This window comes from Morchella sextelata (genome assembly GCF_020137385.1).
Source record: "Morchella sextelata strain SCLS chromosome Unknown scls_23, whole genome shotgun sequence".
In the NCBI taxonomy this organism is placed as follows: Eukaryota; Fungi; Ascomycota; class Pezizomycetes; order Pezizales; family Morchellaceae; genus Morchella; species Morchella sextelata.
The window spans coordinates 1-59669 of record NW_025408638.1 but is presented as its reverse complement, the minus strand read 5'-3'; the positions used below and the strand labels follow the sequence as shown (position 1 = coordinate 59669).

The window sequence follows — 59669 nt, the reverse complement described above, 5'->3', positions numbered from 1 at the left end:
TTGTGAATCCCCAATCATTCGTATTGGTAGGAATGCCAAAGTCCATTAGGGTTTTGCCAGAGTCAGCAAGTATTTGTGAGATTAAATACAGGCCGTAATCGAGGTGTGGGTTTTCCATGTTTTCTGGAAACAGAAGTGACTCATTGTTCCGTAATGCGTTAGGGAGATCGTCACATATGTTGATTCCGAATTGAGTCCAGAGTGTGAGAGGGTCAGTTACATCTCCAAATAACAATGCCGTTGCAAATAGGGTTCGTAGAGACGATCCACTCGAAAAAACAATAGCCTCAGTAAAACATTGAATCCACTCCTGATCATCTTCCAAAAGACCAAGCGCAATGCATGCTGCTTTGAATGTGGGATGAAGAATATTACCAACTGTTCTCAAATGTTCAAAAGATTGAGCCTCACGAACAGCTGTAAGAAGAAGCCGTAAATAATATTTCTCCCCCATCATTGGATTGCAGTGGTACATTCTACCAATAGCAATCCCACGTTTCCTTGGAGTCCAGATTCGAGTTTGAGGATTATAGGTGAAATGGACAGGAAACTCCTGGTACAGGTATTGTCTTCCATCAGAGTTGTCGGAATTATACTTAAAAAATGCCATAAGGGAGGATTTGGCGGTTTCCATTCTTTGCTGTAATTCCTCCTCGATGACATCCGTGTTGAAGTAGATTGGCTGCTCTCCAGGCATGTGTATTGCCAGATGTGTGACTGCAGGCAACTCTTCATGCATTCCATATTCAAATAACCGCCAAACAGCCTCGATAGGCCCAATGTATCGACATTGAAGGTATCTTCGAACTTCATCCAATTCAGTGCCAACTTCAACCGTTGTCCTATCTGAACCCTTGTATATATATTTGTGAATATATTTGATAGCGTGAATTGAGCCACAGACTTCAACATTGATATGTGCCTTATAACGCCATGAAAGATAAGGATTATGAGGTACAATCCAGCGGTTGTCAAACGTGAATTGGTTTGAGAATCCCAAGCCTCTCAATGGAGTCGTGAATGTTCTGCCATTGTTTCTCCGCCTGTAAAGTGGGTAACCATCTTCCTGGAGAAGGGTCTCTGATTGATATGCTTTGGGATACCGTTTTGAGCAAGCTGAACCGCCGTTGTTTGTCTTTGCCATACAGGGAGCATTGGGTGCTATCTCTCCGCAAGGACCGTGAACCATACAACTTGATATAACCGAGTGAAGCTCCCCATTAGGGTCTGTTTCTGGATCAGGGATTTCCGCCGAAATGATATTGTCAATGTTCTCAGTGGTGGTAAATCGATCATCAGGATGTAGGAAAAGCAACAGGTGCATATGTGGTAAACCGCGCTTCTGATACTCAATTGTCCAAACACATCCCAAATAGCGACCAAAAATGTGTTTATGTTTGAGCTCTTGAAGAAGCTGTTGTTGTTTTAAATGAAAGACGCGTGCAATCAGATCCGGCCTATCCACTGAACTTTGGCCAGGAAGAAGCTCATCGGTAATCTCTTTCCATTTGGGGTTTGCTGTGAATGTGATAAAGAGACTGGCTCGGCCAAAGTGACGAACAATAGCCATGGAGTCTTGAAAGAGTTGTTGCATATACCGATCCCCACCACTGTAACTGCTTGGTAGAATAATCCGCTTGCCAGACTAGTTGACACTAAAATCATCTTGTAACATTACATCAGCCAGACCGTTGTAAAGATCAGATCGAAGTTGTCTTTGGTTGAGGCGAATCCAGTTCAGTCTGTTCTGATCACATGCAGCCCATGCATCAACCAAGTATTGTTGAAATAAACGTTGGGCTTGAAAGATTGTACTGGGCTCATCGTGACGTGCATGTAAACGGTATCTGATTTGACTGTTAGTATATAAATAATTTCAGATATTATACTTAAACTTACCGGTAAAATGCTCTCTGACTTAACCGAAGATTCTTTCTAACCTGCATATCGTTTCTCGATTGTAAACTCCAATGCCATCCCAAGTCTCCATTCGGAAATAGTAAAACATAATGCAATGGCATATAAGCTGCGTGATTTGGAGTGATAATGCTGAAAGCTGTGTTTGGGTCTGGATTTCTGTTTGCCAACACAATGTCACGAAAGCCAGCTTGATCGTATTCATCAGGAATGATGATGGTAATTTCGTTGCTGGTTAATAGATTGTTACGTCTTTTGTCCGCACCACTCTCCATTATCAACTGCAGTTGTGGGTTAAGAAGAACTCTTGCATTGCCTTCTACAGCTGGTAGAGAATCCAATCGTTCTTTCGCGGTTTTGTAGATAGTGATAAATGGGTTAACGATATTTAATTCCGCAGTGAGGCGTTGGAGGACCTCAAGGTTGAGTCTTGGGTGTGCCGAATGACGGAGCTCGGATGCATAAATGGGATCGTAGAAATAGAGTTGAGCGAAACAGGGTGTTGCGTTCAATGCAGGTTGCAAAAGACCCTGCATGTGAAATAGTTCCCCATGAATCTGGAAACAGGTAATTCCACCACTTTGTGCTGCTGGACGGTTATCGGCGGTATATTTGACGGAGGTAAATGTAAGTGCACCATTGTATTCCCTTATATTGGCCCGAAATTGTCTTGCTATGGTGTCCAAAGATTCCAGAAGGTATTGAAGGTAAGGTGGTACTCTTTTGATAGGTGGTAAAACAACATTGTCTTTCTTGCAGCAGGTCTGAAACTTTGGGACAGCTGCAGTGCCACCGACACGTTCCCCCATCCAGTACAGGGCATGGCACGATGAACAAACAATATTCATGTTCCCAAGTCCAATTGATTCCAGTGCAAACGGGAGGATAGAAAAGCGAGAGGAGCAATAGAACCGACACGTGGGATAACAGCGTGCTAATAATCATTTCAGTATTTGAAGGAGTGTTTAGCAATTTAAAGTAAATACCTCAATGTCATGATTGACCTGAATTCGCCTGGACTCTGCTCTGACCCTTTGTTGTTCGCGCTGACGTTGCTGAAATATTGTTTAGTACCAAAAATCAACTTAAATTATGTCAACAAAACTTACCAAGCATGATTGACAGGTCTTGCGTGGTGCACCATGTCTGTCTAGATCATAATCGAGAACAGATTTGTCCCTTTTGCATTGGACACATTTAAGAGTGGACATTTTTTCGAATTTTGATTGGAGGTATTTTGGAGAGATTATGTTGTTGGAAAAGTGAGCTAGGGAAGTATTTGGTTGCTATGTGGAAGGAGAGCGATGGAAGTGGTAAGTACCCGGCAAGTCAAGTGTGGGAACTACCCGGCCAAAAAGTGGTTGGCAACCGGTCACAATTTGATGTGTGGTGCTGACTAATTGCACCCCTGCACCCAACAGCCAATCAGACCGTTCCAATAATAGAAAAAATAGAGACAGTACATTATAGATTTCTCCTCTTCTTGGCCGTCAGATGCCTCTTCTTTGTCGTCAGAAATGGCGTCAGGTTCGGCGTCAGGTGCATCTCCACCCCCGCTTGATCCACCTTTAGCTTTACCCCCTCCTCCTCCTCCTCCTCCTCCTTCTTCTTTCTCTGACAACAGCATACCTTTATCGAAGAGTAGCTTCAACAGGCGGGTCTTGTCCTTCTGGAAAAGCATTTCGCAGATTTTCCGATCGTTGCAAGAATGGAAAAGTCCCTTCTTTGCACCCATCAAAATGCACTCGGGCCAATGAGCCCCCACACCTGCCAGAATGGTGGCGATGACTTCAAATAAGACTAGGACAATGGTGTTAAAATAGTCCCAGGAAGTTTCAATTGTGGATTTGGGGATGTACATGGCGATGGTTAGACACACGCATAGTTTAAGAAGCCCCAATAATGTCCCAGAGGTTCCAAGGGCATAATAAGAATATTTCTGGAAATAATCGGGATCGTTTGCCAGGTGGTGCAGCCACGAGTGCTCCGCTAGTCTCACGACGACAAGTGCTCCGCTCACAAAACCGACTGCGACTGGCTTTGTAACCCCGGAAGGGTATGTTTCAGTAAAGGAGTAGATAAATTATAATATGTGTAATAATGCGATTACTCCCAAGGTAATCTTAAACCTGAGTGAGATGAAATATAGCATAAGGCCCTGAAGTCTCCACTGATCCATTTCCATCACCCATATTTTCAAATCGTTCGCACACCGGAGATAATCCTGAGAATGAGTTAGGAGTTCTGTCCTAATTATAGATTAGTAAAGTTCGTATATCTGTCACCCTCAAGGACTTACCTCATCCCAGGCCTATGTCCTTTCCGATAGCGGATAAAACTCCTGCGGAGGTGCTTTAAGTGCCAACTGATCAAGTGATGCTTGGATGGCATGTCGCTATCATTGTAAGAACTCGAACTGACCGAGTGAGGATTTATGACCGAGTGATAATATGTGAGTGCATGTTCGTATACTAATCTTATCATAGATGGTGCCTACAATTGCAAGCATTTTTCTTTTCTTTCTTGATCAGAAGGGGCTAGATACATGTAGATGCTCCCGGGCTACATGCACAGCCACTCAGCAAACGTTTTCGTGATTTACATGTAGTTTTAATGTTAGTGCGCAGTGTGGCGCATCATGAAGTTATTATATTAGATTCAAAACAACAAAAATTATATAATATAATTCGTAACTATATACAAAAGAGGTTAAATAGGTCATGGACCTTATTCTTCATTGATTCCGGGCGCCATTGGTTACTGGGAGTGGCTTAGTTCTCTTGGGGGGTTCTTGACGGTCCGCCACGGTTATATATATGGAGCAATGTCTCACTCCGAAATCGTAAATTCGTAATCATAAACAATTTTGCAGAGTGTCTGTATGATCCCTAGATCTACTAGGCGTAAAGCCAGATGAATTTGGCCGACGCCCAACTCAACTACACATGATCGAACACGAAAAGTTGTGCGGGTAGTAGGCAAAACAGTAGTGTCTCCTAGTTGATCGATTGATCATATTGAAGCCTTTTCGTCACCCTACATGGGACAAGTCGATCTCCACCTTGTCAGAGCTCGCTAGTAGATAGTATTTATGTTATATATTTGATCGTGAGTTGATTTAGCAGCTGGGCAATATCTTTTTTTTTCGGTTATTGTCATGTAGGGTTAGGGTTCCCTGGTCTCGCAGAAATGCAGCTAGAAAGATCCCTCGAGTTGAGATTGCATGTGCAAATAGTGAACGAAGGTCTCTTATGTATTGTACTCATGCGTGCTAGTGATACAGTATTAATGCTTACATAGGTCTAGGGAGCGTTAGTTCGGGCGCTATAATTAGCTAGACGTAAATACGTACATGTAAATACTAAAATAGGCCTTCCGTCACAACTTGTAATACGATTAACGATCCCGCGGCACAAAAGAGAAAAACTGATAAAAGTTGTCGCGACTTTTCGCTTCCCAAGACATCAATTACATCTAACTCTTATATTAAATTATAAAGTCACCAATTCCACCCTACAAATCGCAATCAACATCCTCCTAGCCCGCCCAATTAATCACCACCATCACTCAACATCAATAGAAGCCGATTAATATGGCGCATATAACCAGGCGAATTCCAGAGAATACAGCCACTGAGGTCGAAGTGACTGCAACGCCTAGCTTGTTTTCCCTGGATTTTGTGTAGGAGCCCCCCACTCTTACTCACAATTGTTGAAACATCTTATACTGCCATTCTCTCCCGAGCTCCCCTCATGTACCGGAGCGTATTAATACACCTGGTTTCCAAATGTCGAGCTCTAATATTGAATTCTTTGAATTGGCAATGGTGGGGTCCACCATGCTGTGGGTCCTCCGCGCTACAAGACCGTCCAGAATTCCAGCCCGAAATAAGGAATCCGGGTGGGAAAAATACGCTCCATCGTGCATGTTGTCGTGACTGTGCTGATAGTTTCCTTTGCTTTCGCATTTAAAGCAAGCACCTCTTTAGGGCCTACAACAATCCCCCATACACGCACCGTGATCTATACAACACATACTGCGAAATCTCGTCCCTCAAAGGTGCCACAGTGTCAACAATGGTTGTTCTGGGAGATACCTCTGCTGCCCTCATTAATGCCTTTAAACTTGGCCATTCCTTCGACATGGCGGACCTCGTTTGTGTCCAACCTTATCTAAAGTCCGAGTTTGAAGTGGACGAACATTATAGCCCGGCCGGCAACCCCATTCCGGTCGTGCCCGCTGAGCATCGCATGCCGCTGTTGAACCGTATGCTCAGGTCGCTCCAAGAGTTAGAAAAGGTCTACAGAAGGTTGGATGATGAGACCCTCACTTACTGGAGGCTGCGTGGTTATGGTTCCTGGCAGATTGCGTATGATACGGTGAGGGGGGAAGAGGTTGAAAAATGGATAAGGTCTTGGCAACGGAATAATGGTCGGGGAAACAAGTTGCGGAGAAAGATAGTGAAGATATGGGATTATCTTAAGCATGAGGGGATACCGGATCTTCGCAAACAGGAACCTTACGAGTGGGAACAGGCGGGTATACCAATCGGTACGGAAGGGGTGCAACTATACTGGCTAGATAAGGAGGAGAACGCGGAGGAAGGTTTCGCGGGAGGTGGGTATACAGTGCTTCCTGAAAATGAAAGGGATGTGGGCGAGGTGAACACCGTTAGGAAAAGATGTGTCCCCCGTGGGGAGCGTTCGGTGGTGGAGTAGGGGGTGGGAGCGGCGTTCAATGGTATTGAGATGTTAATTACGATACAATTTACCCATGGATATATTTTAGAAAATATTCTTATAAGCTGTAAAGTTGCTCATGGCGAAAAAAATAGGAACGAACAGTTTATTGATAGTATATCTCCCGGCGGGGTCAAGTCATCAAGCTGCTGCTTCACGATTAGGAATCACAATACTCCCTCTGCTCTACTGGGAAGAGGATCGTGGAGGACAAGTTCTTTTCCAGCCTTCAGAGGTTTTATAGATCGAGTGCGGTGTTAACAGAAAAGGGGACAAGGCCAAAATCTATGATCATCATGAAGAACCGCCGAAAGGCTAACCAGACCATCCATCATCCTCAAACCTATCATATCCAACTACAGTGGAGTCCCGATAGTAGCATTCTCGATAATAGCATATCCTCGATTGTAGCATATAGTTGGGCAATCCCAAACGAGTCGGTACGGGCAAATTTGTTCTCGATACAAGCATATTCTCGATAGTAGCACACGAAAATTCATTCCCAACCATATGCTACTATCGAGACTCCACTGTATTAGTATCCAGTTTCCTGATCGAAAAATCCGCCATATGTTATTGTGGTAAGTCTGTGTATAAGAGGCACCGCTCTGTCACCGGTGCCTGTGAATCATGAAGTGTGGCTTGCTCTCTTTCTGAACGTCATTCGTCGATTGGCGCAACAGGAATGCCAAAATAACGCTCACAAGCTGGTACTTTGTTGAAGCTCTTTCAAGAAGGTGAATTAGTTGGCTGAAGTATTAGTGTGACAAAGAATAGGAAATACTGAAATGATCAAAGTCTTCTAGGATCGCCGGTTCAATGTTATTTGTAGACATGAAGAGTATGAGGGTGGGAGTATATATATAATAGAGGATTTGGTAACTGGATCGACAACAACACATCCGCTTACATATTCTGAACACTTTGAGATACCCGAAGGCTTATTTGATGTAATAATGATTCCAGATGGACTCGTGGATTTTGAGGGTAGGATCGCACACAGATAGAGCTTGAAAGGTACATGTAGCTATGTGGATATCGGTCAGACTTGAGTATCCATGCTGTGGATTGTAGAGAGATGTTCCGAGCGACCGACAAATACCTCGAATTCGCGAATAGACTGCTTACTCCATACCTCTGTGACAGGACCGGTCGATTGACGAATGCACTGCTTAAGTTGTAGTGAAATATGGTTTTCAGAACTATTCTCCAACGGTTTGGACGCAGCAACTTGAGGTTTCAGGGCTCTAATGGAGAATGATTATAGGAAGAATGCTGATCGAATCCTTAAGGACATCGCTGGCTGTTTCTATGCATTACAGAGGTACCAATTGCTGATTAGAGCTTGCTTTTTGCCCTCCTTGAGGTCTTTGAGGTCGCTGGGGGTTGCGGAGATCCCCTGAGGCTGCGGGGTTTATTGGACATTGATCTAAATCAATTATTAGTTGTTTGCGATCAATATTTATTCTACTAAGACTACGTTTCCCCCAGTCTATTCGCGAATAGACTGGTCCAGCCACAGATGTATGAGGATAGTAGTCCATTCGCGAATACCTCAAGTCCATTCGCGAATTCGAGGTATTCGCCGGTGGCCCGGAACACATACACCTTAGTTAATGTGCTTATTAGATAATATGGGAAGAAAGGAAAATGGACGAGTATCTCGGTAGAGCGAAAGAATATATAGTTGATTTTTGCTCTTCTATCCCTGCATCATGCAGTGGACTGTTTTCATAATATTGTGAACTCTTCAGTTTTTCGCCTTGGCAACCTCCCTCCTGTAGGCACAGCCTGTGGAATCCTGAGGGCTGAATATTTGGCCTTAGGTATTTATTAGAGTAGAAAGTGATATGCCAAGAGCTACAGAAGAAGGCGGGATTAAAACTGCACGAGTTGAGTCGACAAAAAGTCCCTACTACCTATCGGAGAAAGATGATATAGCTAGCTTCACTGGCCCACGATCATGGTGGAGAAGTAAGATTATTTATCCCCAGCTGGTGCATGATGGAGGCGATTAAAAATGAATTCGTGGCACCTGGATGGTGTTTCATTATACCAAGATCTGGCCCGCTAGAGTCTACTGTAGAGTCTACGAATGGAGACAACCAAACTGATCGAACGTAACGATGAACCAAACCAACGATGATAGTATTATGAGAGAGGTGATGACCAAGAGACAAAGAGAGATCTAAACTAGAGTAGTCGTGCCCTATTGACATTACGTGTCCATGCTCGCCTCATCCGCCTGGTTGCCACCCACGCGCTTAGTCGCTTATCTAGTGTTGTCTTTTCTGCTTAGTGATGCGCCATGCGCCACAACGCTTAGGAATGTTTCCACACTACATTTGCTACCAGTCCGGCAGCAGGTATATACCGTCAGGGTAGGTTGCCGCTGCGACAAAGAATTTATGTAGAGATGCCATTTAGAAGTCTGAAAATTTCTGAGTTTCGTGTAGGGGTAATTTTAAATGTCACCTCAAGGGGTGAGATCTTTTGCCCAACATTGAGTGGGTTTGTTTCGGTTTCTAAATATGCCTACAGCTCTGATTGTAAAAGGTGTAATGTTTCTTCGATCAAAAATGTGCGCAGATGTGTTATGTGGTTCGAATTCATAGATTTGTGGGTTTGCAGTGGGCTCTGCGCTTGTGAGTAGATAAAGTCTGTGTTTTAGCGAGAGGCTCCTTTGCAGGGATATTTGGGATGAGTTTACTTGTCCTTATTTCTCGGAGCAACTTGTTGGAAAATCGGTACCCTCCCCCACCCAACCGGAGGCTTTGCCATGATTTCGCTTCATTCGTCAAACGCGGATCATATTCGTGATGGAAGGCACAAGGAGCTTCAAAACCTGATGGCTCACTGCTGTTGCCTTCCGGCTGAAAGAAAAATCTCACGGCATGTTGCTTGACCCAACTAGATTTTAACTCTCCGACGAAAGATCTTTAATTGGTGAAACAGTAGTCACCTACATCTTCACAAACGTACGAAGATGCTCCGGAGCAGCTATATATGTGCGTGGTCATTGACTATAAAACCACTACATGTATCCCGCTGAGAAACCGACTTTCAAACTGTTTGAAAAAAATATTCTTCATACCCTTGAGCTCTCGATTCCAGGGCAACGTCGCGCCAGCTGGCTGATACTTCATCTCACCATCATCCTTTCCTCTAGGTCTACCTTACAACCTCTTCCCGGATCATAAAACGTCAAGTTCTGTGTATCGAGTCGGGATCATCTAGAAAGAAGCTTTCATACAAGCTTAAGATTAACGATCTCCCCAGACATGTCCAACCCCCACACCGGCACCTCCGACGTCTGGGCACAGCTCGTAGCCAACATCGCTCCCCTCCTGGTTCTCGTCGGCGAAAAGCACGTCAAGGCCTACTTCAAGACCATGCACAAGACATCTCATCATCTCCTGTTTGCCGCCTCCCCCATCGGTCTGGTCACAGCGGTAACTACGCTCATCCGGCTGGGCGAGTCCCCGTTGTTGAAACGACTGATCGGCAGACAATTTGAGCCGTGGGCACAGGTACTAATGGATGTCACATCCGTCTCCTGTGGAGAGGTAGGATTAGAGTGGGTCAGGGAAGGCGGGCGGTTGGTATCCCTTGTTAGGGATGCCGGTAAACTGCCACCTAGGCCATTCGAGGTTTCATGCTATGGCGGTCCGCGTAAAAGGGCCCGGCGCGGTATGGGTTTCCAGGGAGAAGGCTTTGGGCCTTCAGGGGGGGCGGGGGGCGGGTCTCGCTCGGTGTGCTCGGTGTGCTGCGCCAGCCGATGGAGGTGTTGGTTGAACAAGCTGAAGACACACTGAGGCCTGGCGCTATCTTCGAGCGCATATTAATAGCCATCTACAGTGTATCCTGCCGGGCGCATCGCCTCCCATGTTGCAGACTAGGGCTCGTCGATAATAGACTAGGCTTCAACCCCAACCTGTCTGAGCCAAACAATTGTGTAGTTCTCGACGGGAAAATCTTAAAGGAAATAGTTTGGTACCCGGATTTGGATCGCGCTCCCCTACTGTGGGTCGCTGCTAAGATAATTTATGTAATCATGTTGAAAATGGAGGAAGGCGTGATGCTAGAAACGGGGACGCTGTGGTTTATGAACCCGCCCAGGACAAAACAGTCGGATGAAATTAGGCGCTTTTTACGTTCCATGCAGGGCTTGGGGCTAGTGGTGAAATGCAACGATTCCGCGGGTTCCGGTGGACAACATCACTCACCTGGACCGCCCGAACCCGAATCCCCCTCCACCAGAACCCCCCCCCCCCCCCCCTAAACTAGAACTCCCGGGGCCACTTGAACATTTGGTGACTGGTCAAGATGAGTTATAGGAGTTAGTTATCAGGTTGTTATTGAAACTGTCTATGGGAGGGGGGTGTCCGAGTGAGTGGTGGAATCTTCTATATAGTTGATATATTGTGTTTCTTGTTCGGGTTAGTTGATGGGTTTCAAGCATATCTCTATGTCTTGAAGAGGGAATGGATGGCAATATTTTATGCAGGAGACTCTTGCGAGTCATGAGGTTGTGGTGTGCCCACTTGTGTATTTTTCTGAGACCTCATCACACTAAGAATCGTACGGGTGAGAAAACTCTTTTCAGCAAACCTTAAAGTTTCGGTTTGGGGGTCCGTTCGGAACACAATTCCTGGAAATACAATAATAAAAGCTTGGTGAGTTGTCCATAATCCGTAGGATCTCCGTTATTTATCTGGCGTTATTCCAACCTGTGCGCGGAACTATACTTAAAACAACTGCGGCAGCTCGACATGCCGTTTGCCATCAACCGAGTGATACTTCATGACGCGGATTGTCTTTACAATGGGCGGTTTTGCGCCGATAGGATAATGGAACATGTGATATTGGGTGTGAGGTGTATGGGCCAACGTCTAATGCTGGCCTGAAATTATGCATTGTAAGCCAGAAAACCAAGTGGGAAGCAAGCAGGGAATCGACGCGCTATTTTTAGACCGAGTGATATTCCATGACGCTATATGTCAACCATTGATTGATTAATTGTGCCATATGTCAACCATGCAAATACGGTGGAACTCCATATCTCGTAATGAGAATAGTACCTCGCCTCCTAGGAAACCTTGGAATAAAAACTGCGGTGGCTCAATCACGAAATTTCTCGCTCGCCCACTCGAGCTGTAGCCGGTTGGGGTATTCCACATCCTGCTGAACGAAGCGACTAGTAGGCATAAGGGTGAAACCCTGTACTTGTACTGTAGATTGTGATGCGCCGCCATAGACTACGGTCTGCATGCGAGTATGAATGAAACAAAAAAAAAAGAAAAAAGAAAAAAAAAAACACTCGAGCTGTAGCTATAGGTCACAGCACTTGCCTATGGACTCATTGACCTGGTCTCGCCCATGGTTATTTGTCTACCTCTATCCGTCTGCAAATATGCGCGTAGGAAGAGAAAGGAGCTGTAAGTGACCATAGGTGTGTATATGTCTGTAGCTATAAGAACGGGCACATGCATACCGATTCTCTAACCCGCCTCCGGATCCACTGACCCAAAACTTCTGCTGTTCTTAAGTGTTTGAGGCTTCTCTATTTATGACCTTTATCTAGCTTTACTGCGAAGCGTTTCATTTGGAATGAATGTTTCATCCTTGTGCGAGGCTTTTTTCTTTTTTCGGCCTTATGGCCTGGGAGGAAATATTGCCGGTTGGTTTTGTTTTCTGAGATACTTCTAAAGAGTGAAGACGAAGAGCGAAGAATGTATATATCTTTATAACTGATGAAGAAAAGCAAAGGAGAGAGAGCGAAAACTCTCTCTTTATAGTTACAAACCTAGAGGCCAAACTACCTCTAGTGTAATAGTACACATAGCATAGAACCACGTCTAGCTTTTACAATGAAACGTTTAACAATATAATTGTTAACAACAAACAACATAACAACATGGCAACGATTGACCATAATCAACAGGTTTGGCTGCTCCTTTCTTGTCAGTGAAAATCTTTTGTCTGGCCTGCCTGAACTATCATTTTAAATCTTTTGTAGGATCTAGCCTTAATGGTGTTGTAAACGTTGTTAATTCATATAGGGAAAATATCGCTTCCTTATCTGAGGAGCGCGATAGAGAAGGGCGTTTAAATGTGTCAACAACAACATAAGAAGGTTGGCCTGAGTAAGATTGAAGCAAGAACAAGTGTTCAAGTCTCATATAGAAATTAGGTGGCCTTTTGTATACCTTTGGGCCTTTTTCGAACTCTACTAGCCAGACGTTTCGTGTTGTTTTGGGACTGCTGCTCGGTAAACATGGTATCTTTCAGCGTAGCTCTTAGTCGCGAATTCTAATCATGAGAGATCACTCGGCATTGGTTGATATATCTTTTTCTAGGATTTTGGTGTAGTCCCTCTTTCGCTAGGCGAGGGTTTGGACGTTGGTTTCACTGTCTGGCAATACTATGCTCAGGTGTTGTACGGATCGCATTTCGGTGTTTATGATATATTCTGTATCTCCTCGTATGTGTGAGGAGTCTGGTCTGCACGTAATTAAATCCCGAGTAGTCGCGATGTATTTTGTGCAGAGTAACTACATGTACAAAGCTAGCAACTTAACAGGTTCGGTAGCTCCGTATATACATGTACCTCCTATACACTAGTGCCACCATATCCGCCACATTGCGGTACGTTATATACCTTCGAGTGCTACATGTACTCTACATAATACGCAGCGTCTACTAGGCCGTGAAGCATCTGCTCATAACTCTTATGGTGCTTGGAAAATCTGCAGACCTCATATTCCCTACCAGATCAATCACACTCTACAAATAAGCAGACGGATAAACGGCATCCCTGCGCGGATCACGAGATGACGAGGTGAACAAGCACCTATATAGGGGCTGAATCGATATGGCGGACGTAACGGCCAATCAGAGGCGCTCGTGTTGCTTTTAGCTCTTTGCTCGTTACACGGCAGATCGCGCTCCCCGGTCGGTCGGTGCGGGAATCGCGGGCGCCGTCGCTTGCGCAATTGCAGCACACGTGCATGTGCCCGTGCCCGTGCAAAAGCCAATTTCAACGTTAGTGGAAGATGCGTGTCTTGGTGGAAATAGGAAACTTGACAGAGAAGAGAAGGAGGCGGTAAGAGGACGTAGATGCAAAATATAATATAATACGAAAGCCCATCCCTAAGTTAATACGGGGTCGTTTCACTCCCAGAAAATGGTGTACGATATGAATACGGAACTATCTGGCCGGTCGGCAGTGACCTGCGCAGGTTGGGTATGCTGCGCGTCCTGACAGGTTGCTGCGCCGGTGGGGGCGGGGTAATCAACTGCAATATGCGTTGCCTTTCACCGGGTACTGTTGAGGGTAAGTTATCAGAATCTGATAAGTGAATGCTGCGGTGAATACGTGTATTTGTCTTATCAGATTCTGATCACTTTTCGCTACACCCTAGTACGTGTCAATGATAGGGCTAGGGCTTCAGATGTCAGCTGAATATCAGGGGATTGGATGCCTTTTCATATACCAGAGATCACATTCGCGGTGGCCTCAACGTCTATTGATCAGTATCTCTCTTTATATACATGCATCGCTCATGATATCGACATCTCTGCAAATTGGCGAACAGCACTGACTGCCTCCACGCGCGCTACGTGTAGCTATATGCTAATCTCATCGCTGATGACGCTACCTATACCACATTGGGTGGCTGGTTGGCGGGACCGGCAGTGTTATCAAGTATACGATCCCGACACCTCCGCCGACCTCGCTTACATTCTATCGTGGCCCAAATGGCGAGTGGAGCCTCTTCTGTGCTGTAATTGTGCTTGTGAGCGTGCTGGCGAGCGTGCTGGCGAGTGTCTTGATGCCCATTGATTGAGTGCGAGCTGGCTACGTTGACCTGCCTCTGCATCTCTCTAATCAATGTATCCGGGATCGAATGCATTCCACAGCCAGAATTCAATCGTGGGGGAATGCATCAAATGATGCATCAACTGATCTCAGCTCGAGTATGTGGAAATGCATCGATAATGCGCCCAATTTTTCCGTTTCTGAGGTCTTTTTGAATTTATCATATTACTATACTATTTGTTTATTTCGTTTCATGCTGCAGGCGATAGGAGGATTCAAGACGAGGACTGATTCTTGTTGATCTATTGTATATAATGAGGGAAGAACCCTCTTTTTATAGTGTAAACAAAAGACTGTTTAACACGTATTTACTGCTTGAAAAGGCAGTCATAAAAGAACACACATAGCTGGCGTGGCAAGAATACGTTCAGTATGAATAACAAACTGTAGCATAATAATATATTGCCGAGAACAACACTGTTCACTACACACTTTATCGTGTGCCAGTGCTTGTAATACTCGATTCTGCACCCGATTTCTTGTCCTTGTGTGTAGTCTCTACCTTATCTGTTAGCCTCTGAATCCTAATATCGATCTAATTTTACTTTAGTTTTGATTTTATTGGTGTGTACATATCTGGTGTTGAAGTTATTTGCTTTTGATGCTTTTTTCCGTTTCCTTTTATGTAATAGTCGACGCGTTTCCCGATGCATTGATTCATGCTTTCAAAACTTAAGTACTGATTTCCTGAACATGAATGTGCATTGATTCATGCATCAAAAACATATTACATGGGATTTCCTGATGCGTTGCTTATGCAGAATTCAGCTCTACGTGGGTTTAGAGCAATTTCAATGCAGATCACGGCTTATCAGGAAAAATATATGTAGTGATCATTTATAACCCATATAAGAAATCATGTATTTCTCGATGCATTTAAAAGGTCCACGAGCCAGAGCCTCAAAGTGGATCACAACCCCTACCAAGTTGACTACCATCACTGCTAGAGCCACAGCATGGATGCTTTGGCGTTGACAAGCACAAGTGATTAGAAGCAAAGGGTTGCTCGTGCACGCCGGCTTTTGTTGCATGGCTATAATATAACCTTTCAGCTGTGCCGGTCTCCGAGCTTCGAATGTAATTGTGTGAATGTGCTTATCTGCATGCTGTCTGCCTTGTTCGCTCTTATCGATCGTAATTCTGTCATTGGTTCTGTATGACGACATTGGTTCGCAATACTATCTCCCCTTGACCTACATGTATATCAGCTGTGTTCGTCGCGGATACTATATGGGTAGGCAATGGAGCGTATATAGAATGCGGAAAACAATGAATATAACGGGGTGAACAGGACCTCAGGGTACACAGCGGGGCAAGCTGTAACAGAACATATTCCTTAGATTGTCAGTCCAAATCAAAATCTTGGTGACCGAACCAGATATGGTGGTAGCTGGACCCAAATAAACGCAGTTCCTGTTTATTCTGTCATCGGGTTTCATCTCAGACGCTAGAAAGCTCTATGTACCTGTTCTACTAGAGATAGGGAGAGAATGAACAGTAATTGCGTTCAACAGAGCTCGAGCACACCCAGCCATATCTGGTTCGGTCAAGATTTCGATTTGAACTGACCGCCTAAGGGATACGGCGATAGAAAATTAAATGTAAGGCAAACCGCAAGCTGGCAATGCAGTGTATATATAGCACCGCGCATACAGTGCGGTGGTAGGTGTATGAGGCACAACTAGACAGACCAGAGTATATTGAATGCGCATCATAGCAGATTCGTCAGGGTCCGGCGTGACATAGTAGATCCGGTAATGCGGCCCTTCCGGTTATAACGGCAACGTAGCATATATCGCAACGCAGCAAAAAGGGTGATATGACATATATATGCTGTAACATCGGATATGATATCTTAGGTATGGAAACCTAAGATATGATTTATTCCACAGCTGGTGCACAAGTGAGGTTATTGAATGAGCATGATGGTGCATATCGTGAATGAGCTGGCACGTGCACGTAGATGTCAAAGCGCCTTTCGGCCTAGTAGTATATTTTCCTTGTTCGTGTCGATGGTCTAATACCCGAACTTGGTGTCCAAAGTACGGAGCGGATGGCTTGATTCCTTGCTTATATTAATTTGTATCCAACGAGAAATACACGCCCATATATATCCTGCTACGGTCACACACAAAAACCGGTTTCCTAGGTCCACGATGTCATTACTCGTCATATTGCGTTTGTGAATGTCATCTCGACGCCTCTCCGATATGTGGCCGTAGTAGGGCTGACTTCCATTATCCAACTAATCTTAGTGGGATCAGCAGGATCGACAATCCACCATGATATATATTATATCAGTTGAGCGCTGTCCACCACATAGTGCACCATTGATATTTTACAAACTACATGTGCCAAAAACCCTAACGTGTCCTAGGCACTAGCGGGTAAAATACCGAGTGATATCTAATGGTTCGCTCGACCACCATCAATACATGTCAACAGCAGGCTGGGGGCAAGGAGAGCGATACGGTATTGCGAGTTTCCAAAATTAACCGGACGTTATGCCACAACCATCCAAACCAAATAGGCCACAACAACTAAATTTTACCTACGATTAAGCCCATATTAAAACCTGAGATAATGCAAGCTAGTATATATAGAGTGTCGTAGATATAAAACCTCTTGATTTTTCCAGTTATGGTTATGTTGCAAGGCGATGTTCCTTTCCCATACAAAATGTAGTGTCCGGTTAACATCGAAAACTCGCAATAGCTATGGTCACCGAGCGGGGGAGCCGCTTATGAGGGGTTTAATATATCGAGGCATACATGTAATGACAGCTACCGGCCGGCCATGCGACAGGAACTGACTGCCAGGTTGGATCGTGACACCAAGAGGGTCAAAATGTAACCCGGAGCCGCAGGTCACACAATAGAGAACAAATTGGCTTCTGCTGTGATATTACAGAGAACATGCATGATGGCATCTAAGTATTGTCGTAAGAACCATCCAATTCCCTCTGCAAAGCTCAGCTGAAGCTGCAGAGACAGGACAATAGAGGGTGCGCTAACATGCAAGCGCACTTCCAGCCCTGTGGTAATAACTACAGGAATCAGTCAGCCGTTTAAATTTAGCTGTCGGGGTTGTAAGAATTATTGGAAAGGATACGTCAAGTTGAAAGCAGAGATGCAAAAGTATGGGAAAACAGGATGGGTTTCAGCCCAGCAGTAAGTAGGTTTGGTACCCAATAAGATCATATGAATTTAACATAATATAAAGCTATTTCGAGTTCTGGAACTATAACTCATCGTACCCATAGAACAAATAAACCAATAGATAATAAAGCTCATGAAACGCTCTGAAGGTATGGGCAACAACAATAGAGGAGAGGCTAGGGATGACAGATGAGATCCCCTATGAAACACCCGAGCCTTGGGATAGATATACCGACATTGCCAACTAGTAATATCCCTCACTCGCAAACTACCCACGTGCTAGCAAAATGAACTGCAATTGGCGAGTGTTATGATCGGGGATGGGCACTTGGGCATCAACAACATCACTCCCACACCTGGCCCCGTGCTGCAAACAGATATCTCCGGGTTGCAGCTCAAGGCACTCCTCACGGTAAATACGTTGGGCCTAAAGGAGAGAAAATGTAATTAGTAATTACTCATGTTTCAACTGAAAACAAAGACTAACTGTTGCAAGATGGCCCATCTGTGACAATCGGGTTCAAGGTTATGGAAAGTGATGGCCGGCCTAGTACCGGCGCAAATGTTTCCACAGGCTCCAAGGTCTAACTGGTTTGAGGCAATCCCTTGGAGAATAGTGTAGTTGCCACTCTGGCTATTGCACCCGTATCCGGGGTTGAATCTGAGTGCCCAAGAAGGGTTAGGACTAACTAGGCCCAAGGCACCATGAGCAATGTTTACGCTCTTGGCCTCAATAGTAGGGGTGACGAAGTGCGTAGGGTGCGCCTCGCTTTTAACAGTGTATACGGCTTCAGGAAGAGATCCATGATTACACTACTTGTGTAATTAGTATGGTTACTGTGTGTTGGGGAAAGAAGTGGGCGGTCTTGGGAAGATTAGAATTCCTTACGTTAGTCATGTCGAGCTGGTTTTTAATTTTCAAAGAATTGATATGTTCAGGTGGTGGAGGTTGAAGGCTTGACGAGGGAAGGATACAATGTCCCTATTTATACATTTTATTCTCCACAAAACTTCATTCGGGATAGCCGTACATATCGTCTAAAGAATTCGGTTAAAAGAGGCCTGCGAGGAGAGACCAAGGAGTTTGTTCGAGGTGCCCCACCCTTGTACATACTGTGCTTTTGCCTACCATCGACGTATTGATGATATGCTCCCAATGTGCCTCTAGATGTCCCCGTGGGGCCAAGCTATTATTTCATTAGCTTGCCATATTCAAGTAATAATTAGGTCATGACTTAAAGATTATGATGCACTGCTATATATGTCTCATATGATCTGAGATCTCTCATTACTGCAAGTTGCTCTGGATTATAGCAGGCCTAATCACCATCCGGCCTTGCCCGGATGTTCGGATATGGTGTGACGAACCATGGTAGCGCAGGAGTACTTCGATTCTCAGCGGAATGTTGCGACGTCAAGATTGACTTTATACCTTCAGGAATATGAGGGGAGATTAGGGCGCGTCTTCAATAGAATTAATCAGACACCGAAGGTCGATTGTCTTATGTTCCTGTATACCGTGAGCTAAGGCGAATGAACCCCGTACTCTTTAGGTTACGAGGTATTTGTGAATATTGATAAAACGTTCTGGAGCGTACGAGGAGTTCAGAATGGATTTTGGTCCTACGTGAATCACAGACGGGAAGCTGGGGCTGAGTTTGTTAAAGGTCGCATGATCATATTGATGGTAATGAAATGAGGGAAGAAAGAAAGCAAGACATAATGGAGAGTCGTAGACAATTCCAGCTAGCGAGGACACCGTGACCATTGTGACCTGTCCTCCGTCACAAGCACCACATGTCCCCATATTTCCCACAACTATCCTAGTCACGTCAATCCACCTGCGCCACAACGTATCGTGGAATCAACTTCGCTATATTCAGAGTAGTTATAAGACAGCTAGCTACAAGCTGTTCAGCTAGGTGGACTTCCGGCGAGGGTGCCGGATCAGTTTTTATGTAGGCTATATATATGCACACCCTCTCGTCACAATATTGACATCACCTTCGTCTACAGCACTCGCTCATGGCGAAAGACACGTGTAAGCTCTTAAAGATTTAGTGGTCCCCGCGCGCATACAGAATGATACATGCCCAACCATAGACCATCTAGCATTAACAAAACCACCCTAATCCTGCCGAATTTAGTGATGGCGTGGGGTCACGTCGATAGAAACGATCCGGAGCCACAAAGCGCTGTTGGTTTACGAATAAGCTTCTCCGGGGCTTTGTAGAACGATATAAATGTCTGCAATCTCACCATATAACTGGGGATCTTGCACCAAACCGGTCGGCGGGGTTTGATATTAGCAGTCAACGATACATTATATATGAAGATAATTATGGGCAATGCTCTTTCTGCAAAGTTGGGCATAGACTTATGGCTTATTGCTCGCACATAAATATATATGTCATCAATATTGATGGAATTAAGATCCGTACTATTTGTGAATAACATCGGAATTGCCGTCGTGAACTGTCTCCAACGTATCATGCACTAGTGGTGTCGGGGAACACCACGAGAGGAGTAGAAAAGTTGATTATCCAGTTTCAATTACTGGTAAGAGCTTGTACGGATAGTGTAAAAGAACCCGATTCTGTCGCCGCCGGCCTTGCGGCATGGAGATACGATATATGTCAGTGAAACCTCTACGGGATCAATATTTGGGAGATTCGCGGTACACAAACAATATGTAGTAGATACATGTATCCAGCCTTCGGGGAGTACAATTCCCTAGTGAACTCACTAGTCTACGAATATTATAGCAATGTAAAAACTTCACCATCCATCACTCGCACCCGTGTCCTAACGGGTGTCTGCCACGCCAGTTTTCGCGCGAGCTACTTGGAGATTTTGGACGTTTTCCTAGCTACAATACCTGAATAGGCCGCATACAAACCTTAATTCGTTGCCATAATCTTTGAATTGGATGCGAGAAGGACGGATCTTGGTAACTGCCCTAATCATAAACCCTCACTCGATGTCTTTAGCGGTTCACAGTATATCACTCATTACTCGATCACACATTATCACTCACTTTTCATTGTTGCTTGTAAATGCGGAATTTGAAGTAAAGTAGTTTCATTATAAATAATACACAAGAAAGGAGCCCCATATGATTGTATAACCCTGGGATAAGTAATAGAGCCTCCTATTATGGTAAGTTGCCATGATAGGATTAATGATGGGCACGAGGCAAGACGAGACTAGATTTAGCATGGTCTTGTCTCGTTTAGTGATTAGTGATACCGGGTCTCGTCTTGCCCCGGCAGACAAGGATAGGTTTACTATAAATCGCACCCAAAACGGTGATGTGAAGTCCTGGGGCATGGAGGAATCCCGAGAATCCGTATCTCGAGTAATCTCCCATTGAACGTTGTCAATGAAGGACCCTATAGCTGCATCTCCCACGTCTGTATGTGCATCTATGAATATCTTCATCTATTTATCTTTTGGTAACGAAGCGCAGGGGCTCATGGTCTCGCTTACCCCCATGGGAACTCTCTCCCCCGTTGCCAGCTCCGCCGTCTCCAAAAGCAGATCTCAGAGGCCTCTCAACAGCGGTCTATCTCTTTGTGCATGGATATTCTCTGTATCCCGATTCATCACGACCTTAAATGATACCGCAAGGAGGCAATTGGCCTCCTTGGGAGAACATTCGTAGAGGCGGCACTAATCCTCTTCCTTGACCGGGAGCTAGAGGGAATACAATCTTTACGTGCCTCCATCCTTGAGCTCACTATCTGAATACTTTGTAGTGGATCGATGCAGCGACTTTGGACGTTTCAAGTGGCGGTGTGTACATGTGCTATTGAGGATCCTTCAGACTTAAACCGTCGGAAGCTATTTTTCCAAATGGCAGACGGAGCGCTGAGCCATGAAACCCTTACCTCCTTCACCAGCCACCGTGCGATTGGAAATAACCGTTTCCAGCTCCAGGGAAAGGAAGTGATCGACGCTCACCTGTACGAAAATGCTCTCCGAGTTACATCGCCGTGTAAGTTCTCTGAAAACACTTCGAACTTCTTCGTCTCACTTCACTATCATCTGTAGCGCAGTAGCCAGTCGCACCACCTCTAGGATGGAAGACGAACCCTTGATCCTCGCAATCATCATGGAACTGGACATCTCAACCATCATGCGTCAGCCCACAATCCCCCAGAAATGACAAGTGCTCTACATAATGATGGGAAAACTTTCCCCCGACGTCTTATTTGATCGACAGATCAAGAAGCTTCTGTACCCGCCCTTCCGCTGGGCTCCCGCCTCGCTCCTTGTTAACGCAATCGCACTTTCAACCGATCCAAGTCAGTGGGGTATCTGTACCCCCAACGGGCTAAACCTCATCTATCCTGGTCTTCTATTTCAAGGAGACGGCGTTGTGACGGGGTCGGGTGTACTCCGGGACGAGAAGACGGGTAGGAGCTACTAGATTTTCGACATTGTTGATTCTAGGTCGGGGGAGAGAATATTGCGGCCAGTACCGGGTAAGACAGCGATTATTTATGGAAATTGAGTCGGCGCGGTTATTGTGAATGTTGAGAGGGAGGATGTGGTTGAGGAGTGGGATGCGCCGGAGTTGACGGTTTCGTCCACGCACTCGCACTGGGAGACGGAGACCGAGGGGATCGATTGGCCATGGCGTGTTCTCTATGCGATGGTGGTGGGATACTCGGATGTGGCTCCGATAGTCTTCGAGCGCGATCCGCTTCCATCAGACATCTTGGTGACGGAGCGGTCGAATTGGCAAAGATGTGTTATTACATGATCAGTACTTAGGACTTTGGGCTCGATCCTAGAAACCAGATGCGGTGTATAAAATTGCATTTCCTCTACTCATGATATACAAGATTCATGACCACACACTGTAAAATGGACATTTACGGACCCTCTCCCCATCTATTTCGCGATTTAATCTCCTGAATATCACTTGCATGCGATAGATGACTGACCTTCAGTACTAGCGGCTGCTCAGGCGAGTCAATGCGCAAAATTGTGCTTGAGATTTGGGCAGATTCTGCCAGGATCCCATACAGATCTTATTTCTGAAATTCAATACTTCCAAGTGATTTCTCCGGTCGCTAGATCTAGATTGTCTTTTACTGATTGTCGTAGCTCATATCGTCAACTTACATGCTGTGTAGCCATTTAAAAATATTTACCTGCAGAAACGTGTCTTTTGCCAATAATACAATGAAACGATGCTAAAATCCTGCGCCATGCAACAGCAATGCACAAAGCAAGGCGGGGAAAAATATTTCGGATAAAGCAGTTTTAATACCCACCACGCATGGTGCGAGTGTAATTGACCCAAATTTTCTCAGTTTTCTACATACTGTTGATTGTGGATGCGGGAAGTGTGGAGTGTACCGGACTTGTTTACTCTTCATGAACATTATAAATACACTTTCAGATGGGTAACGAACTTGGCCCTTGAAATCTTGTGAGTTCGGGACCGATTTAGTGATATAATGCCGTTACGACTCACGAAGAATAGATGCTCTGACACCACCAAGCCAATCGATCATTGGCATTGGCGCCAAGACATGACAACATATCATTGACCTTGGCGGATCATACCAATGATACCATCCCTAACCCGCGCCAAGCCCACCAATACAACTCCGTCAGATGGCATAAACCAAAGTAAGGGCTCAAGTTACAGGAATATCCATATAGAACGATAATATACTCCCATTATAATATGTACTTTGATCCTGAGTCATCCTCCACCACAAATGGATGTATGGTACGCACGTACAGGAATATACCCGAAAACGATGAGACATCAAAGGCTTTAGCTTCGCAACCAAAAGAGTTAAAAGAATCGGTGTAGTAATAGTGGTGAGCTTGAGAGATTTTGATGTCTATCCTAGTTGTCAAGTGAAGTTACATATAAGAGTTTGAAGCTGGATGTTTTGTGTGTAGAAGGCGCCAAGCTAGCGCCGTATGGAATACAGGCTTGGCAGGTGGGTAAGGCCAGCTCAACGATGGGGAAGGCCGGAGAAATAGAGCAGAACCACCAAATCACAAGCAGGTGATAGCCAAGTTCTATCGTGGAAGGAAAGGGATAGGACGTATCATTGCCGAGAAAATACCAGCTCAATTGATCAATCGACTAATTAATATTGGCACGAGGAAGCGGAACAGCGAGTGAGTGGTTACAGCGCGATACGTAGCTGGAGATACGATTTTCCTCTTCGATCTTCCTCAAGCAGAATCCATCCATCCCTTACCATGTCACTGGACTTATCTCATCGCTCCCCAATAACCGGCCCAAACTCCCTTTATCTCAGCCGCAAACTGGAGTCATCTCTAGCTATCCTTTCGCGCGTAAGCAGTACTATGTACTTACACGGCGCAGCAGAAGGTGTGACAGAACGATAAATCGCACAGGCAGCATTACAGCCGTTTTCATAATATTAGGCCCAACCGAGCGTCGTAACACATAGAGCAATTCTTGCAAAGTTAAGCACGATTACTTCATTAGGAAACTCGAGATACCCAACACATTTAAGTATCTGAATTTAAACCTTCGGCCAGATTGCCTGATGAAGCTATAGTGTAGGAATTACCTAGAGAGGCAATCGACTGTGGATTCTCACTACATGTATGTGTTACGACGCTCGGTTGGGCCTAGTATTATGAAAACGGCTGTAATCCATGTTGTACGCTTACTCATACCCTGGGGGTGGGGTGGGTCGGCGCCGGTCCGGTGGGGGACCTAGGAGGGTGCTCTACGTTCACCAGCAATACCTAGCTAAATGTAGGTAGTCCACAAGGCTGGGAATGAATGAGCTCCTATGATTCCGGTTTCCGTAACGTTGCCCTAGAGCATTCCAAAATCCTCATTGCATGATCGTTCCCCAAGACCAGGCGTTCGGGCGAGGTTTACTACTCTGGCTGAGACCGACCCCTGCACTAATATAATCCTGGTTAAGCTTAAGACAACGGCCAGGTCGCGGCGTGCCAAGGGTGTGCCCCTCATGCACCTCAACCCCAGAGTCTCACGCATGTGGTGTAGCTCAGTAAGCATTCCGGGCCAAGATTACCTCACTCTCTGGATTGGCCAATGATCTACCGGTTGGGTTCTCCGTTCATGTAAGTTGTAACGCTCTGACTTTACCTACAGAGGCTCGTGGAGTCGGCGCTCTATAGATCTAGTTACTCTACTCTACTAGCTTTGTTGGTGCCATGTCACAAATGATACTGAGAGAATTACTGCAAGTCTGTGGCGTATATCCCTTCGTTCGTCAGAGCAAAAAACGGAGACATAGGTATTAGGCCCACGACGGCGTGGGAATGTTCGGAAAATCTAGCTACCTACGGACTGTGGAGACACCAGAAAAAGGTATAGGAGGGGCCACAGAAGGTGACTTTACAGCAAAAGGTTCACGGAATAAGGGCCGGGTTAGGTTTATTTCCGAGTAAAGGTTGCAATTGCCTACTACATATGTATCTAGCTCACAGTCGTGAAAACACACGAAGGGAAGGGATATTGCTGTCGATTCTCAAGTGCAGGCCGATCTGCTCGCCATGTGGCATGTGGTGCACTTTTAATTGTGCTTGGCCGCCGAGCTGAGACAGTCGAACCTTAAGTACGAGGTGGAGTATGATAGTGATACATAACACATGAGGGCTGATCGGGATACTGTAGAGTACATGTAACCATGAGTACGAGTGTCTACATGTGGTATATATACCTACTCTCGCAATGCCCCCCGCCCCCCCGACCAGTCTTGTTCTCCTCTCCACCGACAATATCATCAACCATGAGGTTCCTTACCAGTACCCTCACCGCAGTTTCTGTGGCCTTTGCGGCCGTTGCTGGAGCTTCTTCCGGAGACGACCCCTTCTCTCATGATTGCAAGCATACAAGTAGCAGCATACAAACAGAGCTGGGACCCCGCCTCTCCCCTAATGCAACCATTGACTTCAGGTGCGACAACAGCACGCTGTTCAAGGAGCTCACCCATCGCTACAGCACCGTAGATCCCGGGCTCGCCGCCTTTGTTAGTGTCGGTGCGGGGGAGGATGTCGGCGAGATTGTACAGACCACTACTCAAGCCCTGCACTTTCCAAGTACATATATCGATCTATATATACTAATTACTCATGAAACGCTCAAATAGATCAAGTATGCACTCGAAACCGACCGCCAGGTCCTCGCTGGGAACCGCCGTCATGGGTGGTCCAAGTCGCTTAACCGCGTCAAGGACGCAATCATGATCGACATCTCCACTCTTCTCGATATCGATATAGACACCGCCGGAAACACAGTGACTGTCGGCGGGGGTGTCAATATTGGCGAGATCATGGCCGCGCTCCAGGCTGTTGGAAAGGAGACTCGTGAGTAGTACCCATTGCTTATCTACAGGCATACATATGGCCATGTTACAAGATTCCTCCTGACAAGCTGCACAGCAACCGGTGGCTGCGACTGCGTCGGGCTCCTCGGTGCGACACTCGGCGGAGGTCACGGTCGTCTCCAGGGCCTTCACGGCCTCATGATCGACAACCTCCTCTCAGCACAGCTCACCATCGCTACCGGCGAGATCATCACCGTCTCAAACACCTCCAACCCAGAGCTCTTTTGGGGTCTGAGAGGGGCCGGCCAGAACTTTGGTATAATCACAGAGGCCACCTACCGGATATATGATGCGACCAACGGAGGCGTACAGTTTATGGCCAATATCATCTACGACACCACGCTACTTCCGGAGGTGTTTGAGGCGTTAAACAACTATGAAGTCCCAGCTGAGACTACTATCCTAGTTGCATTCTTTGTCGATCCGGTGACCATAGAGGTAGGTGTTTTCTTCCCATCTATCTAACCCGGCTTGGTGTACATGCAGCATCTCCATGATCTGAATACTGACGGTGTTAAGCCACAATTGTTTGTGAATTTCGTCTCTTCCATTCCTGAAGCCGCTGCCCGCGCTCAGTTTAAGTCGGTGTTTGGCCACATCCCGTACCTCTCCATGACCGACAAGGTACTGCCATGGGCCAGCGCCAACGGCGCGAGTATCAGCCAGCCCGCCTGTGAAAGCCGCGCCCGAAAGGAGCTAAGCGGTGTGTCGACAAAGGGGTGGCATCTCCCATCGATCCAGTTAGTGTACGAAAAGTTCGTAGAGTTCGTTTCGGATCCTGCATGGGCGGGCGCGGTGGTCGTCTTCGAGTCGTACCCTGTGAAGGGTGTTCAGGCTGTGCCGGCAGAGACCACGGCCTATCCGTGGCGTGACGAGACCGGTCTCGTGTATGTCTTGGCTCTCCCCCATCCCCTTTGGTATTAGCATTGCTGATCAGATGAATACACAGTCTCTTGAGTATCTCGTACAAGAACGCCACGCTGGATGGAGCGGCGGATGACTGGGTCAATGAGGTCATGGCGATTCTGCATGCCGACAGCGGCTTCGATAGGCCGGCAGTGTACATGAACTACGCAAAGGGCACGGAGGGCTTCGGCGCTGTTTACGGGTATGAGAAGTGGCGGCAGGCGAAGTTGAAGGATTTGAAGAGAAAGTGGGATCCAAGCTGCATGTTCAGCGGGTACAATCCGATACCGATCCACTGTGAGGCGTAATCAGGGTATCGCGTTCTTGGGGCGTGTTGATTATTTGAAGTGATTAGTTTTCTTGTGTGGTTTATAATTTAGCGTGATGATTTAGTATATTTGAAAATAATGGAACGTGAGCACTGAGGAAGTAGTGTCAATATGAGACGATCTATTAGACCCTAAGCTTTAGTAATATATCTTTACATCCCGTTTCACTGCCAGTGCCACCAGTTCCGTCATTAACCATGCACAGCTCTCGCTGTCACTCAGGAATCAGATGTTGTTTAGGTCGCGGTTGTATGAGACCGAAGAGAATCGAATCGTATAATTGAGTTGATTATCAAGTGCAGGAATAGAAGTAATATGCTCCTTTTATGCCGAATTACAAAGACGTGATAACCAACCACGTATCAAAACGACAAGCAAACCCGCTGTCATAACACAGTACTGGCATGTGTGGTGAGAGGTGGCGAGGGCTGCGAGGCAACACAAATAAAAGCTTCCACGGTAACATCTCCGCGCGCAGAAGAGACAGCTACATTATCTCAGCCAATAGCGACCACCTACCTATCCTCCCAGAACCGGATCGAGGCCAAACACCAAAAAGGTATTTCATTACGAAACGAGTGACAGCACATGACTCACCGCTGGGAATTTATATTATATCACCTTCCACAACGATTCTTATATATTCTTCTTCCATAACAGGGGAATACTCGTGACGGATGCGGATACTGGGAATACTGCCGGCCGGCGCGGCGGTTACAGCTGGAAATAGAACCTTCGCAAGTACAAACTAAATGCCATAACTACGAGGTGCACCAAACGCAGTTATAAAGCCAGCAGCTGCACCATATGACCGATGGATTATTTAGACTCTTAAGGATCGCTCTGGCGGTCCTTCCTTTGCAAAGGCTTACCGTAGCTAGCCAGACACAGCATATGTGGTATTTGCAGGGCGCGAGTGATCCCTGGTGAAGAAGGGACCCAGCACCGACCAGCGGGCTTTGTGCGATACGCCTTATACTTATATACCACATCGTCTATATCGAGTGTTTGAAAGGAATACTGCAAAAGGAAGGCCCCCTGTAAATGAGGTGAGGTCACTACATTCCTCACCCTGTCTTGAGGTATACGCAGTTAGCGCTCAAGTCGCGCGCTCCGCAACCGCTTTGGCCCATTTCAGGCGGTGATCAGGGGTGCATGCTTTATCTCGAATTAGAACGCTATCGACTTGGCTGTCTACAACTATATACCCCATGTCAGTTATTCGGGTAATTCGATTGTTGCAAATAACCGATAGGTTCATGCTGGAATGTTTCTTTCTGGCGAGAAACTAACTCGAAGGATGTGCCAGTAGCTTATGCTGGCTTGTTCGGTCTCTCTATGAGTTTTCTGTCCATTCCATAGTGCGAGTTGAAGTTGACGCCGCATCAGTGAATTCGTCAGATGTTTCGGAAATCTAAAACCCTAACACTGGCTGCCGCGGGTTGTAACCTAGAAGTAGAAGTTTTTTATACAGCAGAACGACTTCTGTCGGGGTATGGTACACCTTTGCTTTATTAGAAATCGCTTGTGAACACCGGTGCATCAGAACGGAGTACGTATGCGCGACAATGTTCTGTGAGGTTGATTGCCCAAATCACCTAGTAAAGTCAGTATTCAACTCTGTGCAGGCAGGTATTCGGGTAATGGTAAGATATCGTTTGTCTGCCGGCTGGAAAACCTGCAATTTAATTGCGAACATTATCGGTGTCTCGAGAGAAGTACTCGGATTAAACCTCCTCCAACTAGTCTCGAGACTAAACCGTCCCGCCTATCTCCCAGGCTCGTCTCATCTAGTGGTGCGCAGAAAAACAAAGTCTCGAGAATTTTGTTTCGTGCCCATCACTATCACAGTATTCAAACAGTGGGCATTTTGTATCCCGTGAATGTTCTGTCCTGTGCGTACGTTGAGCGGGGGTCAACATGCAGCATAAGAGGACGGGTGAGGACGGGACGGGACAGGGACACCGCCAGCGGCAGTGCCACTTGCCTGGCGCGCCTAGCGTTTCCGCAGAGCCTCAATATTTAGGCACCTCACCACTGATTCCACCGCACTATGTAGCTGCGTGTTATCCCGTGCTTTCAACCCGATCGCGTGTGAACCTTTTACTACATGTAATTCTTCTTTTCGGAAGTCGCAGTAACTACCACATGAGAGAGGACATTTTATACCTTGGATTCAATGTTTTGTAACTGATTATTCTTCAATGTTCCTCAATATCCCCTGTGGTACAAGCGAGCACACGGGTGTGGTGTGAGTCAAACAACCGGGTGGTGTAGTTACACTCTCATGTTGTGTAGTTAAACAATTTTTTCGCCGGGATATTTTTCATAGTGTAATTACACCACTGAGTTGTGTAAGTTGTGTAATTACACCACACAAAAACTCTTGCTCGTGGTGTAATTACACAACGTTGTGTAATCATACCACGTTTAGCGAATTGTGTAATTACACCATGATCTACCCCACTAACACTCTTTCTAGCTCTGCAGGCGCACTCGAGCTCGCGCTTATATAATTACAACATTTAAATTTATTATATAGATTTATCATGAATATTAATATTAATTATGACGCGGTAATATTTTGAAGCACTATTCAGCCATTCTTCCATTCATTCTTCCCTTTAGTTATACATGTATTTAATCAGTATTAGTACGGGTATCATTCACACACGTTTTTCTTGTCACATGCTGTACAGTCGTAGTTTTATTTAATTGATCTGCCCTCCACCAGTGCCCGAAGTACTACCGCCAGTAGTAGTATTGGCAGGCGCCTTCTCAGCGATCACCCACCAATCCATATTGCCCCAGTAGCACTGAACATTTTGCCACCAGAATGGTTCCAGGTCAGTAACGGTGCCGCGGACGTGGCTGTTGTTTTCCAGGTGCTTCAAGATGATGGAATTGTCCTTTTTCTTCACCCAGCCACTCAAGAACACACCTTTGCCGTGACGTATGCGCAACTGAGCTCCAATCTCTGGGACAGTTCGAGCAGACCAGTCCCTTACAATTCCATACGTTTCGTTGATACCGGGAGCGAGTCCGGGATGGAGGATTTGATCGATATCTGATGATAATTGTTTGTTACATAATTATAATGTTGATTCTAGATCTAATCATGATGGATATATATACAGTTAGCTGCCTTGCACGTACAGACAATTCGAACAGACCCACGATCGGCTAGTTCATTGGCAGCTTTGGAGGGATTCTTAACAGACTCATTGATGGATGGCATTTTTGATGATTGTGCTGCTGTAGTTGATGATAATTAATTCTTGTATATGGTGGTGGGGGTATGTGCGTGGGTGGTTGAGAGTTGTAGCTGAGAGGCTTTGTTGAGCACTTAGTCACATCTAAGTTTTGTGGGTTAGGGTTGATCACAGCCTCATGCAGGGTCAAGCTGTATGCGCCCTGCACCAGTTACAGTACCAAAAATCACCCGGATATTCGACCCTGAGCTAGTAGACTAGACGTCGTCGACAATGTCGAGAACGCGAAATATTCTAGAATAATATCTCGAACATCAACCTCCAACCCACCAATTGCAAAACCATATCATTTCCGTCAAAATCCGACATCATGAGACGAGAGTGTACATGCTCTGTGTATGGGGGGGCGATCCACACGGTCAGAACCCAGCGCGAATGAGAGCGGCATTCAGCCTTACTTCGACGAGATAATCAACCGGCAGCATTGAGATCTCGAGCTCGATGTCCTCATCAGCACCGAGGACAAGAAGACCCCCCTTCCCCACCTGGCCAAACTGCCTTCTCCTCCGCCTCTGGTTCCGACGTAGACGATGAGGACCATCCTTCTCCGCCTCGTCAAACTAGTCTTGACTCCTCCTCTGGCTCCGATGTAGACGACAAGGACCATCCTTCTCCGCCTGATCAAACCGCCTCCTCCGCCTCTGGTTCCGGTGTAGACGAAGAGGACCATCCTTCTCCGCCTGGTCAAACTAGTTTTGACTCCGCTTCTGGCTCCGACGCAGGACATACACGTGATAATTCAAGCCCCAAAGCGGATGATGAGGATGTTTCTTTATATATGTCACATTCGGAGCCACAGGAACCCCCAAACCCCTCTACAATATTTACCGACTTAAGAGACCTACCTCACTCCACTGTTTCCCCAGGAGCTCGAAACTCACCCTTCCAGAACCATTGGGACCCCGAAGAAGTCTATTAAGAGTTGGGTTCTGAAGCTGACGATGACATTGATTCATTAGAGTCATTCGGTGCGAGCGATACATCAGGGCCTATAGGTCAGATGAATCGTGGGATTGCCGATTATTCCGACGAACCTGCTGGTGATTTGGATGAGTTTAGCTCAGATTCCGATTCGGGGGAGGAACTAGGAACTCAAGAGGACATTGATTTGTCTGTCATCAGTGAGCACGATGAAGAGTTCTTTGATTTCCAGGATCTGATTAGTCGACTACTCACGAAGCAGGAGATGCTGTCCTTTTCGATACACGACATTGCTCTGAAACACAAGATAGCAAGAGAGGCAGCACTAGATACATTTGAGCTTTTCTCAGCAGTTCTACCACCGGAAGAGAAGCCTTTTGAGTACTGTACAGTGTGGGCCAGGATACAGAAAATGACAGGGATCAAAGAAGTGTTGTATGACTGTTGTCCATTAAGCCACATATCTTATGCCATGTATCCTGACCTAGATCGGTGTCTTACCTGCGAGCACCCTCGATGGAAGCCAAGCAAGAACCCCGACGATGATCCTTCAGCTGCACAAGCGCGCAAGCCCTACGCAACCCATGGGTATATCCCAATCAAATATAGACTGAAGCTTTTATACTCGAACCCAAGTATGGCTGCCTTGATGGTAACATATCGTTACGGCGCAGAGCAGCAACGCGCAAGAGGAGTTCGAACAGACTTTTGATGAACTGATTTATTCGAAGAGAAAAAGGAATTCTTTCCGAATGACAGCGATATTGCGTTCTTATTAAGCACAGATGGAGTGCGTGTCTTTAAGAGTAGAAGAAACTTCAGCATATGGCCAATCCTATTGGTGAGTAACAATGTTAACGTGTTCTGCCTCAAAGTTGAGTTTCTTCGTTGCTAAATACTCAAATGAGTTAGTTAAACTTAAACCTACCACCACTCGAGAGGTTCAAAAAATGACACATGTTAATGGTGGGTTTTATCCCAGGCCTGAACAATCCCAAGGACCTCGACTTTTTTCTGTTTCCTCTTATTGAAGAGTTGAAGGAGCTCGAAGCTGGGGTCACCAATATATGGAATAGCGCTCGGCAGACATGCTTTACTCTTAGAGCTCACGTCTGCATTGTCGGTGCTAACATGCCTGGTCGAGAAAAATTAATGAACTTCAAAGGTGTGCTTTAATTTTCTAGAATCCCGGCAAAACTACAACTCGAATTTTTCTATTTTAGCTAACACCCCCGGCCCATTACCCTATAATACATATAGGCAATAGAGGAACTAGCTACTGCCCTTATTGCTACATCCACGGAGTTCACAATAGAGATGTCTACTGTCCACTAAACCCTACAACCAACCCCCCATCGGGTATAAAGCCTGAAGTCACGTCTACTTGGCGCTCATGGGATCCTTCTGATTTACTGATGCGTAACGATGAACAGTGTCGCAGGATTGCAGACCACGTAATAGAAACTGGTGACGATCATGCAGCAAAAAAGTACTGAATAAAAGGCTCATGCTCTTTATCAGAGCTTTCGACGATCGATATTCCTCGGAGATTCCCACATATGCCATGCATCTATGGTGGGAGAATGTAATACCAGACCTGGTTCGACATTGGCGGGGAAAATTTACAACTTCTGTACAGGTGGAGACCATAGAGTCACTAATCGCGGACGATATCGATACCAACAACGGACCAGACAATCAACCCAGCCAGCGCTTACCTTCGAATTCGCGCAGATCCAAGACAACTCCCGCAAAAACAAACACGGATGGTAAAAAGTTCGTCAAAACAAATGACGAATATAATATTCCCTCAGATCAATGGCTACAGATAGGTAAGGACATGGCTAAAAGCAGCATCACATTCCCGTCTTCTTTTGGGGAGCCTATACGTGACTTCGCAGAACACTATCAACATCTCAAAACGACGGAATGGAGAAACTTTTACCTATTAATGGCCCCTATCTATATGAAAAACAGATTACCAGAAGAGGATTATACAGAGTTTGGGAACCTAATCGACGCTTTACATCTGGCCTGCAACTACACCATCACAGAAGCCGAGATACTTGTGCTTGAGGAGCGCTTGAAGAGGTTTGTCGTTTATTACAAACGTCGTTATTATTGGCGGTTGTGGGATAAGCTTTCCTCCTGTCTTCCTGTCATCCAGCAGGTTTTGCACATCGCACAAGCTGTCCGATGGGCTGGCCCAATGTATATGTATTCACAATGGCCAATGGAGCGGGCATGCGGCATCATTGTAGCGTCGGCAAAGTCCAGGGTTTCCGCGAACCGCAACATGGGTATCACAATTGTTCTTCAAGAGCAGCGAAACTACCTACCTTACTTGATTCCTGCTCATCCCGACGGCGATCTCAACGATGAAATAGAAGACGATGATGGGGCTGTACTTCTTCACCGACTGTTCGGTCGAAGATTAGCACACAAAAATATTCCTTCGAAATCATTGCTTACAATGAATAAATCTTCTGGAACTCTAGGTTCACCAAAAAAGCAAGGAGTTTTGGGTGTATGGGATCGACGTGCCCTCCAGAAACTTTTGTCAAATAGATTCAATAACGTTGTTCCGTTGGATTCAACGCCCAAGAATTGCGTTCATTGGGCTTCCTTCTCTTCTGGAGTTCGTGGTCTAGCCAAAAAAACGTTCACTATTGTCTCGACACATATGAGGAGAACTAATTCAACAAGGAGTTCTTCCAAGATTCGTTATGAGTTCGAGACAGACATAGGCATGAGATACAGCGGATATGGGGAGGTTATATTTTGCTCTTCTGTCGCCAATGAAGACATGAACCTGCTGCGTTAATACGAACCACGTGTACACATGGGCAACGATGAAAGGGAGCACGCTTCCCGCAACTTTGCCTATATCCAAACATTTAATGTAGAGCTTGAAGATAGGCTCTTGTTAAAAACAGGGCTTGGGAGAAAAGAAGTGATTCAGGTTGACCAAATCGTTGATCTTATTGGATTGATAATAAACGAGGGCCGAGAATATATCGTTTCGCGTTTCACTTGTTTATTTTAAGGTAATTCTTATATCTCTATGCCCCATTACTAACTCTATATAGCTTAGTACCTACCATATCCGGTTTAGCTTGTTTATGGCAACGCGCTACCTCACCGAATTTTCAACGTCACCCCCACTTTTTTCTACCTCATCGACCTTATCCCCATCAACACTTAACGCCCCACAATTAAACTTCCATCTCCGCCATTGCATCCTCGTTCACGCACCATCATCGCAAATGGACAACTTCATGGAGAACCCTGCATTTCAGCAGTTTATGCAGGAACAAGTCAAGTTGCTCACTGCTATATCGATGTCGAAGAATCAAGAGGCTCCGCCTGCCACCGATAGTACCGCTATCAGCGCAGGAACCACCAATAGAGGTAAGTGATATGAATAGATGGCTTTTCTTTTTCCTTCCCTAATAAATTAACATCCAGTTTCAAAAAAAAAAAATCCCAGTCAGTAACACCCCGGACGTTTCCCATAGCCAATCTCAGACTCTCTCCTCGCCACCATCCATGACCGGCAACAGATCCACGAAGCACAACCATGTGTCGCAGGACCCATCAAGTTCAAGAGATCGCAATGGACACATTGACATGTATTCAGGGGATGATCTCGACCAAGAAACCCCTCAATGTCCAAGACCAAAAAAGAAAAACGCGCAGGTCGAGCAGCAGCAGCCGCGGGATGAAAGCGATGAAACTGTCCAACTTCAGTCGTCCTCTACTGCGGGAGAAAAGAAGAAAGCGCCGTATAGTGACAGGAAGAATCTAGCTTCACGTATGAAGTTAACTGCCTCGGACAAGAATACTCTTAACTGGTTGGTGCGGGAGCGTCGGGAGTATTTGCAGATGATTTGCTTGCGACGCGGAATAGTTCTAGATAAGCCATTCTCTACGTATTCGGACACTGACATGTTTAGACTCGTTCGGAATGTTACGTCAGAGATGCAACGAAGGTATGGCCAGTGGTGGACTCAAGAACTAACCCGGGATTTATTACATGCCATTTGTCTTGATAAAGTGTGCAACGATAAGAAAGCGGAGCGACTTCGGTTAGAAAAAGAGGCTTTGCTTGCCGCTGCGAATGGAACGGGTGATACAGGTAATGTATCAACACCAGTTGCGAGTACATCAAAGTTTAAGTTAGTTGCCACCCATCGGGCCGCGAGGGCAGGAAAAGCCAAGGAGCCACCGGTGGAGGAACAAGAGGGTGAGGAGGAGGATGAGGAGGAGGAGAAAGAAGAAGAGGAGGAGAAAGAAGAAGAGGATGGAGATGAGGAGGAGGAGGAGGAGGAGGAGGAGGAGGAGGAGGAGGATGGTGATGATAATGATACCGCACCAATGCTCCCTTCCCATCTCAATGGAAACAGGGGTTATCCCTCCACCTCCATGCACCCCCGAGGTATTACTGAGTAGAGCAATCTCCACCTGCCCCAATTGCTCAGTATACTAACAAGTTTCCCATTCCTATACCACTGACAGACTCCAATAGTCCAGCTTCATCGGTGGTTTCACCCCTCGCATATAAAGGGCCTAATATGGCGGCCATACGATACAACTCCCAACTCGGGGACTGTCAGTTATATGCGAATTTGGAGCCTGTGGTTCACAGAAGCATGTTCCACAGCCAAATCCCTTATTCCCCCATCCAGTTAGTGCCAGAAATACAGATATCCCCACCGACTTACATCCCTATCCATATCGCTGGGCATCCTCCGGTGTATGTTGCAACAAATATGTCTTATAATGAGTTCGAACGACTTGTTGCCCCGCGCATTGTAATACCTGATGATAGGTTTCTACAATATCGTCCGAAAACTGGTGGGAAATGGTTGAGCGTAGGATACGAAGAGGCTTGGATAAAGCTTGTAGCGACATGTGGAGAGGCTGTAGCAGAGGCGAAAATGGTTGGGGAATCATATTTTAATGAGGACGCGCCAGACTCGGTACGTATTTCGATTTATTCATGGGGGAGATGCTGACATTAATTCATAGGATGGCGAGGGGGTCTGCGGTACGGGTTACATTGATCCAGTTCTCTTGGAGGAAAACAGGCCCAGTGTAAAGATTCCAGTCATCTATAGCAATGATTATTACTAAACTAACCTGGTGTGGCCCGTCTGGGTATAGGAAATTCCGCGTATACCGGTCGCCGTTGCACCCAAATCTAAAAAGGTGGCGAAGAAATCGGCGGTTGGTAAATCGTAGGCCAGAGTTTCCCAGTTACCGGAATCTCAGTTACCGGAATCTCAAACCCGGCATGATGAACAGCTGTCTTTGGCCCCAGCTCGTTCCAGGAGTAAGAAACCCCCTATCCAGGACAAAGGAATGGCCTCTAAAATCAATACACAATTCAGTGCGAACGTCGGTAGAAGTTTAAGTGGGAGGGAGATTAAAAGGAGTATGAAGGCCACACAAGCCCTGGATGAAAAGGCCGAGAAGCAAGCAACTAACCACTACACGGCTGCCAGAATAGACATAAAGCGAAGAAAAGGGAACTTCGCACCTTGAGTGAATGGGACTATTAATATCCACAGCACATATTAAGATTACAGCTATCCGGATGAAGCCCTCAGAGCTAGTGGGGCGACATTGGAAAATTTACAAATCGTAACACCCTATTCAAATGCGCGTGACTGCGAATATCAGAATCCGAGAGCTAACAAGCAATGTCTTCCATTAGGTTTATGCATTTTTCTTTTTCAAATTAGATCCATATCGATTTTACCGGCCGTATCATTAGGCGTTACAGGTTCGGAGGTTTGTATTTCTACATGGTTGGTTGGGTTGGGAGTATGGTTTTTGAGGTTTAGGCCGTGGTGGGGGAAAAGGAACATGAATAGTGGCAAATAGCAATAGATAAGCGCTACACTTATAATATTAATAAATATAATAATCAATCACGTATTATGTAAGCCCCGATCGCGGATGTAGACTTTTAAGCATCCGCGTGTAAAAAAAAGGGGGGTCAAGCTGGGTGCATTTACACAATGTGATGGGGTAAAGTGCACAACTGGGTGGTGTAACGACACAACTGGGTGGTATAAGGTACACAACTGGGTGGTGTAATGACACAACCGGATGGTGTAACTACACAACGTGTTAGTGTAACTACACCACCAGCAAAAAATACCACACCCGACGCCAGTTGTTTACCTACACCACACGATGGTGTAATTACACAACTAGACATGGTGTAACTACACAACGCATTTATGTACCACAGGGATCACGCTTGACGGCGATCTGACACTGAAATATAAAGTTGGGGTTCAGCAGTCTCGGCTGTAGCCTTCTGCCGGATCTATTGCCAATATGCAAAAAAGGATTGTGATATCCCGGTCACCTTCGAGGTCATTTGACCTGTAGCTTGATCAAAAAAAATAGTAGCTTAGAGACCGGGGCAGTGTGTATGTTAGGCACTGGATACAGCCCCAATCAACAATTTCTGCATATTTTAAACCCCATACAAGCTACCACCAAATTGAGAAAGATAAATCAAAATCTGGATATAAGCCCAAAAAGAAGAAAGAAGAGCAGGTATAATATGAACCCCGGAGTACCCAACCACATTGTGCTGATTCATATCGCTCAACGGAAGAAAGGTCTGGTCGATCTGGCACTGTGCCTTGTAGCTTCAAGTCATATATCTAACCGACACACCAACGCTGTCCCGCTGCAAGATGCTGTACGATTACTTCGCCCCTAGCAGCTGGTATTTCAGACATGGCCCTAAAGTCGACTAGGGCCAGATATCTACAATATATTACATCATTTTCCTGTCGAAGAATGGCCACAAGAACACTGAAATTAAGCCTTGGGGGTTTCTGAATAACCGCTAGTCGCTCAGTTTCGTGGACCAATTTGTCAAATGCGATGATCTTGTCTTGGTATGCCTTAAATTCCTGTGGTGGAGTATTGAGAGTGATAGTCGGAACTGGGCACAGTAGCTCACCCTCTGGCAGTGATTCGTGAGATCGCTTGATGTAGAAGTGAGTCCCAAGAATAGCAGGGAGTGTGACCTCTGTTATCCGGAAGCCGGGAAACATCATAAAAATTCCGTTAGCATCTCGAGTTCCGACATCCTGGTGGTACAATCCTAGGGAATTTAAGGTTCTGGCTTGCTTTAAGGACGACTTGGGAGCCCATCTATAGCCGTCGATCTCTAGATTTTCCTTATCAAGGAAGAGAAGATCCGTAGGGAGCTCGGAGATGTACGAGTAGAACAACGCCATTCTACGATTAGGGCATTTTGTCTGCGACAACTCCTTGAGATCGTAGCCAAACACTGATGCAAGACATATCGACTCGTCTTCCACCCTACTCCTTGATCGGTACCGGAGTGCACGAACAACTATTTTGAACATGGCTGCATTATCGCCCATCAGCGGCAGAGAATTATACAGCTTGCTGATCGCTTTCTGCGTATGACAGAGACTTAAGAAGCCCTGTTTCGCTCCCAACAAGTGAAAGGGAAGGGCTCCATTGGAGTATTGAATTTGCAGTTTCCCGTAGTAGTTGCCCTCCCCCGAAATTACTGCTTCCTGATATGTCCACAGTCTTCGCATCCACCCCGAGAATAGAAGACGGGTTCCTCTCTCCAGTCCACCGGCATTTTTGGGACATGTCTGCATGTCGGCATCAAGAACAAGCACCTGGCTAGCTTCTCTGAATGTCTTTGCCAGGCCCACAATCGTTGCCTTTCTATCTTCTCTGAGGTCTGGGTGCACGGGAATGCACGAGGTATCCATCCAGATCGGAGGTTGCTCCAGCCGGTAATCTTCCTTCGCACCGATGAGCACCAGCTCTTTGGTCACGGCCCTCAAGTGAAACAGCTGGCATCGCGGGAGAGAATTGGCCCTGGCATTCCCAAGGCCCTGTGCCCACGTGAGATATGGGAACATATGGCGAAGATTCGACCACCTCCAGCTTGATATCTTTGTTATGGGGACCATAGGGTACAATGTTGACGACTGGTGTACCCCCTCGGCGCAGGAGCATACCTCCGGGACATCGACGGGTATATGGGAGCAGCCGGAAGAACCTTGAGCCCGACAGGCTTCAGTGTGGCTTGTCTCGTACGTGGCCTCGCTTACAAAATTAGATTCACAGCTCTCCGGAGTGCATTGCTGGTGCGATTGCCGGTTGGGTATGCCGGAGAGCCAAAGCAGGCTCACAATGTATAAACCAGTGTGGTCCAGCATGTCATGGAGCATCATGACGGTATTAATGCACCATCCCGCACTCAGCATACGCTTCTCAAGTGGATTACTTTTGTGAAAGGATCCCGTTCGCCTCAGCACAGAATCTGTAGAGCTTTTTAAGGTGATTACTGCCGCGTTCAGGAGGGATTCGCCGAGTATCAGGATTGACATCGCGATGTCTCAAGATAAGACATCCGTTATCCGCCACCTAGTGGGGGAAACTGTGTCCATGTGCCTCCCACAGAAATTTTCGACCGCTTGAAACACCTTCTGCATTTCGAGCTCTTTGTGTGCTGCTATGGCTCGGTCTGCTCCCCGGTCGATCATATCACCAAATTGTTGGCGGAGGGGTGCTGTGTTGATAACGGGATCCATCCCTTGGTATCGGATAAAGAGGCTCAGGTCCACATCCCTCCCCGAAATTAGAAGTATCTCGTGGAGCATTCCGAAAAAGAGCCAGGTCTGTAAGAACTGGGCGACTCGTTCTGGGGAGCTTTCGCTGCCGTCCAGCCGCACGGGGCCCTTCTGAGCATCGAGAGCCTTTACGCGCGGGGAACCCGAGGAAGCCCTTTTTGTCGTAGTCTCTGGGTTTGCAAAGACATGGGATTTCGGGGTGGGGGTTTGACGGCCCTTCAAGTTCAGGGATGTGCCAGGAGCTGGGAAGTGCGAGGGCAGTGGAAGACATGGTTCCAATTGGATTGATGGTGGTTTGGATCTGGCTGTCAGAAAGGGGTTGAGAGACGGCCTGCTGTCTATAAGGTGGTCGGTTTTTGGAGTCAAAAAACGGGGTCCTAGCTATAGATTACCTGTGTTGATGTTAGCTTGCCGGCCCTTCACTTCTCTCTCTCTCTCCATGGTGTCACCTACAGTCCCCGAATTATGTTGGTAAATAGTGAAATAAGAGTTGCTAGGGCGGCTGGTATGAAGTTATGAACAATCTCGGAGCTCGATGAGTTGTTGATGTCGATGTGATTGTGCGCAGCATATATATACCCCGCCATACCCACCGCCGCGTGGAGAGGCTACCCCACCACTCACTCGCCAGAATAGTCTAACCCTAACCCTGACCAATTGTTTAATGAGATATTGTTTTATAATGGGAACGCATCGAACGGAAGCTTCTGTAAATGATGAGACTTTTGGGAAGGGGTGTTGATACATAATGTCAACGGTCTGGCCCATTTAGTTAATCATGACTCAACGAGGAACTAAAACAGTTGCAATACTGTGTAGTAAAGCCTAAAGATTTATAAGGGTGGTTGATCATGCATGTGCGATATCTTATTTCCCACGATAAGTACATACTTGTAGTAACTCCTTGGAATATGGATTAGGGGTATATCAGACAAGAAATTATGATTGTGTGATGGATCCCTCGGTAACGGGAGCAGACAAGCCACCTCTATGGCTGTGCATATGTTTCACACGTACGTACTTCCATAGACAAGGAATTGCTAGATCTCGGATCCGAAGGAAATTGACATCAAGAAGTATTATATGGTAGATTACCCATGAGTAAAGCATTTAAGTTCATAGTCACAACTCCTTCTCGATTTACCGAATAAATATATATTTCTGCCAGTGAAGCCGCAGTTCACTTGTACTGGTAGAACGGAGACTCAGCTTCTCTCAGTGTAATATTAGTATAAAAGAGATCCCAATTACCCTTTAGATTAGAATTGAAACATTTAAAACCATTAGTTCGACGTTTTGATCGATACCATTAAAACCACTGGTAGTAAGAATCGAGTGACCGACCATGACGACCACTGATATCTATCCTTTTTCCCGCGTTCTTTATGTTGGCAAAACAAACTATAAGGAGCTAAATATTTCCGGGAGCCGAATTATCTTCTGTGCCAGGAAGGGTGGGCGATAGACGCACCCTCAGTCAGTACACCTCCCAAATCGGTCTTACTTAAGCAGATTTAGAGTCAGGTCATCAGGAAATGCGCATAGTACCACCCTTAAGAGCAGTAAACGACAAGAACGGAATTGGAAGCCAAATACAGTAACCCGGACTTGAATTATTTCCTGCCTTTACTTCCCCTCGAGAAGCAGATAAACATTGAATTAGCCAAAGGACAAGACAGAATCCTTAGAGGACTGATGAATAAGCGAATTATCCGGTATATATTTCATGTTTCCGAAAAGTACTACACTTTCCCATATGGACCCCAACCTTAAACAGAGTGTTCTTATCTATACTTACCACCAGTTTTTTGGCCCTATTGACACACTCTCATGGCATGTATTCTCATCCCCTCCACTTCCTCCAGGTGTTTCCGTCGGCCTAAGTCCACGCAGGTAGTCGTATGCAGCCTTTCCAGGCCCGATTTCATACATGCCGGATAGACTACTAAACACTACTGAGTACCTCCCGAGGCGGCTTTCTGTTGTGCCCTCCTCCTTTGTGCTCCATCCGTCACTCTCCTCCTTCCATTGAAACTCTATACTCCCAACCCATTACGCCGCAATAAAGTCGTATGACTGTTCGGGACATATCATGGGCTTTACAACCAGAGCCCTCGGGTACCACTGGATCCACTCGCATAGAAGTACATGCTCGTTTATTCGTCCTTCGGAGAGAGCTTCTCGCAACCTCACTTCGATCAATGGGGGTACAGCCTTCCAAATAATTCTTGCCCGCTTTTGAAGGTAATCTATGGAGCACACATCCCACGTTCCATTAAGTGTCCACTCCTGCGTGCCTTCTCATGGTTCGAGAAAGAGGTGACCAGATGATCCCGGGTTACGAGTAGCGGGCATGTCGAACATATCCATTGGACATCACGAGAACGAGGGGTGCGCTATCGTTTCTTTACCGTGGAAGAGGTTATCAGAGCTTATATTCCGTGCGTGTTTGAGTACATTCCGATTAGAACTGCTGGCGTGAGGCATTGATCGGTATCTCTACTCCACGAAGAATCGACGCAATGATGCCTTTGTCGAGTGGCATTGAGACGTAACGCGGCCCCAGGATGAGCAAGATTTTATCCAGTTTTTTCACAAACTGTCGCAGCTGTCCTATGGCTGATGTTGCAAGAAGCCGGCATGACGAGCCACGAAACCCAGCAGAAGCCAGGATATCACCATCCAAGTCCTTGATTACGAGATCTGCGAACAGAACCTTGACTTTCCGACTCACCAGGAGCTCAAGGGCCATCCATCCTCTGGTCTACCACGAGGACAAGAGGATAGCGAAGCAGGCTCCTTTCTCTTTTCGTTGGTCGGATTCCACTCAATGGTACTTTTGAACATAAAGATCATGAAGGAGTGTGGTCTTTGCGCCCTGGTAGTAGAGCTGCATATTGTTTATTGCTGCACCAAACGCTTGCTTCCCTTTAGGAAGACAGATTGTGTCCTACCAGATTCCTATGCATCCTAGGCTCGCTGCGATGCTACAGCAACGGTCATAGAGACACCGATTGAACTCGTCTCTGCCGTTCCCAGTGCCATCTTCCCACACGTGAGAGATAGCCATGTAGGGCTGGTCAGGCTCTACAATCGATGTGCCGTCAAAAGTCCACGCCGTCGAGACTCCGTTAATTGCCGCCTCGCTGAGTAAATGGTCCAGGAATAGTGGGATTGGATCAGAGGTAAGATTGCAGGTAGGCCCTCTCTCTGTCCCGAGGGTACAGATATGTAGCTGTTTTACATTCGTAAGCTCATTACGGATTCCTGACAAAAGTCAACGGTACAATCTTCGTGCCCTATATGCGGGGAGACAAGTCTCCCCGCATCCTAGGGTATGACGGTGGGAAGGTTCAGATGTCCACGGGGCATGTTGCCCACGATGCCCCATGTACATCGTGGACACAGACATGTCGATTTTGCCCGGCTCATGGCCTCGAGGGTTCGGGCGTTGTTAAGATCCAGATACTCCATCAGGGGTGGAGTAATTCGCGGAGAGCGAAAGGTACCATGCAGTCGTGAAATCCACTCGATCAGCTCAAACACCTCCACCAGGCTCACCGACTCTAGCCACCTCTGGTTCTCCCCATATCGAGATTTCTTGTGAAGCAGGCCATTGAACAAGTAGTCGAGTTCGCCCACATTCATCCAGGTTGGGTGACGCGCCCCTCAAAACTGCAAAAACGAACACATGCATGCAGAAAGCACGACTATCCAGTCGCGTAACCCGGGCCATGTCAAGCAATCGGGCATAAATATACTAAGCGACGTGGAGAGGGCCTTGCAGCTTGTCTGAGTATAGACCCTGATTGAGCGCCAACGGCAGTAAACAGACACAGCTTCAAGAAGACCGAGAGAACTACTTTCTTTGAGCCACATATCCGTTGCAGGCGCGCCGATGCCTGTAATCGGGTTGGAACATGCCGTACTTGTCGAGTCTGGCGGGGATGGAAACAGCAACTCGTTATAAAACTCTTCCGGGGTGCAGCCCCTCTGAGACCATGGGAGCTTGAGGAGATGGGAACGGCTTGAAACTATGGTGTATAAAATATAAGTATATTGTGGCTTACGTGTGATGAATATATACCACGTAGAAGGCGGGGAGAGTAATATTTAAGGCGGAAATTTGCAGCTCTCGTTCGGGCATGATGAGTTAAGCACGCGAGCTCGGTGTAGGACTTTTCGAGAAAAATCGCTTCTTAACAGCTATCGACTGCAGTGGAGCTAGTTTAGCTGATCAAGTACATTTATGTAGTATGTTTCCGTGGATCTCCGGGGTAACGAACACTGTGGGTTGAGGGGACATTCATAGCACTAACTGGGGCGCAGGGTAACAATACTTTAGGGAGGTTTCGGCTTTTGTGTAGACCTGTCTGATCAGTGATTTGTTGGTGGAGGCATGCATCATGTATCCTTCCACGTAAGGCCAATATAAATCTACATACATACATCGAAAGTGGATACCGACTGAGATATCATGACCGAAGCTCACCTGCAGCCAAGCCTTCAGGCAATACATGGAGTAAACTAACAGATAGCTTCTCTTGAAATATTACGCTTAGCACATTTCATAGTATTGGAGGATTCTCATTTGTTATCATGAGTCATGGGTTCTGACTCATTCTTTCTCTAGTATTTATTAGTCATGTTTTTCTGTTACTTATACGGTTATGATTTACTATGTTTTGTGTTACCTTTCTTTAGTATAAATACAGAGCATTCCCTTCCTCTAGTTAGTTGAAATAACACGCTCAATTACTACACTTCTCTACATAGATTTTCTCTAGCTTCAATCACCTTCAGACACGTAATAATACCTATGCTGATAACAGGTATGACAAAGCCCTCTCAATGAGGCTCCTGTTTCATACCCCTCATCCCACGGCTGAGAAAAAGCAAATCCTAGTGGTATGTTCGAATTCTTCTGATAAGGTACAGCGAGGTTACCCATACGCTTCAACAGACATCACACCATCCAGATTTCAAGCTGGTGGGTTCGTTTCGGAGATTCTCGATGCTAGCATTTGGTGCAGTTCATTTAGAGAAGTGTCCGCTTGTGATAGTCAAAACATAGATAAATGATCCATGCCTCATAATATTTCCCAGTACATACCCCGCACATAGTCACTAATTGTTATCGAGACGTCGTTGTGTATACTGAAATATCGCGCCAAGCTGCATACGGTGGAGAATCTTGCGATGATGTTGAAGTCAATCACATGCTGGGTGATCGCACAGATACTGGTTTTTCCTCGCTACATATTGGATGGTGTCTTGTCATTGATTCCCAGACCATGGGTACAGAGCCTGGAAGTCTGAAAATGGCCAGAATTGGCAATGCTATTATCAATACTGATAAAGACGGTGTCCCTGATCAAGGTCTGAAAAACGGCCAAGAAACAGCCAAATAGGTATATACTCATCGACTGTGATACAGTTTGAGCTTTGGATTCTCATGTGATTTGCTTTAATAACTCTCTACGACTGACACTGATATTTTTCTAAAGCTCTCCCGAGCCTAGTATCAGCCCGACACCCGTCCCCATCTTCGACCTGCAATTAGACCGCCTGGGTGGATTATGTGATTTGAAGTGTGGGAGAATAGACGACTTGAGGAGGGTTTGAACACGTGACCTTTGTGAGGAATATGTTTATAGTGCAAAGAACATACTATTGCGCCGCTGAGCTCCAGCGACAACTATGGGAGTTTGTTGCTCCTTAGATACAGATAATTCTTAGTACCACTTGATCCCCTGATTACATAATCCTAGCGCTAAGCCTCCTTGTTCCAACTATGAGTCATCCCTTATACATGAGTAATTCCCATACATAACCGATGTCGCAATGCCATATTTTTACAGATTAGTCCTGAATATTGATGAACTTGTAACTCTATTTCGATTCTGACTCCTGTACTGCTCTAATTTCATGGACCTGGAAATGCCCAGGCTACGAATCCTTGAGTACCTGGTCTTTAAACTAGAGGAGGTCTGCTATGCTGCCATGTCTTGCCCTTGAAGAGACATTCAGCTACTTCCGCCGTACTCCAATCCTCTCAAGAGAGCTTTCACCGTCAAAGAAGCCGAACATGCAGAGTAGATCAGCTTTGATATACACCGGACAGCCTGTCTCGCATCAATCCATCTCGAGAGCATAGCGCTATGGCTCGACAGACAGTGCATTCTCCAGAGCAGAAAAGATGACAACAATTGGCAAATCCAACGCATGTTTAGGATGTATGCCAGGTGCGATCCCTGCCTGATCCTTCCCGGTGGTCTCGTCCAACTCATAGGCCTCTCCCAGCCAACATCATGGGCCGACAGAGTTTGGATGCTGCAGGAGGCCTGCGCACTAAAGAGGCTCAGATGCGTATTTTCCTTCCCACACGAAACTTATTACGAGTTCGCGCTGCAGCAGTGCATTTCTTCTGGCTTCGGTCCACAGTTTCTCGAGTTCCTAAATCAAACAGAGAACCCTATCCAGTATATCCTTGAGCTTCAGTGTTCCGCCGTCTGTGACCTTATGGCATTACTGAGTGTGACGAAGACCGGAACTGTAGGTTTCAACTACCATGAGGCTGTACTCTCACAGCAGTATGACAAATTCCCCGTCCACATAATCTATATGCCTGCCGCAACTATCTTGCACCGCCCATTGCAGGTCACAAAAACACCGCTGATGCTGTGGAGAGTGGCGTACACCCGTTCCTCCTTGTGACTGGTGGACATGGTACTCAGCTTTATGGATCTCCTCGGTGTCAACCTAGATGTTTTACGGTTCGGCCCTGAGGATCGTGTCAGTGCCACTATCGCCTTGATCAAGGCGTACATAGCGCGTAGGAATATGGCTATCTTGCTGTACATTGCACCTACGATCGCTACTGCGCTTGAGTTGTCAATGCTGCTTGAGGTCTCAGCGATTCATGAGAGCAGCGGAGTGTTCATCAACATGCTGGAATGGAAGATACTGGCCTTTACGGTGCTCAGTTTGAAGCAGTCCTGGGAGTAGGCGGTGCGCTGAGAGGATGGATGAGCGACGCAGCATATTTCCAGTTCTCTGGGAAGTCTGTGCTCATTCTGAGGGGCCTAGAGCGGCTGTAGAGGTGAGGAAATAAGGTGGCTTATGGTCTGTCACCTCGCGGACATATGACACTACGCATACATACGGTACCGTAATTGGAAGTCGGAATGAGTACAATAAGGACTATCACAAGAGGGGGACCGGGTCCGGTGGTTTCGGTTAGAGAGCTGACGCCGATATTTGTGGAGAGACTTGGGTTTGAGTGGTTCCGCTGAGTAGGGATAGAGAGATATACCGATGAGAAGGAGAATATGGAGTGGCAGTAGATGTATTGAGAGTTTAGTATTGGGGGGCTGGGGAGATGGGGGAGGGTGAAGTTTGAGGTCACGTCAGAGGGACTGAGTCCTCTTACTGCCGCTGTATAAATCTGTAGATTCTGAAAATCCACCCATGTTGTATGCATGCGAAAAAGTTGAAATAGCGAAGTGAACAAATGGTGTTTCAAGTGCAGGCACTTCACAGAGTCTTTAATCAGGCGTGTGCCAGACCAAGAATTGTTACTTGATCATTGGCCCAGTTGGTCAGATCATCCAAATACACCAAATACAACGCTGTTGGGCGTCCATATCTAGAGAAAGAATTATTGTTTGAAGATCTATGATACAAGAAGGGCATAAATTAGACAGGTTTATCCATGTATATATGAACGCAGAAGCTTGATGAATTGCATGCTTCATTTCTTTATTGACCCTAACCCTAGCATGAACTATTGGATGTTGTTGTTGATTTATTCCATATATGGAAATGAACTATTTGAGATTGATTAAGTCTTAACTGGCTTCTGTACTCCTTCTCTATCAATCATCCATTATTGTACGAGTTTGGGGGTGGGTCCGAATGCCCAGATGCACCTGCACCTTGGAATATCATTATATATGTAAGCAAGAGTGGTATGATATATCACTATAGAGTACCGTTCGAAGCAAGAGTGGTATGATATATCACTATAGAGTACCGTTCGAAGCAAGGCTGTATTGAATTTGAAGATCAATAGGAGTTATGGGACATAGACACTCAGGATCCCATGTATCCGCAATTTGTATTGGATTATGGATATTATCAAGTTCTCCAGTTAATAGGAACTTTGGGCCACGGTGTCGTTAACGAGAACTCTTAGGTGCATCCCTCTACCACTCCCCCAATGAAATATTTCAAGGATCATTTTCATTGCACTTTAAGGTGTTGGCAATGATGAACAAATGAACAAACCTAACCCTAACCCTAACCCTGGATTTCTGAATTTAGCATATTGAATGTCAATGATTGTGCAATTGCAACTCTAAGCTTTGGACGGGGCCGATTTAATACAGTGTAGATTGTGCTTGCAATACATACTGTCCTCATTTATCTACGCCTCACTACTCAGCTCAATGCTCTACGCTAAGGTCTGCTGGTGCAATTACGTTGCTATATATATCTCAAGTTAAATAAGCTATGGATTGCCTAAGGTTATACGCTATCTCTATTTTTACACCCTCAAGCATGGTACGCGGTGCTCCATCTCACGTACCCACTGAGGCCACCAATACAGAATAGCCTACAAGCTCTACCTCTTAAGAAAGATTGTGGGGGTTAGATGAGTTTCGACCGGCCTCTTCCTCACCACATATGTCGATATTATCGAAACCCTCCTCATCCTGTAGAAGGCATTGACGGCTTATGTTTACCACTGCGATTCCATTATCGATGCAGTGATAAAGGAAGAGAAGTGCTGGTGTGTCTGGTAGAGTAAATGTGGGTCCATCACCTCAAATGACAAATATATAGTTTATCTTGGTGATTCAGTCTGTTACATACTATTTGGTATCATCCGGCCTTAGACCTGCCTCACCGTCTAATCTCAGACCCTCTTGAGTTGCATCAAACCCCTCCAAAGTGCATATATCAGGTGGACTGGAGGAATCCAGCCTAAAGATCTCGAAATTCAGTAGCGTATTTGGTGCCCACCGAAAGGGGGCATGTCTGATTCTCTCAATACCGGGAAATATAATATCTGAAGGTATATTATATGATTTTGTAGGAAGTATCGCAATCCTATTATCAAAATTCGGTAGCTAGACAATATCTTTAATGCCCATACTTATTATAGTTGCCAGGATTATCAATTCGTCTATCATTTCGCTGGAGGAGCGATGCTTGACATTGAAACAAAGGCGCTTATATGACATACATGTACCTGTCATCGGGATGGAGGGAAATTCCACGTCCAATGTCCCACCACCTTCAAAAGTTTAATATTTGGCTCCTCCTCTAGTAGTGGAATGTCGGACAGGATTTTGAGGTTGCCCTGGAACCGTCGCCCCACAGTTCCGGGCTCCGTGGCTATGGGTCGAACAGGACGACCTGAGTCCATTCCCATCATGAGGTATGCACGTACAGGGGGTCATGGTCGTGATTGCGTGGGCGGAGGTGATGGTTGGGGCCCGTTGAGTAGGGTAACTCACTGTGAATCTTGGCGACCCGTCCTGGTTCACTCCCGGCACCGCCACTCACCGGGCTGGTACAACGATCGATGACTGCATGACGCCGAACATACCGTCTCGAGCCCACGATCATGACGGCACTCAGAACTCAATGATGCCGCGTTTCCCCATCCTCTGCTTCTTTCAAGGGGGTGAGTAGCGAGTATTCCGCAGGGTACGAAGGGTGTAATAGGGGGCGGTATGGGAACTCGCAATAGGGGTACTACGGGACTCTAGCGTTGGTAAGGTTTGACGGAACACGGAGAAAGCAAGGCGGTGGTCTTCTTTGAAGGAAGAAGAGGACGATAATATTGTTTAGCAATAAACAGCGTAGGTACAGAAGACGTTGCGTAAAGAAAGAAGAAGAAGAAAAAGAACGAGAAGTACAAACAACCCCCCTTAATATACTCAAGGAAATCCCAGCGATGACAAATCCAACATGACTCATACATTAACAATCAACAGAACCCGATAGAACCCAATAGAACATTTCTGACTAATGCAACTCTTCGTAACCCCGTTCCTCCACTAATCGATCCATGAAAGTAGCCCCTCCCTTCAAGCGCGAGCTCCTGCGAGCCTTAACCTTAATCTTGCCTTCCAACGGTCCAGGTTTGTCGGGGTAATGTGTATGGAAGATATTGACGGCGGCGGTATTGTCGTGGTATGCGGCGGGTTCCCAGGTAGGGTCGGTATAGCCTGTCTATTTAAAAAAATATTGCAGGCCACCATTCCGTGTTTCTCGCGAGTCCAAGATTTCCTCAACTGCATACTCCTCCTCCTGCTCGACGATAACAGGTGGGGGTGGTGGTTGAATTTGCCCCGGTACACGATCGTTTGCAGCGGAGTCTAGCAATGATACATGGAAGACGGGGTGCATCTTCATACTCCTAGGCAGGTCGACTCGATACGCATATGGCGATATAATTTCTTTAACGGGGAACAGCCCCAGCTTCTTCCAGTCCAGCTTCCGGGAGTTACGCGTGGTTCGGATATTTTTTGCTGAAACAAACACCACATCGCCGATATCGTACCGTGGAGTCGGCGTTCGTTTGGTCTTGACGGCCTGCTCTTGTTGATCTTGCGTCGTGCGGATGATGGAACGTAGGTACTCATGGAGTTCTTTCATCTTCGAGGCGAAGTCTTTAGCATTAAGACTCGGTGGGGTCCTGTCTAGCGATTTAATCGTCACTGTGAACCGGGGGTGGAATCCATAGTTCGCGAAGAATGGTGTAGCTTTAGTGGATGCGGAGACCTGGTTGTTGGCGGAGAATTCTGCCATAGGAAGCCATTTTACCCAATCGTCCTGTTGATAAGAAACATACCCACGTAGATATTGCTCCATCACAGCATTCAGCCTTTCGGTTTGGCCGTCGGTCTGCGGGTGGAAGGCGGTAGACATCCTTGCTTCGATATCGAGGTGTTTACAAAGAGCCTTCCAAAACTTGTCTGTAAATTGCGTACCGCGGCCGGAGGTGACGTGTGTGGGTAGGCCGTGGAGCTTCCATATGTTTCGCAGGTATAGTTGAGTGACGTCTTCGGAGTTGACAGTTGTATTACAGGGCAGGAGATGTCGCATCTTCGTTAACCGGTCAACAACTACCATAATTGCATCGTACCCTTCACTCTCCGGTAGGCCGGTAACGAAGTCCATTGATACCTCCTGCCATGGTTGTTCGGGAATCGGTAAAGGTCGAAGTACGCCGAGTTTTCCGTCGGTATTGGGCTTGCTTCGTTGACAGGTATGGCAGTTCCGAACATAGCGGGCAATGTAATTCCGCATAAGGGGCCAGTAGTAGTCTCGACTGACGAGTTCGAATGTTTTTTCGCGTCCCGGGTGTCCAGCAGAGGCAGCGTCATGGTAAAGTTGGAGGATCCGGAGCTTAAGAGGGTCGTAATCGGGGACATATATGCTGCCTCGTTAAAGCAATCGGCCTTCAACCTCGGTGCATTCGGTGAGTGATATGTCCTTTGATTGTTGTTCACCTTTGTTCCGCATATCCAGTATCTTTTGTGGAAACGGGTCAGCGCTATATCCTTCATCGAATAGTACATGCAGTGAGGCGTTCTTTTCAGCGGGCTCGTTTGAGAAAGAAGCCGCCAACAAACTTAGCTTTGCATCAAGATTCTCCTTCTTCAACACAACTTGACTCTGATGCGATTGTCTTTCATCCCCCTCTCCAGGGAGATCTCCTGATCTTCTTGTCAACGCGTCCGGTTTCCCTCCTTGTTTCCCTGGTCGGTATTTGATAACAAAATTAAACCGTGACAGATATTCTGCCCACCATGCTTGTCTCCGGTTGAGTTGTTTGGTACTCATAAAGTATTCAAGATTCTTATGATCGGATATGACGGCGATTGGGTCTGCAGCTCCTTCAAGTTCCGGTCGCCATTCCTCAAAAGACCGAATAATTGCCAGTAGTTCCTTGTCGTAAATCTCGTAGTTACATTCGGCGGGGGAGTGCTTTTTTGAGAAGTATGCGACAGGTCGAAGGGTACCATTGTCATCGTATTGGGAGAGTACACCGGCAGAGACATAGTCAGATGCGTCAGTTTCCATGGTGATTTCTTTCTCGGGGTCAAAATGAGTAGAATGGGAGCCGTGATGAAGGCTTCTTTCAGGGCGTTGAAGGCGGTTTGGGCTTCGGGTGTCCATCCAAATGATATGTCCTTACGCGTCAGTCTGGTGAGGGGAGAAGCCAGTTCCGAGAATCCACGTATAAATCGGCGGTAAAAGTTAGCAAACCCTAGAAATGCTTGCACATCCTTGACTGTTTTGGGGACGGTCCAATTCTTCACTGTCTCCACTTTTCTTGGGTCCATTTTGGTACCGTTGGGTTCGATAATAAGGCCAAGATAAGTGGTGCTTTGTGTATGAAATTCGCATTTCTCCGGTTTCAACAGTACTCCATTTCTTTGTAGGGCTTCCAGGACCTTTTCGACGTGTATTTGGTGTTTCTCGAAGGTGTCGCTATAAATAAGAATATCGTCGAGGTAGGCTGTACAGAACATATCGAGGTAGTCGCGGACGCAATCATTGAGAAAATGTTGAAAGGTGGCTGGTTCATTGGTAAGGCCGAAGGGCATCACCGTATATTCGAAATACCCATAACGCGTTCGGAAGGCTGTTTTCCATTCTTCACCCTCAGCCATTCGGATCTGATTGTATCCTTGGCGAAGGTCAAGTTTGATGTACCACTTGGCTTTGGAAAGGTGGTCGAGAGTTTCCCGAATGAGTGGCAGCGGGTAGCGGTTTTTGACAGTGAGTTCGTTGAGGCCACGATAATCGACACAGAGGTGGAGTGTTCCATCGGCTTTTTTAACAAATAGGACAGGGGCACCGGCAGGCGAAGAGCTGGCCTGAATGAACCCCTTTTGGAGATTGTCCTGTATGTATTGTTTCAGCACAATGAGTTCCTCGCGGGACATACCATAAAGTGGCCCAAAAGGGGGCTCTTTCCCTTCCTTGAGCGGTATCTTATGATCATAGGGGCGGCGAGGCGGCATCTCGTTAGCGAATTCTTCGTCCATCATTTTATAAAACCTCTTATACCGGGTTGGGACCCGGTTCCTCCAGTCTCGCTTAGGGGCCTGGCCCATTGCTTGATCTATTTCCTCAATAGTTGTACTAACATTTGGAGTTTGTCTCTTCGAGTAAAGCGACAAAGAGCAGCTGAACTGACGAGGTGGAAACGGGGCGGTGGTGCAACCCCTCTAATGGGAACGGGTATCGGGGAATAGTTGCACTTGCGTTTGCAGTATTCGGAGTCGAACAGTATGCTATTGTCCTTAAACCGTAATGTTGCGTCGTGCAATTGAAGCCAGAGGATTCCGAGGACGAGTGGGTACGAGCCGAGTTTGGTAACGAAGAAGGGGGTAGTTTCATGGTGGGAGTCAATTGATAGCGGCAGATAGCAGAGGTGGGTAATTTGTCTGGAAGATATGGGCCGACCGTCGATGACTTCAAGAGTGCGGGGTGATTTGAGGGGGAGAAATGGGAAGTTGTTATAGCGCGCGAATGTTTCATCAATGAATGCGAATCCGGAACAACCGGTATCGATCAGTGCGTGGGTTTGAATGGATGTTTCATTGTTTATAATTTTACAAGAAGCAACAAAATGATCCCCATCCAATTTATCCTCCACAGACGATACCGAGAAGCCAGAGATAGAAAACGCAGACAAAGGAGAAACATTGGAAGGTCCCGGGCAGGGGCCATTAATCAAGCTCGGGACTACTGAAAACCCGACTCAGAGGAGGCGGGACTAGCGACCGGTGGAACAGCGGGGTCGATGGCCGTATGGCTGGGTGCGAGGAGGGCGCCTCTCATAACCGGTTGGTTACCACGCGGACGATTGGTAGAGGGGCAGTTGGCAAAGACATGACCGGGGTTGGCGCAGTATATACAGAGATTGTTGTCCCTTCGCCATTGTTTTTCGGCGGCAGAGGTTTTATGTTGTCCATTGATAAAAGTGTATCGTTGTTCGATGGCAGGGCGTTGAGTGGGACGGCTTCGGAGAGCGGAGAGGTCCATTGGGGCGAGGCCTCCAGTGGTATGAGATGGGTGTGCGATAGCAGCGGGGGCGGTGAATTGTCCCATCGTATTCCGGATGACCCGTTGTTCAGCTTTGCGGCCCCGAACCTGGTTATCAATTGTCATCAACATGGTGGCATAGGCCTCAACGGTGTTAGGCCTGTCTGTTCGGTACGTCATGGAGTCCTTCAGGTCCTCCGACAGTCCTTCGGCCAGGGCATCGATCTTGGCTCCTTCGCTGTAATCCAAGTATGCCACGATACGGAGGAACTGCGAGTAATAGGTGACGAAGTCTCCTTTGCCTTGCTTCAGGGCAACGAGTTGGCGACGGGTGGTACCACGGGGGTCTGGGTCTCCAAACGAAGCTTCCAGTTGGGCAACGAAGGCAGTGACGGAGGAGAAGGGGGTGGCAGGGTTAACGTTAACGAGTGGAACGACCTGGTCAAGGGCCCTTCCTTCCAAGCGACTGACGGCATAAATAACCTTTGCTGCCTCGTTTCGGAACCGATCGTGGTTGACTTCAAGTTTCATTCGAAGTTGGGTGGTGAATCCGGGGAGCTTGGTGCGGGTGCCGTCGAATTTTTCCGGGTCTGGAAACTTTTCGGACCTGAAGGCGGGGACGGGAGCAGGTGGGGGAGCAGCGGCAACGGGGATAGCGACGGTAGGGGCGGAGGCAGCACGGGCGACATTGAGGTCGAGGTTGAGCCGGTTTACCTGCTCCTCGAGGTTGTCAATGGTTTCATTGGCGGCGGTGAGTTGTGTATGAAGGGTGTCCTTTTGGAGGCGGACGCGCTGGACGAGGGTGGCGATGTTGTTGAATAATTCAGTAGAGTCGGCCTCATACATCTGTCTGAATCCTTCTACATCGTTGGGTGCAGCCCATACAGGTGGGTCGGGGGTGGACATGTCGTACGGTGCGGATGACGACGCAACGTAATCTCAAGGGGGTGAGTAGCGAGTATTCCGCAGGGTACGAAGGGTGTAATAGGGGGGCGGTATGATTACTTAACGATAGGGGTACTACGGGACCCTAGCGTTGGTAAGGTTCGACAGGACACGGAGGAAGCGAGGCGGTGGTCTTCTTAGAGAAAGAAGAGGATGATAATATTGTATAGTAATAAACAGCGTAGATACAGAAGACGTTGCGTAAAGAAAGAAGAAGAAGAAAAGAACGAGAAGTACAAGCAACCCCCCTTAATATACTCAAGGAAATCCCAGCGATGACAAATCCAACATGACTCATATATTTAACAATCAACAGAACCCGATAGAACCCAATAAAATCTTTCTGACTAATCCAACTCTTCGTAACCCCGTACCTCCACTAGTCGATCCATGAAACTTTATGTATATTAAGGAGCTTTGCCCTCGATTCTATTCTCTTTCCCTCTCTTTTCTTCTCTTTCTTTTGGTATGCAAAGGTTTAGGTAATCTACGCTGGCTATTGCTATTCAAGTACTATTTTCTCTTCCTTTATAAGGAGGCCATCTCACTTCTCCGACCTTCCCACCGCTAGTCCTAAACTACTGTAAGTTTCTCCAACCCCTCTCGCTGATTAACCTACCAGTCCCTATGACCATCTCCCATACCCTGCGGAATACTCGCTACCCAACTCCCTAGGATTACGTTGCATCGTAATCCGCACCATACGCCATGTCCAACCCCAACCGACCTACATGGATCTCAACTAAGAAAATTGAGCAGTTTAACCATCAGTACGAATAGAATACTGCTGCCCTGTTTGACCACCTCCCTACTATGTTTTAAAGCATCCGACATGAGAGGGATAGTGCTCGTACACTGCTCTCCGCCGCCCACAAAACCATTGACTACCTGGAAGGTTCATCTAGAGAAATAAACACTCAAAGTACCAATCACCGCCAACTTATCCCCCTGAGGCAAGGCAAAGGAGACTTTGCCACCTACTACTCACAGTTCATCAGAAACATGTCCCACTTGCATTACAACAAAGGAGTCAAGATTGACGAATTGCCGGAACGATTGTCGGACAACTTTAGAGACATCATGACATATTGAACGGACAGACCCAATATGGTGGAAGCATGTGCGACAATGTCAGTGACGATCGACAACCAAATGTAACTGACGTGCTATGATGAGGCACAACCGTGACTTCCTTTCGAATAGTGTAAATAAAGAGAGCGAGTTTTGATAATACTCGTTCAGAAAGAAGAAAAGGGAGTTTGTATGTTTGAACGTTCTCCAGTCTAGAAAATTATAACTTTAAGGGGTCTTCTCTCTATTAAAGATCCGTTGATGATGAGAGGCCAACCTGGGGCAACACCGAGTCCCTTATAGGAATACAGCGCATTTGCTCAAGTTCTTTTCCCGACTGACAGTCTGTCTATTGATAGTCAGGGGTACAGCAACTATTTTCTATCAGAGGAGAGGAGAGTAACTACGACACCTTGGATGAACTTCTGTCCGAGTCAAATCATGCAATTTGCTGAAATTTGTGGTTGGAATCTCAAGAACTATTGGAAACAGCCGATCAGATAATAATTGTTTATTCTAACTTTATTAGAACCGATTTGGGTTTTTGTAAACCAAAGTTTTGCTTTAGTAGCTTGAGTCACACTCCCACTCCCCAAAGATGCTCCGGAGTAAAACAGGAGCATTCCGACAGTTTGACACTCTGGAGGTTAGTGTTGGGGATTAAAATGTGTTTTTGGAATTAGGTTTTCCATTAGCTCCGGGACACCGCCAGAATCATTTCTGTCGTGCGAAAGTATGGTCTTTGAGCATCGGTTGGAGATATATGAAACCTGAAAGATTCGACTGACTAGGTATGGAACTGCCGTCCAGGGTTCCCTGTACTATCAGCCATCTTTGTTCTTCTGTTCCAGGCTTGCTCAGCCCCTATTTTTGACTTGTAAGACTTCCTACTCATTGAGATCACTGTCCTCTATACAACTAAAGGTAGCAGCCTGACTGCCCTTATCGTCACACGTCGATGAAGAACAAGCTGCTGTTACTTTGGGTCGGTGGCTTAACTGATGGAATAGGTTCTTTTGTAACAGCCTCATAGTGGCACTGTTACATTACTTTCCTCTACGATAGACTCGTTTTGAGTCCACTGTAGTGTTACTGGAACATTAGTATTTGGCATAGAAGAAAAACTGTAGCTCTATTGGTGATTACATACAAACTACATCTCTGTTTCTATCTCCATCAGAGAAAGAAAACTCTAACATGAAATGCCTTTTAAAAACAAAGCAAAAGACATATTCTCCACTCTTGTCGTAGAACCTTCCGTTCCACTAGTGGAGATTTCGATGTTAACAAGAATCTCTCTTTTTCCCTTGTCTTTTTTACGCAGATTTCCTCACGCTTCAGTTTTCTATCGTTTCTTGCATTGTTTTCAGGGAAAAATGGTATCCGAACTCTGTCAGACCGATGAAAAACCTGGTACAGGAGAGTTGGTTTTTGTTCCCGTATTTCTTCTGGGATACAGAGCTACTTACGCCGTGTTTTCAGGATCCCTAGACTTTCACCGTATTTTCCGAGGTTTTTGTGGGTATTTTTGATGAAATTCTTTCATGGCCTCGTCGGCACTTCCTTGCAGAATTTTGTATGGTTCCCAGGAGTCTTCCGAACGATAACCCTCCCAAACAATACGATACTCTACAAACATTTTCTAATGCCCAGCCTGTTGCCATCGGCTATTAGCTATTTCTTGGAGAGCGTAACTGTATTCTCCTTCGACCTCATCTGGAGTAGGAGGGACTTCAGTGGGTTGAGGGTATTTCAGTCCCCGATAGGACTCCAGCAGAAATATTTGGAAGTCATCACGAATGTTCAATTGGGAGGGAAGCTTCAGCCTGTAGAACACAACAACAAGTTTCTCATCAACCTCAAAGAGACATAGTTTCTTGTAGTCAAGTTTGCTTGAGGGTCGATTGGCAACCATATTGCGTCGGTCCATCATCACCTTATCCCCATCTTCAGGTTCTGGAGCTTTCATATGCTTCTGGTCACACCATTTCTTCTGCCGGGCCTGTGCCTTAAAAATATCAGTCTTCATAGTTTTCCAAAGAGCTTTCCAATTGAACTTTAGTACGGCACTGGAAACATTGGCATTGTCCAGCTTCCTTCTGCGCGAATGCCAATTGGAATCAGGCTTGAACCCATAGTTCGCGTAGAACTGAGATACTTTAGTGGACTATTGGATTGACGTTTTGTAGGTGTACTCTGCAAGCGGGAGTAACCCTGCCCAATCATCCTACTGGTAGGACCAAAAGTTTCTGAAATATTGCTCTAGCGTTTGATTGACCCTCTCAGTTTACCTGTCAGCTTGAGGACGATATCCCGTAGACAGACAAAGGTTGACTCCGAGAAGCTTGATCAATGAATGCCAGAACTTGCTTTCGAATCTGAAGTCCCGATCAGAAATGATTACTTCGGATAGTTCATGTAGTCGCCATATTTCTTGAAGGAATATATGCGAAAGTTCCTTGATTATTGCTTCGGTCTTGAGCGGTATGAAGTAGGTGATTTTTGTAAAGCGTGCAATAATAAACGCGATACGGGTATAGGCTTCAGATTCTGGCAAACTAACGAAAAGGTCCATGGAAATGGAGCTGCAAGGAGTATTGGGGACCTCTAAATGTGGTAGCATCCTGTACTTTTCATGACTGGAGCTTTTATTGCTTTGATATGTATCGCAACTCCATACGTATTCTCCCATATCATTGTCCATCTTTGGGCAAAAGAACAGTGCCCGAAGATGCTCTGCAGTTTTGAATTGACATAAGTGGCTTGTGGGCTTTGAATCATGTAGGGCGCTCATGATTTTTGGTTTGAGCTCTCGGTGATTTGGGATGTACCATCTTTTCTTCTAAAAGACATCACCTTCTCTCAAAGTTAGGTTTCGGTCTACTGTCTTACCGAAGGTGTGCTTTACAGTCTGTTCCAAGGAGAATTACTCAGGGTCTGAAGGTGCATAACGCCGGATTTTGTCCAGAAGCACCGATGTGACTTTGCAGACCTGAGGTGATTTTGACCATTAAGGTTTGATTGTAACGGTTGGTGGTTGTACAGAAACCATTCTGATAGGGCAACTCAGGACAGGATTCTGAGGTTGGGCGAGAACCGTGGCCGTACAATTGCCAATTCCGTTGCTATACGTTGGCCAAAACGAATAGAATCCATCAGCATCGTCAGGTATGTGGGTAAAAGGCAACATGTTTGTGATATTTGGAGTGGAGGTAGTGGGTGGGGGCTGTTGAGTGTTAGCTCGGGCAAGTTAGTTAGGGTTAGTTAGGGTTAGTTAGGGTTAGTTAGGGTTAGTTAGGGTTAGTTAGGGTTAGTTAGAGTTAGGGTTAGGGTTAGTTAGGGTTAGTTAGGGTTAGTTAGGGTTAGTTAGGGTTAGTTAGGGTTAGGGTTAGTTAGGGTTAGGTTAGGGTTAGTTAGGGTTAGTTAGGGT

At 46.3% G+C, this 59669-nt stretch overlaps 13 protein-coding genes across 13 annotated transcripts; 8 read left to right on the top strand and 5 right to left on the bottom strand.

Moving 5' to 3' along the window:
• Positions 1-5993: 5993 nt before the first annotated feature.
• On the top strand, positions 5994-6635 carry H6S33_007268 (uncharacterized protein; the record flags this gene model as incomplete). Its single annotated transcript, XM_044838728.1, has 1 exon — positions 5994-6635. The coding sequence occupies one exon, from the start codon at positions 5994-5996 to the stop codon at positions 6633-6635; it is 642 nt and encodes a 213-aa protein (XP_044688804.1).
• Positions 6636-9937: 3302 nt separating this feature from the next.
• H6S33_007267 (uncharacterized protein) lies at positions 9938-10471 on the top strand (the record flags this gene model as incomplete). The annotated part of the gene is made up of 1 exon (XM_044838717.1): positions 9938-10471. The coding sequence occupies one exon, from the start codon at positions 9938-9940 to the stop codon at positions 10469-10471; it is 534 nt and encodes a 177-aa protein (XP_044688803.1).
• A 7690-nt stretch (positions 10472-18161) lies between these two features.
• Positions 18162-19067, bottom strand: H6S33_007266 (uncharacterized protein; the record flags this gene model as incomplete). The annotated part of the gene is made up of 5 exons (XM_044838706.1): positions 18162-18509; positions 18586-18652; positions 18728-18734; positions 18799-18883; positions 19065-19067. 5 exons carry the CDS (start codon positions 19065-19067, stop codon positions 18162-18164), a joined length of 510 nt encoding a protein of 169 aa, XP_044688802.1.
• A 2812-nt stretch (positions 19068-21879) lies between these two features.
• H6S33_007265 (uncharacterized protein) lies at positions 21880-22464 on the top strand (the record flags this gene model as incomplete). The annotated part of the gene is made up of 2 exons (XM_044838695.1): positions 21880-22114; positions 22214-22464. The coding sequence occupies 2 exons, from the start codon at positions 21880-21882 to the stop codon at positions 22462-22464; spliced, it is 486 nt and encodes a 161-aa protein (XP_044688801.1).
• Positions 22465-25468: 3004 nt separating this feature from the next.
• Positions 25469-27279, top strand: H6S33_007264 (uncharacterized protein; the record flags this gene model as incomplete). The annotated part of the gene is made up of 5 exons (XM_044839015.1): positions 25469-25744; positions 25829-26045; positions 26121-26503; positions 26585-26952; positions 27015-27279. 5 exons carry the CDS (start codon positions 25469-25471, stop codon positions 27277-27279), a joined length of 1509 nt encoding a protein of 502 aa, XP_044688800.1.
• A 2732-nt stretch (positions 27280-30011) lies between these two features.
• Positions 30012-30538, bottom strand: H6S33_007263 (uncharacterized protein; the record flags this gene model as incomplete). The annotated part of the gene is made up of 2 exons (XM_044839004.1): positions 30012-30367; positions 30457-30538. 2 exons carry the CDS (start codon positions 30536-30538, stop codon positions 30012-30014), a joined length of 438 nt encoding a protein of 145 aa, XP_044688799.1.
• A 344-nt stretch (positions 30539-30882) lies between these two features.
• Positions 30883-32205, top strand: H6S33_007262 (uncharacterized protein; the record flags this gene model as incomplete). Its single annotated transcript, XM_044838993.1, has 3 exons — positions 30883-30930; positions 31027-31482; positions 31534-32205. 3 exons carry the CDS (start codon positions 30883-30885, stop codon positions 32203-32205), a joined length of 1176 nt encoding a protein of 391 aa, XP_044688798.1.
• Positions 32206-32918: 713 nt separating this feature from the next.
• H6S33_007261 (uncharacterized protein) lies at positions 32919-34317 on the top strand (the record flags this gene model as incomplete). Its single annotated transcript, XM_044838982.1, has 3 exons — positions 32919-32947; positions 33015-33078; positions 33133-34317. 3 exons carry the CDS (start codon positions 32919-32921, stop codon positions 34315-34317), a joined length of 1278 nt encoding a protein of 425 aa, XP_044688797.1.
• A 442-nt stretch (positions 34318-34759) lies between these two features.
• On the top strand, positions 34760-37040 carry H6S33_007260 (uncharacterized protein; the record flags this gene model as incomplete). Its single annotated transcript, XM_044838971.1, has 6 exons — positions 34760-34904; positions 34984-35931; positions 36012-36475; positions 36525-36590; positions 36660-36726; positions 36817-37040. The coding sequence occupies 6 exons, from the start codon at positions 34760-34762 to the stop codon at positions 37038-37040; spliced, it is 1914 nt and encodes a 637-aa protein (XP_044688796.1).
• A 1139-nt stretch (positions 37041-38179) lies between these two features.
• Positions 38180-40418, bottom strand: H6S33_007259 (uncharacterized protein; the record flags this gene model as incomplete). Its single annotated transcript, XM_044838960.1, has 4 exons — positions 38180-39620; positions 39802-39941; positions 40001-40232; positions 40291-40418. 4 exons carry the CDS (start codon positions 40416-40418, stop codon positions 38180-38182), a joined length of 1941 nt encoding a protein of 646 aa, XP_044688795.1.
• A 2193-nt stretch (positions 40419-42611) lies between these two features.
• On the bottom strand, positions 42612-42899 carry H6S33_007258 (uncharacterized protein; the record flags this gene model as incomplete). The annotated part of the gene is made up of 1 exon (XM_044838916.1): positions 42612-42899. One exon carries the CDS (start codon positions 42897-42899, stop codon positions 42612-42614), a length of 288 nt encoding a protein of 95 aa, XP_044688794.1.
• Positions 42900-46873: 3974 nt separating this feature from the next.
• Positions 46874-47155, top strand: H6S33_007257 (uncharacterized protein; the record flags this gene model as incomplete). Its single annotated transcript, XM_044838805.1, has 1 exon — positions 46874-47155. One exon carries the CDS (start codon positions 46874-46876, stop codon positions 47153-47155), a length of 282 nt encoding a protein of 93 aa, XP_044688793.1.
• A 3030-nt stretch (positions 47156-50185) lies between these two features.
• Positions 50186-53297, bottom strand: H6S33_007256 (uncharacterized protein; the record flags this gene model as incomplete). The annotated part of the gene is made up of 4 exons (XM_044838694.1): positions 50186-50388; positions 50419-51606; positions 51676-52331; positions 52436-53297. Coding segments are annotated over 4 exons (2909 nt in total), but the record flags the coding sequence as incomplete, so codon positions are not given.
• Positions 53298-59669: the final 6372 nt, after the last annotated feature.